Genomic DNA, 72,089 nt, shown 5'->3' with positions numbered 1-72,089 from the left:
CATAGCACATACCCTCCCCAATGTCCATCACCCAGCCACCCCATCCCTCCCACCCCCCACCACTCCAGCAACCCTCAGTTTGTTTCCTGAGATTAAGAGTCTCTTATGGTTTGTCTCCTTCTCCGATTTCATCTTGTTTCATTTTTTCCTCCCTTCCCCTATGCTCCTCTGTCTTGTTTCTTAAATTCAAGAAGAGAAATCTTAAAGCTGTTTCAGAGGCGTTTCCAAACGTCGTTGTTAGCAAACTTAGGGTGACTTCATAAGCCCCTAAGAGTTCATTCAAATGACAGATGTTATGTCCCCACTCCTGGAGTTTCTCATTCACCTGGGCTGGGAAAAGACTCAGGAATCTTTTGAAGGCAGGCTCTTGGAGGCCTTTCTGATGCCCACGAAAGAATCTATTAGATGAGGACGGAAGTGTGAAGGATGTCTGAGCATTGGAGGCTCTACCTGTACTTAAAGCATGTTCAGGAGTGCAAAGCTGCATGTACGAAACAATTAAGGCATGAAAAGAACACAATAGAAAAGAATGCACAGTATAATGCACGACAATCCGTCCAATACCCAAATCCGAGGGTCAAATACGAAGTACCCTTGTGACTCTCAGACAGCGTCAGGGAAGATTTCACGGCCGGGTAAGCCTTGAAAGGGAAACGCGCACTGAAGAGCGAGTAGAGCTTTCTGGCAGAGAAAGTGACGGGGGCACTGCAGAACAGTGAGATCCTTGTCACCACCATAGTTTGAAGTTCTGGAGCGTTTAGGAGCAACATTGCAACCTGGTGAGGATACAGAACAGATGGGGATGATGGAGAGAGTAGATGTACCTGACCTAGAATAGATGTGGACGGATAGTTCTAGTGTCTCCTTTAAGGACACACTTGGGGATGCACAGGAGAGTTCTTTTCAAACTAACGTCAGGTGAATGGAAGCAGGAGCATGAGAAAAATAGGGAGAAACCTGCATGGCTTTGTACATAAAGCATCCACTCTCAAGGGGTTAAGCAACCATTGGTACTTAGGAAAATCAAAGGGAGCAAAGTAAGAATCTACTGTATGAGGAAAAGCTTATAGAGGAAGATAAGGATACAGCAGGGGTGGGGGGACCATGCACAGGAGGGATTAGGATAACAATAAGGGTTTTTTGGGTACATCTGCCCCGGCATAGAAGGAAAGAACGGTGCAGAGGTACACCCACTGACAAATGGGAGGTGTGTTAAATAAACAATTAGTACAAAGTGATCCACATGCTGAGCTTCACTCACAGAGAAAAAGAAAGACAGGTAGCCGTAGACAATTAAGAGCTACTGTGATACTGTGATATGATCAGAAAGCTGTAGGGGGCAGCTGGGATGCAGGCAAATTAACAGGGTCCCTGATTCCCAGGGGATCGGTAATGAACGTGGACCTGCCAGGGCTGACTCATCAGAGGGAACAGCAGGGTGGGGTCCCAGGAGGCCGCAGAACGCAAAAGCACAACTCCAAATTTCTCCAGAGGCCGGGGAAATTAGTGGCCAGAGCCAGGAAATAATAGCAGCGGGCTGCATCTATAGGAGTACTATAGCAGATAGATACAGATACAGTCTACTTGCAAGTTAATGCAGCCTAAAGCAAGGCTGATCTGTTTAAAGAAAGGCATAAAGAAATAGGTAGGTAGGATACAGTGCACCAGTCATAAAGTTGGTATGTTGATATAATTGGACTAGAGTGATGACAAACTAGAACAAGTCCTTTATCAGAACTCATGGGGCTAAGTTCCATTTCCCGTTATTATTACTCGGGTCACTGAAAACAGCTACCTTTAATTGATCACATTCCCTATGCCCTGCGCTAGTGCTAAGTATTCGACATATAATACGCTCGTTTAACCCTCAGAACATCCTGATGATGTAAGCTTGTTCTCATTTGACAGGTAAGAAAACTGAAGCTCAAGGAGATTAAAGAAATGATCTACACTCACATCACTAGTGTGCGGGGAAGGAAGGACAGCCAGATCTGTCTGCTGCTGAGCAAGCTCCACACCAGCTGCCAGCTCACAGTGGAGCCGGGACCAGCCCCTTCCCCTCCTCTAGACTTGGGCTATTCATCTGTGTCGTGGGGTGGGGTGGAGTGTCACTAGATGTTGCTTAATGGTAGATGGGTGGCATTTACAGTAGAAAGAATGAAGGCTTAGGATTTGAATAGAGCTGAGTTTAGATGCCTCTAGTACCATGATGCTGGATAATCTATCAGAGCCTCATATAAATAAGGAAATTCATGGGCGCCTGGGTGGCTCAGTCAGTTAAGTGTCTGCCTTCGGCTCAGGTCGTGATCCCAGAGTCCTGGGATCGAGCCCTGCATCGGGCTCCATGCTCGGCGGAAACCCTGCTTCTTCCTTTCCCCCTGCTTGTGTTCCCTCTCTCTCTATGTCTCTTTCTGTCAAATAAATAAATCTTAAAAAAAAATAAGGAAATTCACATCTAACTCACAGGCTGCTGAGGGATTCAGTGAGCTATCCCAGTAGGTGCCCAGTAGCGTTCATGGTCTGCTATTTTATTCTACTGGTAAACCAACCTGACCGTAATTACATGAAAACCAAAAGATAAAATGGTAATTCCTGAAAGATTTTAGAAAAATCTTCTAAAAATTAATGTAATAAATTAAACTTACTGAAAAATATTAGTTTCTAAATGTGTGATACAGTGTGAGATGTTATAGTAATAATTTAATTTAAAGGGCGTGTTCAGTCTTTGATCTTCCATAGTTTAGAAAGAAAAGTTATAAAGATTTTATTCCCTTAAATCACTCAAAATTGAATTCTGAATCTAACAGCAGATTCTAGAGCCTCTGAGGATAATGTGGAAATTATCTTTTAAAGGGAATCTGTTTTCAATGAAGTTAAATATCTCGTTACCCAGTCACGTCCAATAAAGGGAGTGAGTTCATGTAATCAAAATATTTGGGGAAATTTATGCCATTTTGTCCTAAGACAATGAACTTCTATTTTTTTTTTAGCTTCAGAGCACATTTATCTTTGTAACTTCTTCCCCCTCCCAATTTTAAATCTTTTATTAGTCATCTTTTACTTCAAGAGAGCAGACTAAGTCACAAATTGAATTTAAGTTGTTTTTGATGTCCTTTATTACACTTGATTTGGTCCAAATCAGTCCTCCCTTAATCAGTGGCTATGGAATCCCCACAAGGAGACAAACAGGATGTGCCAGATGGCTGAATTGGAACAAAACCCGAACTTCCTTCCCCCACAAAGAGCGTAGAAATGAGGGAAATATAACAGTAACGAGACTGACTGACATCTTCCACTCACTAATGATAAAGGAGTCTTCGAGAACGATGATGGCAGCTGATTGTCACTCAGCACGTACTATGGAAGAGTTTTTCTATGATTTAGGATTCAGAGTGCTCAAATGCATTGGCACATTTGATGCTCGGAGCAATCCTGTGAAGTGAGTGGGTAACTCTTTATGCTCATTTTATAGCTCAGGAGGTGGAAGCACAGAGAGGTAAGTAGTTTCCTGGGCTTCAACCGTCCATGGCAGAGGAAGATTTTAACCCAGGCAGTCCTGCTCTGGGGCTCACACTTTCAGCCACTGTACCACGCCTGCGCCCCCTCCTGAGGGCTCAGGGCTAGCTCCTGTCCTGGCTCGGCTGCAGATGCCTCAATGTGTCAAAGTTAAGGCCCCCTCCAAGATTTTAATTACCGTTTTATAATACATTTTTATTAATGCTCATGTGTCCCCTATTACTGTTCACAAGCATCTGACATACGCCCCTGGACCCTTGCGACATAAGCAGGGACAAACACTATTAATTTCAGATGAAGAAATAGGCTCAGAGAGACAAAATGACTTCCCAGTGTCACCCAGCTTAGCAGTAGCACAGAGATGATTGAAATCCAGAAATTCTGACTCCCAGTCCAGTGCTCCTTCTGCTATAACAGCCTTCCCTGAAGGGGGCAAAAAACTCAGACCCTGGAATCTGGTGGTGGTTGTGCGGCCACCAGGAGGCTGTAATTCATGGTGCTTCTGGGAGGGCAAGACTGATATTCATTGAGCACTTATTTTGCGCCAGGAATGATGTAAAGCATTTCATTTTATTAATCTCTCTCTCTTTTTTAAAAAAATTTTGCTTTTTTTTTTTTAAAGATTTTATTTATTTATTTGAGAGAGAGAATGAGAGACAGAGAGCAGGAGAGGGGTGAGGGTCAGAGGGAGAAGCAGACTCCCTGTTGAGCAGGGAGCCCAATGCGGGACTCGATCCTGGGACTCCAGGATCATGACCTGAGCCGAAGGCAGTCGCTTAACCAACTGAGCCACCCAGGTGCCCAAAATTTTGCTTATTTGAGAGAGAGAGAGCGCATGAGTAGGGGGAGGAGCAGAGGGAGAGGGAGAAGCAGACTCCCGATGAGCAGGGAGCCTGATGTTGGGCTTGATCCCAGGACCCCGAGATCATGACCTAAGTCAAAATCAGACATTCAACCACCTAGGTGCCCCATTTTATTAATCTCTTTTAAGCTTCCTGCTCACCCATAGAATATGAGTCTGGTTAACACTCGTACGTAAAAACTGAGGAAATTGAAGCTCAGGTAGATTAAGCAATTCCATCCCAGGCCACACAGCTCCTGATTGACCTAACACCCACATAACCCTAGGTGGGCCTGGTACCCGAACACACATACATTTCACTGCAAGATTAATGCTCTTCAACACTGAGCTATGAGCCTGATGGGGGCAGATGTGTGGTGTTCTTCCGGAACCTGGAGAACTGCTGGCCATGGTCTGTTTCCAACACTGAAGTGACATGCTGTATTAGTTATCTGTTGATGTGTGACAATAACCCCGCAGACTTAGCAGCTAGAGCAAAACGCATTTATTGTCTCACTTTCTGTGGGTCAGAAATCTGGATACAGATTGGCTGGGTCCTTAGCAAGGTTGCAGTCAAGGTGTCTGCCAGGACTGTGGTCTCATCTCAGTGCTTGATGAAGGAAAGAGCCGTTTTCAAGTTCAAGTTCACGTGGTGGCTGGCAGGATTCAGGTCCTTCTGGGGTATAGGACTGAGGGCCTCAGATTCTTGGCAGCTATTCACCCACGGCTCCTCTCAGTTCCTAGATGGTTTTTGGCTAGAAGCCATGCTTGGTTCCTTGCCATGTGAGCCTTTGGTGCGTGGTCTCTTGCTTCACCAAACACAGCAAGGGTCTCCTGGCATGACAGTTTGCAATATTATGTAACATCATCTTGGAAATAGCATCCTATCATCTTTGCCATATTATTTTTGTGGAAGCAAGTCATAGGTCCTGCCCCGCTCAAACTGGGAATCACACAAGGTATGAGTACCAGAGGCAGAGATCACTGGGACCATCCCAGAGCCTGGCTAGCACCCGTCCCTTCTGGAGGCCAAAGACACAGGTCTGCTATGAAAAACACTTCTGGTTTGATGGTGCTCCCGTCTCTTCATAAGAAACCTTGAAAAAGCAAACAAGAAAGAGAATTTCTGCCTCGTGGATGAAATTAGGAGACAGTAACCCAAATCACATTACAGAGGAGAGTTCCCAAATTACAGAAAATGTCTCACAGGGGTGCATGAAGGCCTGAGAGAGGCTGCCCAGGGCTTTCGACTTTTGGCAAAGCCAGCAGGAAAGAGCTCCGAAAACGTGGGCACAGCATGAGGGGCAAACCACAGTGTGGCAGTAGGATTTTCCACAGATTCTTTTTGGTACAAAGCCTTGAGAAGTTGGAAAGGTGGAGCTAAATGAGGAATCACACAGACATGCCATGTTTGCAAGAAGCAGTCTACCAGGATGGCAGGAGGAAAGAGAGAGACTCTAAATTGGGAGTGTTGTGCTGTGCCAACCTAGTTTGGCTGGGGAAAGCGGTCACACTGACATGGTGCTGTCAAAGGGAGGATACCTGCAGCATGGAGGGAGCTCTGGCCCTCCCCGCTGCGAATCTTCTGCCAACAGCTGACCCCGGAAGGACCCCATTAACTCAAAGATGACTATTAACTTAAAGAAGTAATAACAAGCCCATAAGGATCTACAAAGAGAAAAAAAAAAGGATAAAGGCAATAGGGAAAACAAAAGCAGTTAAAACCACTTGCACAAGAAAGCTGTTGCCCTAGAGCAGAGGAAAAACCTGACCAAAAATAGTGATAGCAAGGTGATTGCCTCCATAAAAACAAGACCTGAGAGCAGAGATGGAGAAGTTCAGAGGAGACCTGGCAAGAAACAACACTGGATGAAAGATGATCTGGCAAAGGAAAAAAAAAAAAAAGAAAGTAAAATCAATCACAAAAGGAAAACCAAACTGAAAGTACCACAAATGTGAAAAAAAAAACTCTGTTGAAAACAGAGCAAGGACATGAAGAGCAGGACAGAGAAAGAGCAAACAAAATGGAATGGAAAAATTTTTTTCATTTCTTTTTTTTTATTATTATGTTATCACCATACATTACATTATTATTACATTATATTATTATTATGTAATCACCATACATTACATCATTAGTTTTTGATGTAGTGTTCCATGATTCATTGTTTGCGTATAACACCCAGTGCTCCATGCAGAACGTGCCCTCCTCAATACCCATCACCAGGCTAACCCATCCTCCCACCCCATGGAATGGAAATTTTTAAAAATGAAATCCAAGTACATAAAATACTTAAAGAGGAAAGGGGGACCAAAAACGACAGATCCACATTATTTGTCGTCCAAAAGAATATAATCCACATAAAGGGACAAAAACAGGTATAAAGGGATAGTTAATAAAACTTTGCAATAATTAAAGAAAATTGGGCTCCACCTATTGAAAAGACAAACTGTCCCAGGACCAACAGCAGAGACCATCTGATAAAATTACAAGACTTCAAAGATAAAGAATATCTTGGGCAGCTAGACAAGAAGATTGTATTACCTAAACAGAATAAAGTGGGCTGAATGAAGAGCAGACTAAGTGATAAACGGTCTAAGTAATGGAAAAACAAGCAAACAAACAAAATAGGTATGCAATAAATACTTTCAAAGTCTTTGAGGAATAATGTGACCCAGGAATTTTATACTTTGACAAAATTAGTTCAAATGTAAAGCCGGCAGGAAAAGCTCTTCTGAGCATGCTAGAACTCAGAGAATACTAACCTTCTGTCCTTCTTGAGGAATGTAGGAGAAATTAAGAAATAAATGGAAAAACTGGCCCAAAAGTCAGCCATGAGCAATGAATCCTTAACTTTAAGTTAGAGTCCCAACCAGATGCAGACATCAGAATTACAGAACAGACGGAAATGTCCCAAGCCCTGACATGAAACAACTAGCAAAGTTTAGGAGGTGAAGTGAGGACAAGTGGTGCAAGATAATGTAAGAATTGATTACTTTAACTTTTGTAGTTAGAAGCTGCTAAACCAAACCACAGATATATAAGTATACGGAAAATCGAAAGTTAAACACTAAGAAAAATTATATAGTCGATGGAAATTGATGTGGAAGAGGGAGGGAAAGAGGAGAAAGAGGAAGTCCTCTAATGCTATTCGTTCATTAAAGATAATCAAAATACTATTGCAGACATAGAAGAGTGGTGTCTTATAGGAAGGTATAGATATAAAAGTGAATGCTAGAACAAAATGTATATAACTCTAATATATATATTTATATATAACATTTATATTTGTGATGATTACTTTTCTGTGTCACCTTGGCTGGGCCATGGTGCCCAGATATTTGGTCAAACCTTATTCTGGTCAAACCATTTCTGTGAAGGTATTTTTCAGATGAGATTCACGTTTAAATCGGTAGACTTTGAGGAAAGAAGATTAACCTCCAAATGTGGGTGGGTCTTATCCAATCAGTTGAAGGCCTTAATGGAACAAAAAATGACCTCCCCTGACCCAAAAGGAATTTGACCAGCAGGCAGCCCTTGGACTCAGGCTGTGTCTCCAGCCTCCTTCTGCCCTACAGATTTGGGATTTGCCAAACCTTCACAATCACATGAGCTGATTCCTTAAAATAAGTCGCTCTTTCTTTGTTTCCCTGGAGAGCCCTGACTAAAATAATTTTGTATGTGTATGTGCGTGTGCGTGTGTGTAAAATTCTAGAGTTATGTGAGTCATATATAATATAGAATTCTAACATATGTACAACTGTGGTGAAAACTGAGACTATCATTTTTTTCAAGATCCCAAGAAATGTTTTTAAAATTTAACTATTCGTTAGGCCCAAAGAAAGTCTCCATACATTCCAGAATGTAGAGGAGGATAGTCAATATTTTCTGATTACAATGCAATAGACTGGAAGTCAATTAGCAGAATTGGAAAAAGCAAGAAAACCTTTCTCTTATACAATTCTTAGTTCAAAGAAGAAAAGTGAAATCACATTTCATCAACACAATAACAGTAATTAAAACATTGTCAGAATCTATGAGTAGTGCTCAGGAAATGTACATTTATACTAATAAACAAGAAGAAAAATTAGGCTTATGTAATAGTTTAACAATAAAGAAAATATACCTTAAAAGTGATGTTAATAAATATGAAATAATAAAAATAAAGTATCTAAATCAAGAAGGTAAAGAAAGGTGGCCCCTGAGTGGTTCAGTCGGTTAAGCATCTGCCTTCTGCTCAGGTCATGATCCTGGGGTCCTAAGATCAAGCCCCGCATCAGGCTCTCTGCTCAGCGGAGAGTCTGTTTCTCCCTCTCCCTCTGCCCCTCTCGCCTCCTCATGCTCTCTCTCTCTCTCAAATAAATAAATAAATAAAATATTTTTAAAAAGAAGGTAAAGAAAGAACAATAAAACATCTAAAAAGCATAAAGAAGAAAATTTTATAGATATTAACAATTTAGACTAATAATTTAGAAAATGAATTGCTTGACCTCATTCATAAATGAAATGAAAATCGAAACAATGTTTTCCCCTTTTTACCAATTAGATGGTAGAAGGTCAGAATGTTTGAAAACCTTATGTTGGCAACACTGCAGAGTAGCAAGTGTGAATGTAAACGGTGAAAATCTCTATTGAAAGGACTTGGGCAAAATCTATCAAAATTGTAAAGCATATACCCTTTTACGCAGCAATTCTCCTTTTAGGACCTTATCCCATATATACCAGCACACCGTGGATGATATGTACACAGTTCTTCCTGATAGCATTGTTTGTAAAAGCAACCTGTTGGAAACTATCTAACTATTCAGACAGAACTTTTAAAAGAATTATGATGCATTTTTATAATTCAATACTACATGGCTAATAAAGAAAGTCATGAGACTGCTCAGTATGGATAGACATGAACTAATCTCCAGGATACCATATACTGTTAAATGAAGAAGATCAGAGTGTAAAAGAGTCCGTTCATTTTAAAGAACAAGCCGCATATCCACGTTTTTGCGTATGGATAGACAATGACTGGCAGGACCCAGGAGGAATGGGTAACGGCCATCACCTTGGGAGAAGGAAAGTAGGCAGGGGCTGCAAGATGGGAGACAATCCCACCTTTTACCATCAGCCTTTTTGAATATTTTTACTTTTGTGCCACTCATGTATTATTTGCTTAAAAATAAATGCCAAAGGGGGCTCCAGGGTGACTCAGTCAGTTAAGCGCCCAACTCTTGATCTCAGCTCAGGTCTTGATCTCAGGGTTGTGGGTTCAAGCCCCACATTGGGCTCCATACTGGGCATGGAGCCTACTTTAAAAAAAAAATTTTTTTAAATAAACAAATAAATAAATGCCAAAGGTTAAGAAGAAAGAAATTGATACGAGTGTTGGCAAAGGGATTTGAGTTCTAAGCAAGATGCCCCAAATTATTTACCACTGCTCCTCCCTGCCCCCTCCATCTCGCCCCCACTGCTGCAGGTCCACAGCCATTGCTCTGATTCTTGAGGATTTAAAAATCAGTTCCATGGAGCTTTGGGATATGCCATTTGGTCAGCTCTGTGGGTATTTAACTTAAGCCCCATCAGTTCTGAGGCTGGTAGGGTCTTACCGACCCTGTTAATACCAAGGATCTATGGAAATAAGGAGACATAACTGAGGAGCTGAGGAGGGGATGTGGAGAATCGGTAGGCCCAACTGAGGATCTGCGGCAGACAGGTTTTCTTGAGAGACTGCTCAGCAGGCTGCCCCACCCTCACGAGAGAAGGGCATGCCCCCCATTTCTCACCCTTCCCACTGAGATAAGCCATCCTTCAATAGACAGAAGTAAGCTAGTCTGCACACAAGGACTAAAGCAACGTCCTTTCTCTAGGGCAGTAAACATCATTTATTTGGGTTTTGCCCTTTCCAAGATCCATTGTCTCCCAAAATCCAATTTGCCCTATGCCCTAAGCTTATCTGGGGCTCAGTGGAACACAAATTAGTGCAAGACAGCAGAATCTCCACGCAAGCCCAAACGAGATCAGTCGATCTTAATAACCTCCTTCATGATCAGAAGGAGCAAGCAAGCTTAATGTGCACGAAGACAGACAGCCTGGTTGGGAACAGGGTGGGGAGGTTGCATTTCTTAAAATGTCCTCTGCTTTTTTTCTCACCTTATTAGCACCCAATGCTTGGTTTCTCTCTTTCTCCCTTTCTTTCTTTCTCCCTTTCTTTCTTTCTTCCTTCCTTCCTTTCTTTCTTTCTTTCTTTCTTTCTTTCTTTCTTTCTTTCTTTCTTTCTTTCTTTCTTCTTTCTTTCCTTTCTTTCTTTCTTTTCTTTCTTTCTTTCTTTCTTTTCTTTCTTTCTTTTCTTTCTTTCTTTTCTTTCTTTTCTTTCTTTCTTTCTTTCTTTCTTTCTTTCTTTCTTTCTTTCTTTCTTTCTTTCTTTCTTTCTTTCTTTCTTTTCTTTCTTGACGGAATTTAAACCCAGAACTGTTAAACATTTTTTCTTTTCTTTCAGAGCTGCCATCAGCTCCAATAAAGAGACCATGATTTCCACTGAGCAAAGAGACTCACAGGTGCAGGGAGAGAACTAGGTTGGCTAGGAATTGGTATTCCTATATACGCTGTGTTTTGTTTGCCTGTTCCTCAGCTCCAGGAGAACGTATACTCCTGAGCTGGTGTTGCAGAAAATGTAAAATAAGTTCATCTTCCCTCTTACTGCATAAAATACTTACTAAACACATACTGAGCACCGGCAAGTGAAAGAGAGGAGGCCTCTGGCATAAAATAAATGAAAGGCTCATCCCTGCCCACTAAGAATTTACAGTCTCGTGGGTAAGATGTAAAGAGCACACATAAAAAGAACCAGAGAGGACATGAATTTGCACTTGATTCTTAATTGACTTCCCACATTCACGTTCAAAGGCTGACAGGTTTCCGAGCGCTCAGGCTCTGCTGGAAGAGGTTCTAGGAGAAGTTTGGTGCCAAGGGGACCGTTCCAAATGCATGACCTTCCTCAGCCAGGCTGCAACATAGTTTTCAAGAAGAGCTCGCAGCCCCCTGAAACCCAGGGAGAGAGGGGAAGCTAAGACCTTTGAGGGCAGTGGATTGTCTGTCAGTGTGCTGGGTGCCCTCAAGTACATACTAGTCAGAGGTCCCCTCAGGAGTGGAAAGGTGATTTCAGATCAGGGTGTCAAAAATGGGGAAGATGGTGGTCAGGCACAGTCTATACTTTTCTTCACTGTTCGTTTGGATTTCTGAGAACTGAAACCTGCAAGGACATGAGTTTGATCTTTCTTCCCGTGTAATACAAAGCATAAGATTCCCCAATTCTGGAGGCCAAGGAGGGAGATGGCGAAGGCAAAGGCCAGGCTGGGCTGGGGTCTTTGTGGAAGACTGTCTCGGAAGCAGGGGAGGTGTGAGCTGAAGCCAGAAGGTAAGAAGAGAGGCCTGGGAAGCGCCCTGGTGGTAAGCCAGCTGTGTGACCTAGCCTCAGGAGGCTGGGATGCACCTGACCTGGGAGGAAAGTCGAAGAGGGTCCGAGGCAGCCGTTTGTCCTGCAGAGGACGGTGAGAAGTCCTCTCAGTTAGAGGCCAGCTCGGGAGCCACCAGTCAGGACCCCTGCGCTTTCTCTACCTGCAAAGCTCATTTCCATATTCAATTCAGAATGTCCCAGTGGTTGGCAGCCACTAGTAAGCATCTGGAACCCAAGGCCTCACGTCAGACAGAGTCAGAGTTTACTACAACAGCTCCGTGTTGTTGACAAGTTACCCAGTTTTTCTCTGGTCTTTATTTTTTTAAGATTTTAAGTGGGGCAGCTGGGTGGCTCAGTTGGCTGAGCAGCCGACTCTGGATTTCAGCTCATGTCATGATCTCAGGGTCATGAGATCGAGCCCCACATCAGTCTCCACACTCAGTGAGGAGTCTACTTAAGGATTCTCTCTCTCCCTCTGCTCCTCCCCCCACTTACACTCTCTCTCTCTAAAATAAATAAATAAATCTTAAAAAATTTTTTTTAATTTTAAAAACATCTTATTTTTAAGTAATCTCTATGCCTAACGTGGGGCTTGAACTCACAACCCTGAGACCAAGAGTCACATGCTACACGGACTGAACGCACCATTTCTGATCTTTAAAATAAAAATGTTGGGGAGCCTGGGTGGTTCAGTCATTAGGCATCTGCCTTCAGCTCAGGTCACGGTCCCAGGGTCCTGGGATAGAGCCCTGCATCAGGCTCTCTGCTCGGCAGGGAGCCTGCTTCTCCTTCTCCCACTCCCCCTGCTTATGTTCCCTCTCTCGCTGTCTCTCTCTCTCTCTCAAATAAATAAATAAAATCTTTAAACAAAATAAGATATAAAATAAAATAAAATAAACCTGTTACTATCTACCTTGCAGCATTTTTTATTATTCCCTGTATAATCTATGAAAGGTGTATGACACCTAGCAGGAGCCCCAAAATGGTAGTCACTACTACAGTATCAGGTTAATGTGCTCCTCGAGAAAAGATAGGGAAGAGAAAGCAGACTCTCCACACGCTAACTGGTGCTGCTCACCGAAGGAAGGAGATGGTTGCCTGCTTTGTGCCCAGGGGGCTGATACTCAAATACTGGATTAGTAAATAGGCTCTACTTGCTAGTTTGGCTATTTCTTTTCACATGATTTTATTATCATCTTAAAGGTCATTAGTAAATTATAGGATTGTCTTTTAGGGCTTGTATTACATACATTTTAAAATTTAAATTCTTGCAAATGAGGAAGAAAATCCTATATTGGACTATGTAACTTGACTTTTGCTTTGAACAGTGGTAAGTTTAGTCATAACTCTGGTCCCTTGGTAATAGCCAAATCAGTTTCTTTTTTTTTTTTTTAAAGATTTATTTATTTATTTATTTATATTAGAGAGATCGAGAGCGGGGGGAGGGGGAGAGGGAGAGAGACAGAGATAATCCCCGAGCAGAATCCCCATTGAGTGGGGAGGCCAACTCAGGGCTCCATCCCAGGATCCTGAGATCATGGCCTGAGCAGAAACCAAGAGTCAGCTGCTTAACCCACTGAGTCATTCAGGCGTCCCCCAAATCAGAGTTTCTAATGGTCCCTGCCACCAGAACGTTGCCAGCTTCCAAAAGCCTCACAGTGCGGCTGCTGATGGCCAGGAGCCCGTGCTTGGAGCTGGGGTGGGGAGAGGGGGTACTTTCTGAAATGCACAGGTGCAAGATGTTCCCTGCAAGTAACAAGTGTCCCCAGCCCAGAGGCTGGTGGCCTGCAATGTTGGCCTTGGGCCTTGCTAGCTTTAGCTTAGGACAAAACAAATGTAACCCTTGAGTTTCTGTGTCCTTAAGGGTTTAAGAGCACTTCTAAATTACAAATTAACCCAACTGCTCAGAGCTGTGACTTGTGGGCCCTAGGCACACTGGTTTTCATGGGCACCTCTTCCATAAAAAATCATCTTAAAATTATATTCTATGCATTGGCATAAAGATGAATATATTAACACTGTATATTAAAAAATTTTTTTGATCTAAGAGTTCTTTCTTTTCTGATTTTTAAAAAAGATTTTGTTTATTTATTCGAGAGAGAGAGAGAGAGTGCGCTTGCAAGTGTGGGGAGAAGCAGAGAGAAAGGGAGAATCCCAATCAGACTCCGGGCTGAGTGCAGAGCCTAAAGCAGGACTTGATCTCACAACCCTGAGATCATGACCTGAGCTGAAATCAGGAGTCGGACACTTAACTGACTGAGTCACCCAGACACCCCTCTTTTTTTTCTGATTTTAAAATAAATTAAAACAGTTCTGTGGGATGTAGGCACTGTGCCTGCCTGTACTTACTGGGTAATTTGACCCTGATGGGGTAAGAATTAAATTAAAAGGTGCTGGTGGGGAAGAAAGAATTGGAAATGTGAAAAAAAAAATCAACATTACTGAGGACCACAGAGTGGTAGGATAAAGCAGCAAATAAGTGAGCCATATTTTGTCAAGGTCCGCAAATACAGTCTCTCTTTTCAGAGGTTAAAATCTCCAGGTCTTAGAATTTGCTCATTTTCCATTCAGGCTGATTACAGTTTAATGCAAAACACCACCGTGCTCACTTTTCAGGAGCAAATGTTTTTCTGATTACTTTGCATTTGTGTATCTAAAACTGGTATTTCGTGAATAATAACGGCTGCAATTTGAGTTTCCAATTGAATTGTCAAGTAGTGACTTTGTTCTCTCACTTGTAGACTTTCATGTAATGTCCTTAGTTTCTTCAGCATTTCTCCTTTCCAGTAATCTTGAAGTATGTTTAGAAGCTCTCATTCCCTGCCAGCAGACCTGGAAAGGGCTCCACAAAGAAATAGAAGAATTATGGAAAAACCCATAGAGCGCTGTCAGAAGTTTCGCTTTTAACCTGTTTTTAGACCTATGTTCTCCTGGCCTGAGATGTGAATATAAGCGACACATGTGGTCTTTCATCTTCCAAACTGAGCCACCAGGACCTCCTTGGAAATAGTCAGCAAACCCACAATGTGGGCACCCAGACACCCAGCCACTCCAAGGTAGAGGGAGGGCTACCATTTGAGATATTCCTTGTCATTGGGTTGTAAAGGTAAATTATTTTTCTAATGATCTCAGCACTAATATGCAACAGACCCCCCCATACCTCTTACAGGGAAGGAAGACACGTTTCCAACATACATTAGTGGTATAGTTTCTGCCCCATATGAAATGGTGCTCCTGCCCTGTGCTGTTTACTTCAATGTCAGGGCACCTGCTCTGAATTGTTTTCCCATTTGTAGAGACAAAGTTACACTAACCTATCCCCTATCTTTTAACCAGTTCCCACTCTGGTCACCTATTGCTTTGGGATTGTTCTCCTCTAAGGAGAAGGATTGATATTTATTGAACACTTACTTAGTGCTTAGCTTGGTTCTTTCCCATGCCTCCTCTTATTTAATCCTCACATTTCTCAGAGGTAGAAGTAACAGTCCTTTATAGATGAGGAAATTGAGGCTCAGAGAGGCAAAGAAATTGATAGAACTCAACAATGAAAAGTATGAAAGACAAAATGTACCAGACAATTAAGGATATAGTTTTATTTAGGCAATTGCAATAAGGACAATGTTTATTAATGAGGAACAACTGAAAGAAAAGGAAGAGGGCCTAGGGTTTATAGAAGCAGATAAGCAAGAGAGTCATCTATGAGACTTACAGGATTCATGAGGAAGGATGGAGATGGATCTTGGAATATGCAAGGGTAGAATGGTCCTTTGTGGTTAGCTGCTCCTGGGACACAAAATGGCTGTAGATTTCTTAACTGTTATAACTTCCTGTGAGCACAAGGCCCAGGAATAGTTCAACATTGTCAGTTCCCCTCATTTGTTCAAGACAAATAACATTCCTTTCTGAACAACTCAAAGGTGATCATAAACCTCCTGAGAAGGTGAAATAGTATCTAAGAAAGTCTCATGAGGAGTCTTGTTAGTGTTGTTCCCAAAAAACCAGTTGAACTACCTGGTGAGAAGTGGTGACAGAGATCAGTTGTTTTGGGGTTCTGGAGACTAGGCATCTTAAAAGAAGGATTCCTAAAATGAAAAAGGGAAGTATTAACATTAAGGTAAAGAGCCAGAAGCTGAATTCTGAAGATAAGCAGTCCAATACATTCCAAGAGGTTGATGGAGGAAGTTCTTGGTTATTCATTGCTACTCTGAATATCTTGAAGCTGTCCAATTTGGACATTGATGTTCTTGCTGACGTCACCCATTATGTTGGTTAACTCTAGTGAAAGAACATGTGTGCCCCAACATTTTGCTGGACTCCCTTAGTGGGGCAGAGGCAGCTCATCCAAGGAGAATCCTGTCCCATGAATTGTTGGCTGTGGTGGTGAGACTTTGAAGGCTTATGTCAAGTTTCTGGGCGCCAGTTTGCAGGGCTTCTGCAGATCCTAAGGGAAAGGGCCAGTGGCCACCTAGAGTCTTGATAGGGACCTGGGCAGTCAGGTTTTAGTTCTGAGTGACTTTCAGTCAGGTGGGAGGGAGAAAAATTAGAAAAGTTTGCTTGGAGAATTATAGCCAGATATTGAAGGAAACGAAAAGGATTAAAAATTTTGGTAAAGGTTGACAATTTGTTCAAGGTAACAGGATTCCATCTACTTTTGGTGCATGGGTTTTTCCAGGAGATAGTGTGGGGGAACAATTAAATCTCTACCCAGACAAGACAAAGTTTGCATATTTACCACTTACTTGCTATTTTCAAAAGTAAAAGATTTGATAAGTGTTCATGTAGGAATAACACAAGTGACAATGGAGTTGGTTTCTGTGCAAAACAAGATAAAATATCTATGAATGTAATGATTAAGGCTATTTTCAATTTGTGGATATTATATATAATTTATAAAGGTGGATGACCATAATTTTTACAAAGAGAAAATATCATACTTAACATATTATAATTTTAAGGCATAATATATCACAAAGATATCAAGCATATACGTAGGAAATACCAAGAATATATCATGGAGTTTTATTAAGGTTTGGAGTTAATAAAACTCCATAGATAGTAAAACTCCACTGGAAAACTACAGCCCTAGAAGATTCTAGATTTAAATTAAAGAAATAAAGTTGCAACAAAGGTAACATTTTTAAAAATTGCTAAAATATGACTAATGCTACACTGCTATCTAATATAAGACAAAGCATTCCCAGGACTTTGATAAATCCAGCATATTGTAGACAGTGAGCACATGACAAATCTCTAGGGACTTCCCACATGACATACAATTCTGAAATATTTGTATTAATAACATTACCCATACAAATTTAACCTAGGGAAGGCTAAGCATCTCCTGATTTGCTTGCAATTCAACAATAATAACGTATCAAATAGATATTATTTCTAGCACCTCTCCTTTACAAGGTGAAAGAATGAATCTTCTGTGATTTTCCAAGGACCCTCTGGGAAATCTCAAAGACAGTTTTAGGTGCAAAAGATATCACTTAAAATTGGATTTTGGAAAAACAAAAAGCAAAAGTTGTTAAGAGATCTGAACATCTAAGATAGGAATTAGATCATGGGTATCTGCAACGCAACATCTTGCTTCTCATTTCAAAGCAACTAATAAAACATAAAAATAAACAGAGAAGGTAGTATCATTGTAAAGACCCTTAGCTCTTTCCTAAGTGAGAAGCTTTTGTTTTCTTAAACCATCAAGGACATAATAAAAACCAGCATAAAAATATATAAAAGGTTATTCTGATAAAATACAGACTCTTTGCTATCTAGGCAGATTACACAGAGGGTAAAAATAACATTTTAAAATCTCTTATTAAAAGCAGACCAATGATCCGAGAAAATTTTGTCATTTTAACAGAGATAAAAACAAATTCTAGTTTTGCATCAGCATAACTGAATCTTATAAATATGCCCACCAAATCTTAGTGAGTTTTGACCACAACAAATAAAAGTTCCTTTCCACAAATCTTCTGTAAGATTTTATATCCACTTAGATTTGGTCCTCCTCTTCCTTCTTTCTCATTCTGCAGCCATCAGTCATTTCAGTTTAGGACAAAACTACTCTCATTCTTCATTAGCAAAAACACATCCTGTCTACCTTTCACACAAAATTGTTTCTCTCTGTCATCTCACTCACATATACTGATAGTAAGTTTAACCACAGTAACTTGTATTCCACAGAAAAAAAACAGAAGGCTGATAACTGTGAACAATCTATCACATACCAGCCTTTGCAGAAGATTAGCAAAGCTCACAACTTCCTACAGCCATACACATCCTTTACAGTACAGTGTCTCAAAGTGGCAAAAAAATGAACATGCTCATTAACAAAGCCAAAATATATAGCTTCCCTGCAGCATATAAAAATGAGGGGCAAATGTATATAAAGCTAAAATTATGAGTAGTAATTAATGTTTCAGTACTCTATCTCACTTAGACATGATGTATGTATCCAATGAATATTCATTAATTAACTCAATTTAGTAGAAGTCCAAGATTTTATGTTGCCTAAAGATCTTGGAAATTATCTTCAAGCCTATACACTACAAAACATAATTATTGTTGAAATAAAGTTTCAGAATAATGATTCACTTTGGCTACATGCAATATTATATTTTTCATAATCTTAAACATGAAGTAGAAGTAATGCTAAACCTATGTATGTTTCAGAAGCCCATACCCAAGTAGAATAAAAATGTATGCTTTTATTATACTTAATAGCTCAGAGAAGACATAGCTGTTTTTATTAAACCAAAATTATTGAACTAGTCTCGTTTGCCAAAGATTTACATTAATTATGTAAACTTGAATTCTTAAAACATTTCTGAGTTATTTTATATTAACAATACCTCTTTTTTAAACATGGCAACTAAAGTTTAATTTTCTTAATTTCTGGAAATTCTAGGAATATTTAATTTATATAAGCTCTTGTTTACCTCTAAGTCCATCAGAATCGAGCTCCTATAAGAGATTTTATAATCTAATTTGTTCATACAATCCAGAGGGAGGAAAATATTCCACATTCACACAATGAGAGGTAAAAGCTTTTTTGAATTACAGATACATAAACATGTAGACACACACAGAGAAAAAGTTTATTGCTTCAAGTCCAAAATTTTAGCCATGGGTCAAGCATAAACGCAGAAATAGAAAACTCACCAGTCCATATCAAGGAACCATTCTCTTCCTAGTGAGTGCAAATTCTTAGTTGATTTGAGCTCAGACAAATAGACAAACAGAAAAGACTAACAAATCTGATTCTGTCATCTTTCATCCAATAGAGAAAAAATTTGTTTCATGACATTACCTCTGTTACATTAATCTGTTTACAAAGAACACCAATTTGTCGGACAGTAAAACCAAGAGAAGCCAGTACCAGAAGTCAAATGAGTATTCAGGAAGAATCAATGTCAAATACTTACTGTGTTACCAATGGACAAGAGTCCAGGGCACAGAACCGGGGGCTGGGCCCACCATTGGGTCCCCAGATCAGAAATCAGAAAGAGAGCACAAAGGGCGGAAGAGCCTCGGTATGTGGATGGAATAAATAAGGATTCAAAGGCAAGGTCCGATTCTGTTTGAGTCACAACATCAAAACTGTGAAAGACAAAATGTGCTGGACAATGAAGGACATGGTTTAATCCATGTTATTGCAATAAGGAGAATGTTCATTAATGAGAAATGTCTCAAAGAAAAAGAAGGGACCTGGGATTTATAGAGGCAGGTAAACAAGGGAGTCATCATGAATGAAATTGTCATGAGGAAGGATGGAGACATATCTTATCTCAGAATAATCAAGGGCAGGAAGGCCCTTTGTGGTTAGCCATTCCAGGAACACAAATTTGGGGGGAATTTCTCACTATAGCTGCTTTGCACAGAGCTCAGGGCTGAGCATAGGGCTCAGATAAAGTTCTTCAAAAACAACCTTGTTCTTTTAAAGGTGAAATCCTTTCCAGTTCTTTTTTTTTCTTCATTCCTCTAGCCTCCTTGGTCCTGGTTTTAATAATTGCTTATGAGCTAACTTTAATTGAACCTGATGGAGGGTCTACCAACCAGGGAGGGCTCAGGAGGATGGAAAGAGCCCACTGTGTCCAGAAGAAGTGGATTCAGACCAATCTGAAATTGTCCATAATGAATAAATCCATGATTGGAGTAGACAGTTTTCAAAGGTTTAAATTCATCTCTGCCAGTGGGAAAGTTAAATAACCTTCTAGCAACTCATTGTTTTCATCTCTAGAATGGAAACATAGCATACTTCATAGACTTCTCCAAACCTTCAGTGATATAATAACATAAAACAACTGTTACATGTTAGGCACTCAGCATTTCCTCCCTTCTCCCCATTCCCACCCCTACCATGTTTCCAGAGCACCTTATTACTTACTCAGTTACAGCTCAGCCTCGCTTTACCGGCATCTCTCACACTGGACTGCATGCTCTGTCTGGGCAAGGAACACAGACAACTTACCTTGGAATCCTCTTTGTATGCTGAGCATAGTCAGTGCTCGGTAAATTCCAATTTCTGCATGACAAAGTCATGGCTGAGCTGCTACGACAAAGAGCCCCTAAACTAAAGTGACTGAAATAAGACAGAAGTTCTTTTTTTTTTTTTTTTTTTGTCATGAATCAGTCTTGAAGGTAGCAGTTCAGGCTGACAGGATGGGTCTGTGTGACACTTCGGGGATCCGGTTCCTGCTCTCTGTGGCTTTGACTTAAGATAGCCTGCTAAGGCAGGGTCAGCAAACTGAAGTCTGTGAGCAGACCATCTGTTTTTATGTAAACACAGCCATGCGCATTTGTTTACATATGGCCCATGGATGCTTTTGTGCTACAACAACAGTGTTGAATAGTTTGTTCAGAGACCATACAGCCTATGAGCCTAGAGTACTATGTGTCCCTTAGCAAGGAGTCTGCCAACCCTGCTCTTAGGCACTGCCCTCATCTGCATCACTGAAGCTAGGTTGCTGCAAGGTCTAGATTGCAGATGGGAGAGAAGATAGAAGTTCAGTACACGTGGCTTTTGTTTTCATTAGAGATGATTCAGACATTGCATGTATCATTTCTGCTCTCGTCTCATTGGCCCAAACTTGGCCATGTGGCCACATCTAGATGCAAAAGAAGTTGGAAAAGTTGTCCCTAGCTGGACAGCCCGGTGTCCAGTGTAAACCAAAGGTCTTTTAATGACCCTTCAGTTATTACAAGAAAGACTGCAAACCACATATCAGATGAAAGACCAGTATCTAGGACATAAAAAGAACTCTCAAAACTCAATAAATCATTTTTGATTGTTTCCCAAATCAACAACCCAAGTGGAAAATGGGCAAAAGACATGAACAGACAGTTCACTGAAGCGAATATACGGGTAAGTAAACACATGAAATGATATACCACATCATTAGCCATTAGGAAAATACAAATTAAAACCACACAGAGATAGTATTACATACCTGGCTGAAACAAAAAATGGCGACAGTGTCAAAAGCCAGAGAGGGTGTGGAAAAATGGATCTGGTATAGGCATTTTGGCAGTTTCTTATAAAGCTAAACATGCACCTACCATACAACCTAGCAATTGCACGCTTGGGCATTTATCCCAGAAAAACAAAAACTTATGTTCAAAACCTATACACAGATGTTCATAGCTGAAACTGGAAACAATTAGATCATCTTAAACACGGGAATGGTTAAACGAACTGTGGTATACCCATACCATGTAATACTACTCAACAATAAAAAACAAATTATTATTATTATTTTTTAAAGATTTTATTTATTATTTATTTGAGAGCGAGAATGAGAGAGAGAGAGAGCATGAGAGGGGGGAAGGGCAGAGGGAGAAGCAGACTCCCTGCCGAGCAGGCAGCCCGATGTGGGACTCGATCCCGGGACTCCAGGATCATGACCTGAGCCGAAGGCAGTCGCTTAACCAACTGAGCCACCCAGGTGCCCTAAAAAACAAATTATTAATGCACAAAACAACTTGGATAAAATCTCAAGGGAATTATGCTGAATTTTAAAAAGGCCAATCTCAAAATAATATATACTATAGAAAGGATTCCATTTATATATGTCTTTGAAATGCCAAAGTCAGAGATATGGAGGGGATCAGTGTTTCTAGGGTTTAGGGACAATAGTGGGGAGAAGGAGACAGGAGGGAGGTGGATAAGGTTATAAAAGGGCATCACCAGACACCCTGTGATAACAGAACTCTTCTGCATCTTGATGGTGGTGATGGATACACAAACCTACACAGGTGGTAAAGTTACATAGAGCGAAATACAAGCACACAAATAGTACAAGTAAAACTCAAAAAATCTGTATAAGGAAAGGAAGCAGGGGAAGATGAATGCTGGGGGACAGCCAACAGTCTCTACCATGACCATGTTATTGTTCTGGCGTAAGGATTATAGAGATAGAGGGATATTCTTATCACTCTGACCTCCCTTCTGCCCATATCTTCCCCTGAAATGTGCTATAGGGCCTAATACTAGCATGTGATGGACAGTATCTCTCCCTCCCACCCTCCCAAAACAGGAGGGCAGATGAGAGTAGGAGCTGTTTCTCTGCTAGTTAAATAAGGAGTTTTATTATCCAATAAGAAATCCCCATGGAAAGGCTTAGAGAATTAGAGATAAACTCCCCCTTTTTACCAGATAACAAAATAATAAGCTGAACACTTGAGGGCTTTAACAGAGCAAATAACAATGAGGTTGTTTTCCTCTTTGTAAAACTTGGGTACATGAATCATTTAAATTGCAAGAGGGATTCTTGGAAGTAGAAAACATAAACTCTTTTAATCACCTGAGCTTTCTGAGGCAACAGGAATCACATAATAATGCATGGTATGGAAGGAATTAAAGTCTAGATGGCCAGTCTGAAACAATACTTTGTGCTCTTGGAGTGTGGACTGTAACAATGAGCCCCAGGGCCAACTTTGCTGCCCAAAAAGGGTCATTCAACTGCCCTTCTGTCGGTTGTGCACATCAATGTGGATTGTTTTCTTTTTAATTCCAATATGGCATACAGGGCTGCGGGAGCTTCTGTCCCAGGCTCCCTACAGGGGGACAGCAGTTGAGGGTATTGACTGATCGAGCACAGATGCCAGACCCACTCTGGAAGCCTAAATTGGAGCCAAAGCAGGAAAAGGTCAGCTCTACAAGCTCTTGAATGGTACTTCCTTCTACTCTGTGTCTTCTTTCTGAATGTCAAGGCACTTTTCACTGTGCACCTACTTCTGATGTCCAGAAAGATCCCTTAAGAAGAGCCAGGCTAGAGGATTATCCTCTCTCTTAATGAAAGTAGATTTATCCCTGAGTGAACCTGGGAAGAGAACCCAACCCCAGGACCCAAATAAGGAAGATCATCTCTCTGATTCCCCCTTAAGAGGGTTATTTTATTCTTGTAACCCGCAAATATTTATTGAACATCAACTAAGTGGCAGGCTTAATGAGAATGGGACTGGCGGGGGTTAAATCTCAGGGTGGCGCTGATACCCTGATGTCACAGATTCTCTGACCTTCCTATCACCAGGGCTTGTGGAAGCCCCTATAAGACCAGCTCTTTTATTTGGTAGTTGATAGATGACCATCTCTCTGCCTTCTTTCAGACCTCATTATCTCTCCACTTGACCATGTCAACAGCCCACTCCATCCCTTGTGGAGCAAGTTCTGTTGTTAAAAACACCATATCCAAACTTCTTGGTCTGGAATTCAAGGCTCTTTGTGGCTTGGCCTTGCTCCCCTCTCCAGCTTCAGCTTCTGTCTTTCTCCATCGTGTAGTCTATAGTTCAGTTACTTAAATATCGTAGTAGTTTCTCAGCTAGTGAGGCCTTCCATGTCATATCCCTTCCACTTAGAATATGGCCAGAACTCCTACTCATCCATCAGGGCCCAGCCCAAATGCCCTTGTCCTCATTCTATAACTCTCTAATAGGCCAAATAATGACCCCCAAAGATATCAAGGTCCTAATTCCTGGAACCTGAAACCATGTTACCTTATACAGCAAAAAGGAACTTTGTCCTTGTGATTGAGGTAAGGATCTTGAGGTGGGGAGATCATCTTAGATTAGGTGGGCCCTAAATATGATCATAAGACTTCTCACAAGAGGCAGGCAGAGGGGGATGTGACTACAAAAGGAGAGGCAGGAGATGTGATGACAGAAGAGGTTGGAGTGATGCAGGGAAGAGGTCCTGAGCCAGGAAATGCAGGTGGCCTCCAAAGGCCAGAAAAGGCAAGGAAGCCAATCTCCTTTGGAGACTCCAGAAGGAACCAGCTCCACTAGCATTTTTTTTTTATTTGGGAGAGAATGAGGGAGAGAGAACACATGAGAGGGGATAGGGTCAGAGGACGAAGCAGACTCCCTGCCGAGCAGGGAGCCCAATGCGGGACTCGATCCAGGGACTCCAGGATCATGACCTGAGCTGAAGGCAGTCGCTTAACCAACTGAGCCACCCAGGCACCCTCCACTAGCATTTTGATTTTAGCCCAACGACACTGATTTCAGACTTCTGGTCTCCCGAGCTATAAGAGAATTAATTTGTGTTGTTTTAAGCCACTGCATGTGTGGTAATTTGTTACAGCAACCTTAGGAAACTAATAGAAACTCCTCAGCAGTTTGCCCCTCAGAGACCTTTATTTATGTTTCTGTTGGAGGACTAACCACATATTCTATGACTGTCTTCCCCCACTAGCCTGTGAATTTCTCAAGCATGGGCACTGAGTCATTCATCTTTGTATTCTCAATGCCCCACGCTGGGTTTGAACATAGTAGGCCCTCATTAATTATTTGAGGAAAGAAAGGGATGGAAAGAAGGAGTCAAAATTTTTTAAAAAGTTCCACTAGGGGCGCCTGGGTGGCTCAGTTGGTTAAGCGACTGCTTTCGGCTCAGGTCATGATCCCAGGGTCCTGGGATCGAGTCCCGCATCGGGCTTCCGGCTCAGCGGGAAGCCTGCTTCTCCCTCTCCCACTCCCCCTGCTTGTGTTCCTGCTCTCACTGTCTCTGTCTCTGTCAAATAAATAAATAAAATCTCTAAAAAAAAAAACAAAAAAAAGTTCCACTAGGCATCTCTTCACCATGTTTGTACCCCCATCACCCTCTGTTCATGCCTTTCTACAAGGATTTACAGCTTTTTTCTAGCCTATGACACTTCAACCATCCCACACTTAAACTGGGGTGTCAGGAACTAAGGTGGGGATAAGAGAAAACATGGCCAAGAAGATGCTCTACTCTTTCCCAGGCCAAACTTACAGTAAACTAGAGAATAGAGTTAATTGCCAAATGTCCCCCTGGGGAAAAAAGAGTTCCCAGTTGAGAACAACTGGTCTTAAGGGATGTACCCTTCAGGCTGTGCAAAATCTGCACCCAAATTGAACTTTTCTGAGGACCCACATCCTTGTTGCTGCTAGATATGGTGCCTACATTTTTGGTTTTCATGAGATTTCTCAGTCTAATTCCTTCTTCCCAGCCTGGTCATTTTGCCAAACTGCTCTTACCAAAGGATGATTACACAACTCTTTCCTGCAGTGAAGACCAAGCCTAAGGACACACCACAGCTGCACTTGAATATTTCCTGAGTCTCCATCAGCAGCACGTTGACAAAGCACTTCTCAGGGCTGGCCCCCTCTGGCATGGCCAAGTGTATCCACTGTTTGCTGAGTCTTCCTTGTTTGTTTTTTGGATGCTGACCTCATTTGCCACATTCTTGAGGCAATTCACTGCAGACTCCAATGTTATTTTCCTGAGCTGAACCTGACCAGAGCAGGCTTCAGAATGACAAATACAGACAACTCTGCAGGCACAATTTAGGCAGACTTTTCAGTGTCCACTCTTGGGTGTGAGATGGGAGGTCTTACGTTGTTAAGTGTGCTCAATTATAAGCATTACTTATTTTTTTTAAAGATTTTATTTATTTATTTGACAGAGAGAGACACAGCGAGAGAGGGAACACAAACAGGGGGAGTGGGAGAAGCAGGCTTCCCGTGGAGCAGGGAGCCCGATGCAGGGCTCAATCCCAGGACCCTGGGATCATGACCTGAATGAACCTAAGGCAGACACTTAACGACTGAGCCACCCAGGCGCCCCAAGCATTACTTATTTTTTATAGGTGAATACTGAGATATTGGAAAGACATTCTTTTGTCCTTGCCTTTCTTTTAAGGTGAAACAAGTCCACTTGAGGTGAGTTGTGGAGTTAATGAAGGAAGGGGGCCCTGAGCCTTTGGTCAGGATGGGCTTACAGGTAGAAAAGTGGTGAGCTTTGCAGAAAGATGCTATGCTAAATAAAACTACAGTTTCGCAATCAAATGGATTAGACAGACTCCTGAATCAACAGAAAGAAGCAGTCAGCTGGAAAGTAGCCAAAGACATTAAGAGATTGAGCAAAAGCCTCAGAGTTTAGAGACCAAAGCAGAGGGTGTGAGATGCCTCAGCTGATTTGCAGGACAGAGGAGACTGAGGCAAGGTCTGTATACAAATAGCATGTAGCCTATTTCCAGAAGCACATGGTTGTCCATTCTCCACAAATACCCAGCACACAGGCATCAGTGTATTTCTCTTCTATTCCTCCTTTAACTAGCATCATGCTGGGCACAAAGGTGTTCAGTAACTGTTGGTAGATGCTTTCTAATTGAGTCCTGATGCAAACATAAGAGAGTAGTTACTTAGTAGATGAGGAAGCTGAGTCTCCTTCTTGCTTGCAGACCAAGGGGCAAAGCCAGGAATCAACTCCAACCCTGGCCTTATGGCTGTAAGTCCATTTTTCCTTTCTGCACAAATTAATGGGAATCACATATATTCCTACAGCTACACTCTGACTCTCCCTTTCAAATTATGCCATTCTAAATCATCTTATTGGAGCTAATAGCAAGTAATAAAATGAGCATGTTTCACTTTATGTTCTTTCCTCCGCCCCCCCCACCCCCAACACCACCAAGGAGAAGCCAAAGTCATAGGTTAAAAAGGAATGAGGTAATAGACCACTGAATGGTCAGGGCTGGATTTCCCCAGAAGACCTACCAATTTACAAAACCAGGTCAAAACACACAGGTTCTAATTTAAAGAGCTCCAAGGTAAGCACCAGCACAAATCAGTCAAATGAAGCACAAGCCTGTGATGCTGGGTGTGATCAGAGACAGTCAGCACCATGGAAGAAGAATGGCCACCTGGAGAACTGAAAGTTGAGTTTGACCCCAGTTCTTCCACTTAAGCAATGTGGCCTTAGACAAGTCCCTTAGCTTTCTCAGCCTATTTCCTTATCATTGAAAGTAAGCTAACAGCATCCACTTTATTTTTTTTAAAAAAGATTTTATTTATTTATTTGAGAGAGAGAGTATGAGCAGGGGAAGGGACAGAGGTAGAGGAAGAGAATCTTTAAGCAGACTCCCAGCTGAGTGTGGAACCCAATGTGGTGCTCGATCTCATGACCCTGAGTTCATGACCTGAGCTGAAATTAAGAGTCAGATGCTTAGCCACCCAGGCACCACAAAAAATCCACTTTATATCCAGAGGTGTGATGAGAAGTGCCTGAAAAAATAATAGGGACTTCCAGTTTCTGGTCTGGTGTAGAAGGAACTTAGAAGTAGTCACTCGGTCCTAACAACAAATAAAAAGCTCAACAAACTTTTAAAAAAGTCAACAACTCATCTTACATTTGTCAGAGATGTGATGTCCAAAGGTAAACCACTGCCCCAGGGCAGGGTATCTAAACTCTGATTGACAGATGGCAGGAGGCTCAGTGAGGACAAATCTGAGAATGAAAAACTCCATGAAGTCCATTCATCTGGGAGCCTCACACTTTGGTGAGCTCCTCCTCCTCTATCTGATTCTCACAGTGAAGATCAAAGAAAAGGCTCCTCATACTTCTGGCCAGGAGAGGCAAGGCAGCCATTTTGAAGTAGGCAAGAGGATTTTATTATTTTTCACAAGGACTGCTGTCAAGAGAAACTATTTTATCAGAGCCCAACCCACTGAGATTTAATTGGAGCCCAATTGACCTGGCAGAAGGGTAATAACCAACTCTAACTTTATGTTTCCATGTAGAAGAAGGGAAACACATAGCTCCTGTTCTACAGAGGGAGGGAGAAACTGAGGCACTGTGCAGTTCACAGTTCAGAGGCACAGACTCACAAAAGCCTGGGACCCAGTCATGGACCAGAGAATGCTTCCCTTCCCCACATGTTACCCCCACATTACTAAACACCTATTTATTACAGTTTCTCTGACCCTGTACATCATATCCATTTATCAAGAAAACACCACAAGGCATTCTAAAAGCAAAAATCACAATGAGAAGAGACTGAACAAGCATCAGAACAAGATATAGCAGGAACGTTGCAATTATCAGACCAGGAATTTAAAACAATCTGATTAATATGTCAAGGGATCTGATGGAAAAAAGTATACAGCATGTAAGAACAGATAAGTAGTGTGAGCAGAAGTATGGAAGTTCTAATAAAGAATAGAAGAGAAATGCCAGAGATTAAAAACACTGTCACAGAAATGAAGAATGCCTTTGATGGGCTCATTGGTAGACGACACAGCTGAGGAAAGATTCTCTGAGCCTGAGGACACATCAGTAGAAACTTCCAAAACTGAAAAGTAAAGAGAAAAAAGACTGGAAAAAAAAAGAGACAGAATATCCAAGAACTGCGAGACAACTACAAAAGATATACTTGTGATGGTATACGAGAAGAAGAGGAAAGAGAAAAAGGAACAGAAGCAATATTTGAAGGAATAATGACAGAATATAGCCCAAATTAATGTCAGAGATTGAACTACAGATCCAGGAAGCTCAGAAAATATTAAGCAGGATAAATGCTCAAAAACAAAAACAAAAACAAAACAAAACTCCACCAAAATCCAAACCAAATCAAACCAAACCAAAAACCACCTACACCTGGACATAACATTCAAACTGTAGAAAATCAAAAATAAGCAACAAATCTTGAAATAAGCCAGGGGGGGATGGGGGCTCCTTATTTATAGTGGAGCAAAGATAAGAATTATATCCAATTTCTCTGCTATCTGAGTGAGAAGAGAGTGGAATGAAATATTTAAAGTATTGAGAGAAAAACCCCACCAACCTAGAAATCTACATTCTGCAAAAATATTCTTCAGAAGTGAAAGAGAAAGACTTTCTCGAGTGACAAAAATGGAGAGAGTTTGTTGTCAGTAGATCTGCTTTTAAGTATGTTATTGAACCACTTTGGATCTCAGTTTTTCCTTCGATAAAATGAGCATAATACAGATATTCCTTGACTTACAACAGGGTTACACCCCAATAAACCCACTTAAGTTGAAAATACCATGTCAAAAATGCATTTAATACATCTAACCTACCAAGCATCATAGCATAGCCCAGCACACCTTAGACATGTGGTGTAACTCTTACATTAGCCTGGAGCTGGAAAAAATCATCTGACACAAAGCCTGTTCTATAATAAAGTATTGATGATCTCATGTCATTTATTAATACTGTGTTGGAAGTGAGGCAGAATGGTGTGTGGGTACAGGATTGTTGTAAGTGTATTGGGTGTTTACCTTCATGACTGTGTGGCTGACTGGGAGTTGCAGCTCTCTGCCGCTGCCCAGCATCATGAGAGAGGATCATACTGCATATTACTAGCCTGGGGAAAAGATGAAAATTCAAAATTTGAACTACAGTTTCTACTAAATGGTGTTGCTTTTACACCCTCATGAAGTCAAAAAATCATAGGTTGCACCATCATAAATCAGGGACCGTCTGTAATGAGGACAACAGTCCTTAATTCCATGGTATGTTTTGTGTACTGATTTAGGTACCGGCTAAAAAAACAATTAGTACTGGGGCATCTGTGTGGCTCAGTTGGTTAAGTGTCTGCCTTCGGCTCAGGTCATGATCTCCAGGTCCTGGGTCAAGCCCCGCATTGAGCCCTGCATTGAGCCCGCAATGGGCTCTCTGCTCAGCAGGGAGTCTGCTTCTCTCTCTCTCCCTTGGCCCCTCCCCAATGCTCGTTCTCTCTCTCTCTCTTTCAAATAAATAAATAAACAAAATCTTTGAAAAAAATAAAAAATGAAAAACAATTAGTACGGTGCCAGACACAAAATGGTTGCTTAAGAAGGGATACCTGTGGGGCACCTAGGGGGTTCAGTTGGTTAAGCAGCCAACTCTTGATTTTGACTCGGGTCATGATCTCAGGTTTGTGGGATTGAACAGTGCACTCACCTCCACAATGTGTGTGGAGTCTGCTTAAGATTTTCTCTCTCTCGACGATGGACTCTGAAAAACAACTGAGGATTCTAGAGGGGAGGGGGGTGGGAGGATGGGTTAGCCTGGTGATGGGTATTAAAGAGGGCACGTTCTGCATGGAGCACTGGGTATTATACACAAACAATGAATCATGGAACACTACATCAAATACTAATGATGTAATGTATGGTGATTAACATAACAATAAAAAATTTAACCCCCCCACAAAAAGATTCTCTCCCTCTGCTCCTTCCCCCACCCTTAAAAAATGGGGATCATTAGCTAGATCTCTTCCCATGACTCAATTTTGGATCTTGCAAGTGTTTGAAAGCAAGGGGAGGACTTCTCCATAGGGCTGGGACCACTGCTGGATTCCTTATTTCTTCCTGTGGTCCTTTGGGTCTCAGCTTCTATTCACCAATGGCTATTCCTTTCATCTCTTTCATCTCTCTCCTTTCCCTGATGACCTTCCTTCCCATTATCCTGAGAAAATAGAAGCTACCAGAAGAGCACACCCACATGTTTTCACCTACCCATCTATCTGTATCTGTGCCAATGTGTTCTGCCTTGTCTCCTGTGACCATGGACAGGTTGTCTGTCCTGTTCTCCAAGGTCATTCTCTCCTCCAGGTCCCATGCCCTCCCACCCACTCCAGGAAATGACCATTCTCTCCCCCATGCCATCTGTGTTTTCCTCTCTACTTCCTCATTCTCACCAGCTGTCACCCCCAACATTCTGTCTGATCTTAAAAAAAATAAAATCTCTTGACCACACAGCATTCCCCCCCTCCCCCCAACCCAGGTATTTCCCCCCTTCTTCAGAACTCCTAAGTGGTCTATACTGACTACTGCCTCCAAATCCTCCTTCCCCATTTTCTGTTGAAATTCTCCAGTCAGGATGTTGCTCCCACAACACGGAAACCAGGGACCTACAAATTTTAAATCCAATGGTCAACTATCCATTTTCATCTTACTTCCCCCATGAGCAACATTTGATACAGATGAACAAGTCTTTCCCCTCAAAACACTTTCTTAGAACATCACCCTCTCCTGACTGTCCCCCTGCTTCACCAGTTGCTCATTGTCACATTCCTGCTCTTCTCCTTGACCTCCGACTGTGGAGTGCCTCAGGACTCATCCCTCAGCTCTATTCTATCCTATATTGACATTTACTCCCATGGGGAACTCATTCAGTTTCACGGCTGGAAAATATCAAAGCTGTCTATGCACACATGGATAGCTGCTGCATTTCTAACTGCCTTCTGCATTTCCTTCTACGTTCCTACCTGTCCTTCAAACATCCCAATGAGGCCCTACCTGACCACTCTGATTTAAAGCTGCCCCCCCACTAGGCCACTCCCTATGCCCCTCCCCTACTTTCTTTTCCTTTATAATATTTTTTACCTTCCAATATACAGTATAACTTACTTAGTGAGTTTATTTTGTGCTTCCCAATCTTGGAATGTAAACTTCATGAAAGCAGGGATTTTGTCTGTTCTGTAGTGCTGTTTTCTCAGTACTTAGAATAGTGCCAGGCACATAGTAGATGCTCAATAAATACTTGTGAAAATGGATGGATGGATGTCCTTACAGGAGTGATCCTAATATTAAGTGGCAGAAAGTCCTAACTGGAAACACCCATTTTCACACAAATTGGCGGTCTTGATTTCTAACCATACATCTGTTTATTCTCACCTTGAAAACAGGTCTCAATCCTCACAGCTGCCTAGGTCTGCCAGCTTCCAAAGCACCTTCACAGTGTTGCCTCCACAATCCTGTGAGCCAGGCATCTGAGCCCCATGGGGGTTGAGGGGATTCCAAGTATGATTGACAGAATGCAGAATGTCCACATCCTAACCCCCAGAACCTGAGAATAGGTTGCAATACATGGCAAAAGGGACTTTGCAGATGTAATGAAGGTTACAAATTTAAGATAGGGAGGTGAGCCTGGATTATCCAGGTGGACCCAATCTAATCACACGAGCACGTAGAAGCAGAGAACTTTCTCTAGCTGGAAGCAGGAGAGATGTGGCTGAAAGGTCAAACAGAGTACAAATGGGAGAAGGAGTCTGCACTTGCCATACCTGCTCCCCCTCCCTGACCCCAGCTTTGCTCAGAAGCGTACAGGGTGTTATCAGAAGGATATCACCTAAATCAGTGCTAGAAAGAAAAGAATATAGGCTGTTAATAAAGTAATCTTTTCTGGAAATGTCTAGAACAAACATGAGTTGATAGTTCACGTCTTAGCCTTCCTACTTCCTAGCAACTCTGGGCTTTTCCCGCCCCAGGTGTATTGAAATATAATTGACATGTAACATTGTGTAAGTTTAAGGTGTACAAAATATTGATTTGATACACTTATGTATTGCAAAATTATTACCACTGTAGAGTTAATAATACCTCTGTCACATCACATAATTACCATTTCTTTGTGGTAAAAACATTTAGAACTTACTCTCTTAACAACTTTCAAGTATATAACACAGTATTGTTGACTATAATCACTGTTGTGCGCATTAGATCCGCAGAACCTACTCATCCATCTTCTAACTAGAAGTTTGGACCCTTTAACCAACATCTCCCCATTTCCCCCACTCCCAGCCCCCAGTAGCCACTCCTCTACTCTCTGTTTTCTGTGAGCTCAACTTTCAAAAATTCCACATGTAAGTGGGACCACAACAGTATTTGTTTTTCTCTGTCTGGCTTATTATAATATAGGTACGCATGTATAGTAATATACATACAGTCACATCTTTATCCATTCATGCATTGATGGACACTTAGGTCTTTTCTGTGCCTTAGCTCTTGTGAATGATGCTGCAGTGAACCCAGGGGTACATACATCAGGAGCCAGGGAATGCAGGTGGCCTCGAGAAGTGACAACAACTTCTGTCTGAGAGCCAGTAAAGACACTGGGACCTCAGTCCTACTGCTGCAAGGAACTTAATTCTGCCAATGACCTGAATGAGCCTGGAAGCAGATTCTCCCCCAGAGCCTCCGGATCAGAGCCCAGCCTGGCCAACACCTTGATTTTGGCACTGTGAGCCCATGAGCGGAGAATCCACCTGTGCCCACTTGGGCTTCTGCCCAAACTGCGAGATGACAAATGGGTGTTATTTTAAGCCGCTAAGGTTGTGATAATTTGTTACGACAGCAGTGGGAAACTAATACACTGGGTAGCTATTCATCACTGAGTGATCAGAGACCCTGAAATATTTGTGACAGGAGAGCTTTCTTTCACCCAAGAATCAGGCCCACTTTAAGAGATCTGGCCTCCCGGCTTCCCAGGGATGTGAAACTGATGCTTTGAACTATTATTAAAACACCACTTTCTTTTGATTCCCCTGGTGTCAGAAATTTAAATGAACCAAAATAATGGAGGTTGTCCTAATATCTTTTTTCAGGTTGTGGGGGAAACATTTTCGAGACCTTTCCCTCCACATGGGCTGGGCTGGGCTTAACTAATGGTCTGATTTTCTGTTAAGGGGAAGTGAGAAATGGCTGCTTTCATAGAATTAGTAAATGCCACCAAAACTAAAGGTCAAGCTACGTTGACATTAAATATAGTATTTCCAGTGGGACAATGCGGGTGCTTGAAAGAGCGGATCCCATAAGCCCCTGCCATGCCTATCCTTCGGAGCTTGTTTTGAGTGCTAATGGAATCCAGTTAAACTCTTTGTCAGTCCCCGGCCTTTCCCACCTGCGACCTATATTAGCCACAATAAGTCTGTTTTCACAGACAAAGCCCCCTTGGGGACCAAAGTGGAGAAAGGCAGTGTGGCGGGTTCCATGCCGCAGATGGTACATTCACTCATGCTGGCTTCTCGGGGGCCCCCAGCCCTGCCAGGTTGCAGCATCACTGTGAGCTGGAACTTGTTTATGCTTTCATGTGGCTTTGGAGGACCGAGAAACAAAGGAGGATGGACACAGGACAGATTGCAGCTGAGCTGAGTTTGCACAGGAAACTGAAGCTTGGCATATGGGCCTGGTAACCTGGGAGCTTGAAGAAGCAGAGGAAGGCAGGCGTGTAGGGGGACGATACACAGACTTTCAAACCAGGCTGTTGTAGGTGTGAATCCCAGCTCTACCATTTACTAGCTGTGTATCCTTAGGTATGGTTTTGACGTTTCTGAGCCTCAGTTCCATCATCTGTAAAAAGGGGGTGGTATTAGATTAAAAATAAGATCAGTGAAGTAACATGCCCTCACCCTGCTTAATTTTTATCCATGGCACTGACCACCATTTGACACCTTACATGTTTATTTTTTAACGTCTTCTCTCCATCCACCAGAACATAAGTCCCATGAGGGCAGGGACTTTGTTTGTTCACTGCTGCATCCATGGTGCCAAGAGGCAACGAGAGACAGGAGAGCCTCGTGGTTAGGAGCAAAGGCTCCAGATCCAGATTGCTGGGTTCTGATACAGACCTGCAAACCACTAGCTGTGTGAACCTAAGAAAATCATTTATCTCCTCAGTGCCTCAGTGTTCTCATATGTAAAATGGGGATAATAATAGAACTTGCCTCAAAGGGTTATCTCAAGGATTAAGGAGCTAATTCCTGAAAAGTGCTTAGGAGAGTGCCAGACACATAGTAAGTACTTGATAAATGTTAGCTAACAATAATAGTAATGATTATTAATAATAATAATAATACCTGGCATATTGTATGCAATGCATGAGGACTGGCTGAATGAATGGTAAATATTTACAAAGCTCTTGGAACTATGCCTAGTGCATAGTAAGCCTTCAATAAATGATAACTCTACCCAGTGGTGTGCAGGTGTATTGACACCTGGCTCTGAGGGCAGGAGGGTGACGTGGGGTGTTTGCTGGTGTGAGCTACCAGCCTGATGCCACTGAACAGTTGGGGAGAGATGTCCAGTGGCGCCCTGTTAAAGACTATTTCTACCATATAGATGAGGACACAGACAATAGTAAAATAATTAGAAAATGATGAATTTTTATGTATTTATCACCTTTGCTTTAATATAATTTAATTGTAAGTTTATATAATGCAATTTTCCTAATTGCTGAGTTCATTTAATTTTCAGTACCAGGTTGTCCAGTTTGCTGAAAATTGAATAGTTGGCTCCTCAGAGCCAGTACAAGCTAACTCCAACACGCAACTGGCTGGACGCATGCTACTCTTCCAACCACCAATAGATGCCCTTTCCGTGCCTCCGAACAAATAAATAAAGAATAGCATAAGTGCATGTGCAGCCTTCTGGGGCAGACCTCTCTTCCAGGCAAAGCATGGAGTCGGATCCCCAAGAGGAAATAAACTGATCCACCTTGCAAACACTTGGCCAAACCAGGTGAAACAAGTCCTAGGCCATTCCCCTCGAAGGGACAGCCTAGACTCCCTGACTGTGCCAGAATTTCATTGTCTTCAATACTGCTGGAAATAAATGAGTCATTAGCTTAACTTTGGGTATCTCTGGATCACATGGTCATTTAGGAGATGAGATTTCAGGGGTTTGTCTGGAGACATGAGTGGGGAGGATAATTGAGAGTGTCACCAATGTTGGTAGTCACAGCTTGATATGAGCCCTGTCAGCTTCCTCTACTCCCTCTGCTCTATGTTCTGGAAAAGAAAGGTATGAGATCCAGAGAAAACTCAGTCTAGCCTGGTAATCTTTTTTTGCTCCACAGATGACAATCCCAAAATAAGTTCCTCAGTTCCCCTGGGCCATTTCTTGGAGCGGGGGCATTGAGGTCCTGCACATGTCTTGTTATTCGGGGGACCCACCGTCTTGATTCTCTGGGACTTTCCTAGTTTCAGCATTGCAAATCCAGAGCCTCAGGAGACCCCCTAGTCCTGAGCAAACCAGGCTAGTTTCTCACCCTAGCTCTTGGCCCCCTAGGCCCAGATTCCTGTAGCTTTCAGTCTTCCAAGAGAGTCTCAGACAATGATTCCAGAGGGTCCTTCAAATAAAGGCTGTGGAGTAGAAGCATGCAAAGACCCAAGAGGCCAAGAATTAAAAGTGAGAGCATCTCAGTTTGGGCTGCTGTAACAGCATATCACAGACTGGGCGGCTTAAACAATAAATGTTTATTTCTCATAATTCTGGAAGCTGAAAGTCCAAGGACAAGGCACCAACAGATCTGGTGTCTAGTTGAGAACCTGCTTCCTGATTTGCAGATGGCCCTCTTCTTGTGGTATCCTCACGTGGAAGAGAACAGAGAGAGAGAGAGACAAAGCAATTTCTCTCCTGTTTCTCCTTATAGGGGCACTAATCTCATTCATGAGGGCTCTACCCGTGTGGCCTTATTACCTCCCAAAGGCACCGCCTCCTACTTCCATCACCTTGTGGGCTTAGGATCTAAACATATGAATTTCAGGGGCACATACACATTTAGTTCATGACAGAGACATTGCTGCAAATCCTCATCATGGCCAGCAGATGCCCTGAAGTGGCCCACAAAAGTTGACAGTGGGACCATGGAATAGAAAAGGACATTTCCAACTGGACAGAAGCACAGCCTCGCTGTGCCCTTGCTGCCTTTCTTCCCATTTGGCTCAGTCCTGCCCATGAAAGAGGCAATTGGCATATTCGGAGCAGAGGGAGAAATGCCTTTGTTTGGAACCATGGCACTCAGGATGCCTCCAGGGACTCTCCCACCCGGACCACGTAGAGATTGAAAGAGATTGAAGACAAACACTCACCTGAATCAGGAAGAGGAGCCAGTAGAGTTTGAGGTGATTTTCTACCCCCCCACCAGAGAGCAGACAAAACAAGTGGTCTTCCATAGGAACAGAGGGAAACCCCAAGCACTGGCCTCCAGAACAGAGGCAAACCCCAAGCACTGGCCTCCAGAGCAACTGTTTTCTGAAACAACTCCTCCATCACTGCAGGCCTTGTCTTCATTCTCTACAGCCCGCAGGCCTCCATGATTCTCCCTCACTTCTCTTCCTTAGGCTCCCCTCAAGAGCCCAAAAGCCACAGAAACTCCCTCCCTTTGCTCCTGGCTCATCATGAGCTACTTATTCAACCAGTGCCTCAGAGGCAAAGTCCTCCAAAAAACTTTTGGTACAAGAATTTGTCACTATGGTTTTCATTTCTAAAAATCCTGTTTGGTTCCTTTTTAAACCCATCTATTCTTTTTCATTCTGACCACTTCTTGTCTTATGGTTCCTATTTCTCCTGCCAGCCGAGTATGGTATGTAATCACGGTGTGGTGAAGGGGACGGCCCCCTGCCAAGTCATTGATCTGGAATTGATCATCAACTGACACAACTGGTTTTTGAAAAGGACAAAAGCAGAAATACAGACAAAACATTAATTATGAAGCTGAAAGGAAATAGAAAGGTATTTCTCTTTTATGTAATCATCCAGGTTAGAGGGTGGTTCGGATCCATCCATCCAGCAGTCATCGAAGAACCAAGATTCCTTCTATCCTACTTTAAGTGTTTCCTAAGGCATTGTCCTTTGGGGCATGGTTGAAGCTGTGGCACCACATCTCACTTGCAGCCATGTGAAAGGGAAGGAGAAATAGAGGAGAAATCCTTACTGTCGTCAGATGCCAGCCAGGACGTGGCACCCACTTCTGCTCACATTCCACTGGAAGGAACGGAGCAAGCCACATGGCCACACCTAACTACGTGGGAGGCTGGGAAACGTAGGGTAGCGGGGCCGCCAAATGCTGGGCTCTAAGTCCATCACTCTGGAGGAAGGTGGCCATGGATTGGGCCACATAGCTTCAGTCTCTGTCATAGTGGGTCAGAGGTAAGTACTGTAGTGGGTCTGCTGTTTCTAATCTGGCTCCACCATTTCCTAACTGCGTGGCCTTAGCTAACCAATACATGCCTCAGTTTCTTCTTCTCTACGATGTGCACAGTGTTAGTCTCCTATTCAGTGGAATGGGTGAAAGGTACCACATGGAAAGTGCTTACAACAGTGCTTGGCATAGAGGAAGTACTCAGAATTGTCGTGATCTGAAAGATTCGTATTTTATAGTCTTTTCAACATTATTTGACTTTCTCTACTTTTTAGGCTATTAATTTTATTATTTCCTGCCTTGAGCACTTCTTCTTCATGAAACTTGTTTCCTGGTGTGGGCCTGTGATTTTTTTTTTTTTTTAAGCTTACCAGCAGCAGAGATCATTCTTTTGAAACTTCATATGCCCAGGATTGTGGATTCATCCCTAGAGAGGTGTATATTGGCTGGATCAGTTATCATTTCCATTTCCCAAATTGGCAAACTGGCATACTGCACTATCCAGGTAATTTTGACTAATATTCAAGCATGATCCTTAGAATTGTGATTTCTCTAAGGTGACATTATTTCTGCAGAGGGTGTCAAACAGATGGCAAGCTCCCCAAGACCATCAGAGTTTTTCTGGTGTCCCCTTCAAGGAAGGGACAGCCTTTGAGGTTCCCAGTTAGATGCAGGGGATTCCCTTTCAACTCCCCACTTTGCACAAGCCTGAGGACTCATTTCCTGTTCCCAGGTGGGCAATAAAATCCCCACCTGGCCCTGAAGGCTTTTATTTGTGTCCTCTCCCCCTCTGCTCTCCCCCACTCTGCTTTCTCTCCTCTGCCCTTCCCCCTCTGTGCTCCCCCCTCTGCTCTCTCTCCTCAGCTCTCCCCACTTTGTTCTCCCCTCCCTCCCTCCTCTGCCCTCCCCCCTCTGCCCAGCCCAGACTATTCTAGCATTAGCTCCCCATCTACCGCTTAAGTTTTCTGGCCCTCTTTTTTTCTGGCACCTAGGAATTTTCTCCTCTTTCCTTAAGATATAGCTTTTTAAAATATATAGCTCAGTTACATATTTAAATAAATTTTTAAAAATGTTTTACTGAGCATTTCTGTGTGCTAAAAGTGGGAGGGGTCTTCTACATCTGCTCTGTCTGCCACATTCTTCATCAGTTTGTTCAATGCCATGAGACAGAGAAAGAATTCCTTTTGGGGAGAGCACTGTGTATGTCTGAAAGGACCAGGATAATAAGCTGGGGTGAGACAAGTGAGACAAGTGAGAAGAAAGGTAATCCTGACCACCCACTGGTGCTCCTGCACTGTGATTCCAAAGTCTGGGCCCTCTCTGCCCTCCAGGGAAGATAAACAGCCTCCCTCTTCCTACATTCTGGGTTCAGCCTGATGGATCAACCAGCCCCACTACAGACAGAAAAGGGTTTAATGAACTTTTTTTGTGTGGAAGGCCCTAAAATCACAGGAATTGGGACCAGAAGAGAAAAGGAAGAAAGCAAGGTGAGGGGCCTGATTGTCTGGACTGAATAGAGTTGGACTGTGGCCCAAAAGTGCCAAAGGGATTGATCAGAGAGGCACCTACTGGCCCACCCAGCTCTGGGGCCTTGAACAACCTCAGGGCAGGCTCCTCACCCTGCCTGGACTTTGAGGGCTTGCTGCCTGGCCTCAGCGCCAGCACCCACACTCCATCCCACAGCACCCCACAACTCGTGTGCTCTAGGAGTCCCTGACCTTCAGGCCACAGGCTGGAAAGGGACAGGGGGATACTCTCCTACTCTTCGTTAATAATAATCATTACAACCCATATGGCACTTTACAGCACACGAAACACAGTGTTGAAACAAGTATTTTACAATAGTCCTGTGGGGTAAGTATTCTTGGTTTTATTTTGCTAACTGCCTCAGATTTAACACAACTCCACTGGGAAAGAAGTAGAGGGTGAAAAACAAATTTATATTTTTATAAAGCTGTATTCTCTCCTTGTATCAATCCTTACTATGTATAATTTTACCTGATTAAAAATATTAAAATCCCAGAATAATACATTATATGTTAAAAAAAAAAAAAGAAGATAGCAGGAAGGGAAAAATGAAGGGGGGAAAATCGGAGGAGGAGACGAACCATGAGAGACGATGGACTCTGAGGAACAAACTGAGGGTTCTAGAGGGGAGGGGGGTGGGAGGATGGGTTAGCCTGGTGATGGGTATTAAAGAGGGCACGTTCTGCATGGAGCACTGGGTGTTATACGCAAACAATGAATCATGGAACACTACATCAAAACTAATGATGTAATGTATGGTGATTAACATAACATAATAATAAAAATATGTATATATTAAAATCCCAGCCTAAACTTTTTGCATTTGGATTACTTCACAAACTTCAGAGTAAATGTTTAAAAAAAAATTAAAAAGAACAGTTACTTGACTTACATTCACCAAAACAAAAGGAGGACTCACCCAAGCTGTTTCTTCAGAACCAAGACTCTGCCTTAAAGGCCACTTAGCACTCTTGGGTTAAAGGGAGCAAAATGCCAGTAGCCTTAGAATAGCCTTTTTGTCTGTTTCAAGCCAAGAGGGTTCCAGAATTTTGACATGCAGTCTCAAAGCACTTCACTACACGCTCAAGAGTTTTAAAAAGTACAAAATGCTGGGCAGTGATGTAATCCACTTATTTTATTATCATTTTCATTTTACAATTGGAGAAACAAATTCAAAAGTGTCCATTTCATTATTGAGCATTGGCAAGCCTACATTTTACAAATGGGCAAATAAGGCTCAGGGAGATGAAGTGACTCAAGGAGGTCACACAGAAAGTGAGTGGGAGAGTCTGCACCTGAGCCCAGTCAGAGCCTTTGATCAATCACTAAGAGCTAATTCCATAGTAGGTCAAAGGATGACTGCAAGGACCATGTGTTTTTGATGGGCCCATTTCTTCTTGAACCAAGTCCATCACTGGGAAATTTCAAATATTAGTTAATACACACACACACAAATAAAGGCTTGAGGTAGCCAGTTGTAGGAACAGGGAAGCATTCTCTGCTATAAGGTTGCAACCACACACAAAGCCACCAATCCAAAAAGCTCATGCTATACTCCTCCCTCATGTTCCAGACCCTGGGTTTGTGGCTTTGGCTTGTAGCTCTGGTTCATGACTGAAGGACCCCAAGTCTGGCAGGTATGTTACCTTGACCAGGTCAAAGTGACCTGGGACACAACATGGCTCTGTTCCTAGCACCTCCAAGGAAACAACCAGTCCCTGGTCCAATACATACTGAGTCCTGTTTATGCACCATCCCTGTGCTAGGCTCGGAGGGAATCAGCAGTCAGAGAGGAAGGCAGGGAAAAGATAGAAAGATGAAAGAAGTGAACAGAACACTGTATCTTTGTTTGAAAACAAAAGAAAACCTGCTATTCAGCTGGGGAGAGAAGATAGCTCCACAGGGACATTTAACAAGACAAAATACAGAAGGAAAGTCCCAGAAGAATGGACATAATGGGTGAAGGATGTCAAGGTAGTTCAAAGGATGACAAATGGCAGCAGGGAGGAGTGTGTCAGAAAATCTGGTTATGAGATCAGTCCAAGATTTGTTATAATCTTGCTACAAGAGACATAGCCTCCACTAGATGAACCCAAAGATTCCCTCTTGGTAGGAAAACTATAGAGGAGGAGAGAATGGATAGATAATCATCGTTAGACAAGTTACAAGAAGAATGTTCAGTTGAAGGTCACTAGACATTTAACTGACAGTCAGCAGGGTGGGTGGGTGAGTGGGTGGTTAGTTTTCTCAGAGCAAGTCTCAATCCCATTATACTTTCCAGAAACTAGGTTAAGCATTTTTATCAGAAATGCTAATGTCTTCCCACAACTAGATTCTGACATCCATCTTGCCAAAAATTCTGTCCTAGTCTACATTCAGGACAATTTTTCCTTTATTCCATCACATCTGTGCCTTTCATGGCCTGGTCTGCCCCTACAAGGCAACCAAGACCACAAAACTCAATTCATATTGTGTGATGTGCTGTCAGAGGCCAGCTCTGGACTTAACATTTACTCTCTGAAGGAGAAAGATGACCCCAGGTAGCTTATTCTCATGGGATAAACGTATAGAGGTGGACCCAGGTGTAGTCATGTCTAAAACTTGTACAGTTTGGGGGACACTCTTTAAGAAAAAAATACAAAATTATGACTATATAACTAGGCACAAAAATGCATATTTATTTAGGATGAGAAAAGAAATCACAGCGATTCTTGGATGCTTGGAGATTCAGGTCCCAGTCTTCACAAACCTCTTCCCAGAAATGGGTCCATAGTCACACGTTCCAACGCCATCTCCACCTGACACCGGGACACTGAAATGTTAAGATTCATTTACTTCCTCCTGGGGGTTCACTTCCAGCCTGCTGGCACCCACTCTTCTCTTACCCCAGGCAGTCAATACCCTGCCACCCTGCCCTGGCTTTACTCATTGACCAAAAATGACAAGGAAAACCAAGGCATTCATCTGTGCACAGATTCAACAAACAACCGTTGACCACCTTCGTGTGCCGGGCATGAGCTCAGATGGAAACACGCTTTCCATGAACTGAACATAACATTTAAGACTATTTTGAGCAAGTGGATTATGTCACCTCATTTGTTTGACGGAATTTATTGCCTGTACGCCGAGCCTGAGCCAAACAACCGGTATGTGAGGTAGACACCATTGTTACCCCCATTTGGTCAACGACAGAACTGTGGTTCAGAGAAATTAAGTAAATGATGAAGTTGAGTGCATGGTGGAGCTTGGGGGTTAAACCTAAGTCTCTGCAGAATCAGAAGCCTTAGCCACACTCTAAGTGTTCAGCAGCTAGGAGAGCTGTCTGTTTGTAATGCACACACAAGCACACACACAAATAATAGATGACATGCATCTATTCTTTGCAATTTATAAAGCATTTTTACCTATATAGCATTGGTCATCTTTCCAGCAGCTCTGTGAAGAATCAGGGAGAAAGTGGAGGAGACCCCTCATCCTGTTTCCCAGCTGTGGGACCTCAGAGAAATCATATCCAGTGGGTTTAGTCCTTTCTGTAACCCAAGAGCTCTGGCGTCCTTTGATCTATGACTGTCAACCCTGACCTTACATCCTCCCCCCCCCACCAAGGGTTCTTACTGTTCGAGCTGTGAGAAACCCCAAGAATCAGGGAGAAAGTGGAGGAGACCCCTCAGCCCTCATCCTGTTTCCCAGCTGTGGGACCTCAGAGAAATCATATCCAATGGGTTTAGTCCTTTCTGTAACCCAAGAGCTCTGGCGTCCTTTGATCTATGACTGTCAACCCTGACCTTACATCCTCCCCCACCGCGCCAAGGGTTCTTACTGTTCGAGCTGTGAGAAACCCCAGAGTGCTCTGGCCAAATGCCCCCCCAGGGCTGAGGAGGCCACTAGAAGCTGGAATTTGTCCCTGCTCAATAGTTGCCCAGTGGTGGCTTTCTGAGGCCTGTCTTTATAGACGGGAGGGCCCAAGGGGCAGAAGGCTCAGGTAGGGCACACAGGAGGCCAGCCAAAACAAAGGCTTTACCCCATGACAGTTCTCCTGCCTTTGCTTCCTCTTCCCAGTGGCTAAAAAGAATTACTTCTGCCTGTGCTAACAAGTCCATTATCATCCCCTGGCTGGACCGCATTCCAGGCTCTGCTCTCCAAGTGACTGGGGACACAGGTGGCAAAGGCCCATGATAACCACCAAGCTGTCCATGATAACCCTGAGGGACAGGGAGGGGCCCAAGGTTCCTGAACTGCACTTTAAGGAAAAAGAGAAACTAATTCCTAAAATAATTACTCTCTTTAAAAAGTTCTTTCTGTTCATTCAACTTTTTTCTTGCTTTAAGATTATATTTCACTTTCTTCTTTCTTAAAAAAAAAAAAATTTTCTGTTCAATTCATCTCCCTTCCTCAGTGCTTCAGGTTTCTAATCTGGGCTCATAAAGGACTTCAGGAGATGGGCAGTCCCCTAAGATAATGATTAGATTGGCAAAGACAGTCACGATCCTGAATAATTTTGAGTGGTGGCAGCCCTTGGACCCAGCTGTGCTGAGCCAAGAGCCAAGAGTCTTAAAAGCCTGTGGTTGAGTGATATAGGGCAGGTACATCAAGAGCTTTTCTTCTGAGATCATAAGCAACTGTTTCAATTAGAAGATGTCCTCTTATAAAAATGGACTCATGCAGTGGTGAGGTCAAAAGAGGAAATACTTGTTTAAAATCCCTGAGATAATTAAATTGGGAAGAGGAATATCAGCAAATTAATTAGTTGTAAATTTCCTATGCACAAAGCTCCTGGTCTGCGGTTAGTCTAGACACCTGTCATTGGGAGTGATTTAGCTACAGCAACTCTGAGCAATCACCCCACCCTCCTCTCGGACCCGTGGTTGCCAGCATAGCCCCCATTCAACCAACTCTGGAATCATTGGAACCTGGGATTCCGAATTCTGTTCACTCTCTGGAGCTTGCAGCTGGCTTCTGGCTGGTTTCCAAGGGTCTTCCTCCTATAATCCTCGGGCATGTTCCTGCCAGTAACTCCTCCTAAAATAATATATAATTCTAACACTCACAAAACTTCACCAGTCCCCCTTACTTACAGAATGAAAAACAAATTCTTCATCCTTTTCCCCCAGTCCTTCGCAGTTTTCAATCCAAAGTTCTTCTTCCCTGTTGTTCCCTCATGAACTTTTCTCCAGTCAACCTGCCCCACTCACTGTCCCTCAAACCCACCAAGCCCATCCCATGTTCACACCTTTTGGCCATCTCCCTCCCTGCAATGATTTGCCTCTTCTTCTGAAACTCTGGTTCCTGCCCAGGCCTCCTCCGTGGGTCTCTCCTGGAGCCATCCCAGTTTCCACGGCTCTTCTGTCTGACATCTTGACCACACCCTGCTCATCTCTTATGTTCCTGTATTGTGTTCTAGGTCCATTTGCCTGTGATGTCTTCCCTTCCTTGGATGCAACTAGAGTTGCTTGAGGACAGGGATTGTGTGCAGCCATTTTGAAATCCCTGCCATATTGGACACAGTGTTTTGATCACACTGGGAACTCAGTATATATCAAAAACTCAGCACAGGCTTCCTCAGATCTGCCTGGAACAAAATCCTCAGTCCACTGTTTAATGACCATGTGTCCCTGAGTTATTTGGCTCTTTAAAGCTTCTGTGTCTTCACTTGTAAATGGAAGTCATGGTAGCAGTCACCACAAAGTGGCGTAGTGAGGATTGTGTGAGATAAAGCATGCACGGTGCTCAGGATAGTCTGATACCCAGTGCTCAGTGCCGGTCAGGGGCTGTTATCTTCAACACCACCTTCAGTGCTGTTACTGGAATCTAAAAATGTGAAAATTCAGGTAATCCTGAGAAGAGTGTTGGGCCATCCCTTAAGTGAAGATGGCCCCTTAGAACCAACACAGCAGGGAGGCAGCCCTCCCCAACACACATAGAATGGACGAACTGTAATTTCAACCCTGCAGATGTGTGTGTGGAAATTTCAGATAAAACAATTAGATAAACCAGAACTAGATTACTAAGGCTGCCTCAAACCAGTGATCTGCAACCAGCAAATTGTGACTTTCCAGTAGCCAAGTGAGACTGCCCCTTGCTCTCCAAAATCTATGGAGCTCTCCATGGGCACCGGCATGATGTGTCTTTTCTGTGTCCCTTCCAACACTTTCAGTTCTCCACCTCTCAGTCCCCACACAACCTGTATCCACCTCATCTTCCTGGAACTGTGTCCCTGTCAGTGAGTGTAAGACTTTGAGAAAATAGGGGTGCCTGGGTGGCTTAGTCAGTTGAGCGTCCAACTCTTGGTTTTGGCTCAGGTCATGATCTCAGGGTCATCAGATGGAGCCCTGCGTTGGACTCCGTGCTTAGCTGGGAGTCGGCTTGAGATTCTCTCTCTCTCTCCCTCTGCCCCTCTCACTCATGCTCTCTCTCTCTAAAATAAATAAATAAACCTTTGAAAAATAAAAGAGAAGACTGAGAAAATAAAGGTATCTTCTCATTAGAAAGACTTGGTGACTCTGTGTTAGAGTCAGAGCCCAGAACTGCGCCCATTAGTACACGCTAATCCCTAACTGCAGGTGTCCCGGGAAGTGGTTAGTGTTTTTCTGTTCCCTCGTGTTTCTCTTAGCTCCTGTCCTACAGTTGTGGACAACAAGAGTAGCATATCTAACTGCAATGAAACATCACTGTGGAACCTTCTTGTCATGGACTCTCCTTGTCCTGCAACCACTGCTACTCCCACAGAGTGAAGGAGGTGGGGGTCCTGCACCACCTTTAAAAAAAAAAAAGATTTATTCATTTATTTGAGAGAGAGAGAGAGTGTGTGTGTGAGCTGGGGTAGAAGCAGAGGGAGAGGGAGAGACAGAATCCTCAAGCAGACTCCCCGCCCGGCATAGAACCTTACATGGGGCTCAATCCCAGGACCTGAGATCATGACCTGAGCTGAAATCAACTGAATGAGCCACCAAGGCACCCCCCTGCACCATATTTTAATCATATCATTCCATCAATGCACTGTTTTCCATGCTGGGAGAAGACCTTGCCAAGATGGGCATCATGCTTGTTAATAAATTAAATCAGCATGTGTCTGGCTCTGTCCTAAGTACTGGGAGTCAAGAGCATGTTTTCTGAGCCTCATATGGCCTGTCTTCTATGCACAGAGTTGCAGAGAGCTTTTCTAAAACATGCATCAGCTTTTGTCACTGCCCTGCCCCCTGGCTCTCCTCACTTAGCCAGAACATCTCTTCGGCTCCATCTCCAGGTTATCAGAAACAGACAAGCAGAGTGGGAAAGATCGATGACGTGTGGTTTAGAATGTTGGCTCACCAGCGTTCCAGCTCCAGAAGAACATCTATAAATGCAGCAATTGCTCACTGGTGTATGCAAAAGTCACATGAAGTGAGCCATCACTGTTCAAGCTCTGTCCTCGGCAGAGAGGCAAAGTGTCCCTCTGGGGCCATGTGAAATACGCTCTCACCCCAACAGTGCTTCGTCAGAATGTGCATGTGCTGACTCCAGTCTTCACACTCCCCCAGCCAGGGATTCTTTTCCTTGTCCCCAGGAGCGTTTCTAAAGACAATCACTCCTTCTCCCAGGATGGCACAGCCCTGAAAGCATTTTGGTTTGCTAGAAGCCTTGGAAAGACACTCAATAATCTTCTGTATTCCCCTCTCATATTCTGCACCAAATGTGGTTCTTTCATTTCTCCTGAAGCCAGGCTCCAAGGTCACTCCCTCCAGGAAGCCCTCCCAAATTTACCACCCCCCACCATCTCTAATCATGTATTTGCTCTCCCCTTCCAGCAGTCCCGTGGTTTTGTGTTCAGTTTGGATTGTGTCATTCTCCACCTGTTGGTATGTTGTTATGAGACGACATTGTTTATCCTTTATCTAAAACCTGTGGGGTGAAATGTGTTTTGGAATTCAGAACTTTTCAGATCTTAGAAAGGTAATAGAGGTTCTAGGGTAGCACCCATAATCAAACGCGCTAATGTTTGTTCAATGAAACACGAATACTCACAGAAAGTGGGATACATTAAGATTACAATCAGCTTCTTATCAATCAGTTCAGGTGAGGTTTTCCACACCTGTGTTGAGTATTTCCAAAGCGTGGATCTGGGCTGCTGATAAAAGCCCCCCTTCCCAAACCTCCCTCTGTGCCAGGCGCTCTGCTCTTGTATTATCGCCTTCAACCCCACAGCAGCGCACAGGAAGGAGGTGTTATTTTCCACATGGGAGAGATGAGGACCCTAGAGCTCAGAGGGGATAATTTGCCCAACGTCAAACCTCTAGAAAACAGAGGACCCAGCATGCAAACCCAAGCCTGCCTACCCGCAAGCTTGATGTTTAATGGCCAGACAGTTTTCATACCAAATGTGCTTCCTCTCACATCTCCAATTACAGTGTTCCGTATGCAAGATGGAATATATAAATGCTTGCCAACGATGAAAACAAACAGAAAAGCATTTGATTTTTTTTATTTGTAATTCACAAATTATGCTTGCCTTCTTCCAAAAAGGCTGCACGACACTTCAAACATCAGTCAGCTCTGCAAGGCGAGCACGAAGCCTCTGGAAGCCTGGATGTGACCAGGCTAGATGACGGCACCAACAAATAATGTCAGCTGATGGGTCACAATGAGGCAGTGGACCAGCCACACTGATGGCCATGTGTGTTCAGCTCACGTGGCATCCATGGTCGATATTTAGAGCTCAAGGGATTTCAACTAGAAGTCAAAATTTTATATATATAAAATAATTTAATTTCATATTAATAAATTCATAAGTTTATAAATAATTTATAAATATGAATGCGCTATTTTAATTGTTCCTACTTCTCTCTCTTGAGAAAATTAGATATTCCCACAATACGGTGTTTTCATTTATTTGTAGCAATCATCAGCCGATGCTGGGTAGCACCTTGAGGTGGGGTGAGCATTCCCCAGTTAGCCAGAGTACCCCCACTCCTGCACACTGGGATTCGGAGGGAATTTGAGTCTGGGAACACTGCATCTGATAGAGCGGACCTGTGCCTGATACCCTGCCCTGATGGGCTCCCCACAGGCTGGCAGTCTGCTGGCTGATGTGAGCGGGGCAGATGGTTTGTGTAGTTCTTCTATTACCAATCAAGGACTTGCAGCAGGGTGACACTAGAAGATCATATTTTCAACACCATCCCAGTCACCGACTTGCTGCAAGGACACAGAGAGACAGGCAGCATGTGTGTGTGCCAGAAACAAAAGAAATGTGAGGGGGCTAAGCAGAGCCATTGGGCCCAGGACCCAGAAGGAGGCAGAGGTGGCCCCTCGTGCCAGCTCCTAAAAGGGAGAGTTTCTCACGTGCAGCACAAGCACCAGAACCGAGGTCATTTCTTGAACCCAGTCTCCACTCCCCTCAAAAAGAAGCTGAGGAAAGGCACAACAAGCGTTGCTTAGGGCCGTGGCATATGTGAGGTTCTGTGATCAGAGGGCCTACATGAAACGGTGTCACAGCAGGACAAGGCCCTGGCCACCTGCGGGCTCCCTGGGTTTTCCCAGTTGCCAAGATGATCACCCAAAACCCAAGTTGCCCAGCTTCAGGACCTTTCTCAAGTTCAGCAAAGACACCTTATGGAAGGCCCGGCAGAGTTTACATTAGAATCAGTACGTGAAGAGAAGCAAGTTTTCCTTTTCCCCCACGTTGGGAAGCCAGATGTTTCCAGGCGTGATCTGAAGTCCACTATCCGAGAAGCATGTGCCTTCGGACCACCAATCCCTAGCACCGAGTCCCTCACGGGGGTCCTCTTTGTTTCCAGAACTCTCGGGGAGAATCTTGGGAAGAAACAGAAATGTAGCAGTAAAATCCAGGCGACCCATCATGCCAAAGCTTGTCGAGGGCACACATGGGCAAAAGGACCTTGAACAGATTGGCCCACCTGCCGTCTTGGAAGGAGAGACCACAGTGATGGCTCTCGCCCTCGCCACCAGCTCCACCCGCTGTCAGACACACTCGGAAATCTGGTGACTGGCCAACGTGCCCACCCGTCAGTATTGTAAACTGAATGGAGGCAATTATTTTGCTAGTCTTCTGAAATTTCTAAATTTTCCAGATCAGCTCCATTTGCTGGGCCTGGGACAGAAAGCCCAGTGGGCTGTGTGCCCCGGCATCCTGGGAGATGAGGTGCTAGCCAAGTGCAGCGCTCTAGGAGCCAGAAATGTAAAGCAGGCCTGGTAACTGCATGGCTGTTTGGTTTGGACCTGAGAGGCAAACATCCAATTTGAGATCAAATAAATGGATCCCGGGCCTGAGTAAGCTTTTTAAATAGGATTCACTCTAGAGCCGTTTAAAAATTAGAAGGAACTGCCAGCGGAATTCTGCCCTTACTTCTTGGGCTAAAAAAGAGACCCCTCCCCCCAGGAGGGGACCCATCCATACCAGATGCTGTTTTATATTTACAGAAGTACTGCAACAGGCTTAGGGAATAGGGAAGGATCTTAGATAATTTTGACTCGAATGAAGATAAAAAGAATTTAAATATACAGCACTGATGATTCCAAAATAAAGGCAGGTAACATTTCATGGGTGCTTACTATGTACCTGACACTGTTTCAAGTATTTAAGGATTACACAGTATTACCCATTTACTATTTATAAAATCATCATCATCATCATCCCACCAAAACTATGAGGTAGGTATTATTACTATCCCCAATTTACAGATGAGAAAACTGAGTCATAGCTAGTGTGTACTGGTGCCAAGATTCAAACCTAGCATGTCTGACTCTGAAGTCCATGTGCTTAACCTACCTAGAACGTGTTCTTACAATATTTCACTCCAAAAACAATTCCAGGATCTATGCATCTCACCTACAGTGTAGCACATATCAGCTTCGTCTATTCCCAGCTAATCCCAGCTTCCTCTTTGTAGAATTTCACATTGTTTGAAAAGTAACATCTCAAAGCAAAAGGGACCCTCCTTCAGACCTTGGAGGTGAATTGTCATTGATCTGAGCCGCACAGAGTAACCTCTTTTCTCTTTGCTGAGGATTGGTGGACATGTGACGAAGATCTAGCTATAAGAACTGATGAAATTTTGCAGGTGTCTGGAAAGGATTTTGCTCCATGATAAACAGATACAGAGAGATAGTCCACCGCATTTTTCCTTTTTTGAATGTGTATAAAGCATGACGCTTGGAGTTGAGAAAACCATTTTAAGTTTGTCAGCCTATGGACAAAAAGCCAACATACTGAGGATGGCAGAGCAGAAAGATTTTTAAAAACCTGGGTCTCCAGTGACAGATTGAGCCAACACACCAAACTTGGACGCCTGTATTTCCAGACTTCTTATCTTGCTACATAGGATAATTATACATCTTTGTTGCTTAAACCATTGTTAGGCATTATGTCACTCTGCATTCAAATGTATCCTGACTTAGACCTGTATCCTTTGCTTATGTGTAGACATATGTCATGTCTCTACATTTTCCACCTTCTTTATTCCACTTAATTTATAGCTACTTGACCACATAAAACCAGTCAGTCAAGAAAGGAAAGGCAATGTATTTGAACAGAAGTTTATCAACACTTCTGGGGGGAAAAAAAAAAAAGCTCAAGACTGTTGTATTATCTTTTACCATTCTCCTACCCTGAATCTTGCTCAGATGCACTCACCAGGAGGCTATGACTCAGCAGTAAACAAAATAAAATACATCTGAACCAGATGATCCCTAGGTGAATTTCAGCACTGACATTTTATGCTTCATACCCTATCTATCTATTAGGAAGGGTTATATTGTAATAATTTCTAGAGATGCCCTATAACTAATGACCACATCTTTAAACACTGAATAAAATAGTAACAATTTATCAACAGTCCTAAGTCCTTCCCCTCTGCCAGTTCTTTACCAGTAAAATGTGGAAAATAAAATCGATGGTCTATGGGGCACTTTCCAGCTCAGACACTTTTGAATCTGGCCAGATTCTTAAATACGTGGTTTTACTCCTTACAGACTCCTCTTCCAAGCTTAGGCAGCCAGGTACATGGCAGGGTCTGAATTCCACATAAGACCTTTCTGGAGCCCATATTTATGGTAAAAGTTAACTGACTCACTTCAACTGTGAGCTCCTCATTAACCTGCGTCCTCAGTGCCTAGCAGTGCATAGTGGGCACTCAGTAATGACCGGTAATCCAAAGACGGTTACCATTTTTTTTTTAAACATCTACTATTTGACAGACATTTTAAAGAGGCTATCTCAAATCCTCACAACAATCCTGCTAAGGCGGTATTTTTACATCTATAACCTGAATAAAACTGGGCTGCCCGTAGGCCAGTCTCAGCATGGTGTGACCTCCAAAATAAACCCAAACCCGACAACACTGCAAACTTATGTCGGTATTTAGGGAAGTCTTAGAAGATAAGGCAAAAAGGCCAGTTCCATTCTCCTCGTTACCTGCCCCTCTTCCTAAAATCCTCTCAAGCACCATAAAGACCCGCAATCGCGGTCTTCCCCAAATGCCCTCACAACACTCCCCCTTGCTCCTCACTCCAGTTCACCCCTTTGGGATCTAGTCTGTCCTTCGGGGAGTTGTCTTCTGCCCTGTGTAACATACACTAGGTTAAAAGTTTAATCTCTCCAAAGTCTTCAGTTTTCCCAACAGCCATTGATTCGCCAAGTGGTCTGCGGGCACGGACGAGGGGGGCATTCGGTGCCATCCGTGGGGCCAGAGCCCACGCTGTCCCCCAGTACCGTGCAGGGTCTGCTCCTACAGAGTTGTTCTCTTCCTGCGTAGATGTCTGTTAACCAGCGGCTGCCTCAGAACCACCCAAAGAACTTGTCAAAATGCAGTGTCTGATCCCCACACCAGTCCCTCTGATTGAGCGTATCTTAGCGTGAGACCCAAGATGCCCCATTTTTAATAAGCTTCCCAGGTGAATGTGAGGCGGAGCCAGGTTTTGAAGCCCTGCTTTCCACCACAAAGGCTTCCGAATCGAGCCACCGAGTAGCTCACGCCCACGGGAACAGACACATTCCCTTGAATCCTGTTTTCATGTTTGATCTTCCCTACAATGTGGTTTTTCTCCACCACAGCACCCTGTGGGTTTCAGAGCTGTGTGAGTCAACGGCAGGCAATACAGCATTCTTTCCCCCAGCAAACACTGACAGCAGATCCCTGCAGACCTAGAGAGGGCTCTCAAGCCTTCCATGTCTTCTCAAAGTGCTTTTGTGAGAAAATGGACATCCAAGTCCCCCTGGGGCTTCCAGGAACAATTTCTCCCTGAGGTGAGGGAACAAGAGCCTGACCCCAACTGCCCTCCTTTCTGGGGGACTGGTGACAGAGGGAGAGCAGAGAGCTAGCCACTGGGGCAGAAGTCAGAAAGGGAACCTTCCACAGAACCTCCAGGAGGTGGGTCCCCAGTGAGGAAGGGAGGCACAAAGCAGGATTCTTGGAGTGAGGACTTCACTCTTTCAAGCAGTGGCTTCTAGCACAGTGTCAAGACTCTGAATTGAGCGAAGGAAAAGGTGTTCACTGGCCTGAAGAGCACCTTGAGGTGGGGGAGAGGGAGGGCTTCAGGTCCCACATCCCTCAGGCATCAGGAGGACAGGACAGCCTGGCCAAACCCAAGGGCAAGCCTTATATCAAGCAAGTGCTCACTGCAGCATTCCCTCTCTTGGGCCCTTCTGGAAGCCCTGTTCTCTGGAATAGACCTCAGCATCGGGAGGTTCCACATAGGATCCCTCCGGGTAATTTAGTCACTGAAAAAAAGCACCCAGCCTCATTATAAGGTGATCATACTGGAGAGATTCTGAAGAGAGCTTTAAAGTAAGGGCCACTGTGTTTTGCAACTCAGTTGTGTTGAATGATGAGCAGCAATTTCTGTCAACAAACATTGATCAAATATCCACTGATGCACTGGGCCCGGGGAACATGTGGGCAAGAGTGAATCAGTCCTTTGGCAGAGCATCAAGTACCAGAAATCAGAACACATGACCTGATAAACATAAATGTCCTTGTGAGTCTGCTGGAACAGAAAGTTGAGTATAGAACTACCTCGGAAAAGCCAAGATTTTGCTTGCTCGAAATAAGCCTGGAAAGGTCAATGGGATCATTGACCGAAACAATCAATTAGGTCTGCACACCTGTGGTTAAATCTAATGTAATCCAAACAAGTTCTGATCCAACATCTGTACAAGGGAATGAGATTTCACCCCTTCCTAAGGCAGCTCCACTGCACAGGGTGACAAATCAAGGTGATCGCCTCTCTGGTTGGCTACAGGGACATGCACACAGCTAACTTTTTTATTACCTCATTCGTGCTCCTCTATTTCTCAGATATCCAAGTATATCCCCTCCCCATGCCTCTCTGTAGTGTTCCCGCCTTCAGTCTGGTTTAGAATCGACTGACATTGTCCTTCGTCGTCAACAGTGGTGTGCAGTGTTACTTTGGGCGGTGGAATCCTTTTAGAAAAATAAACCTTCCATGTCATTCCAATCCTGTAAACATATAAGCAGAGATCTTTGAGTCTCTCCTTCCCTGAGACTCTCTCCAGCCCCAGAAGCAACTCTGGAAGGTAAGGAACACAGCTGCTCAACAAGCACCCATGTGCGCCTCGGAGGCAGGCACTATAACTTGCCATCCCATATCCCTTCCCCTTCTTTCTTAGTAACAGAATTCTAATTAATGGGAATGAAACCAACGAGAAGACTACATTTCCCAGCCTGTCGTGCAGCCAGGTAATGTCAGTCCTGTCATTAAAGTTCGGGCAATGATAGGTAAATGGAAGTATCATGAAAGATTCCTGGGAAGACTCCTTAAAACTGAGAATCGTGCCCTTTCTGCCCTTCCATTCTTCCTCCTCCTTGCTGTTGTAATACATGGATGATGGCTGGAGCCCCCACAGCCATATTGGGCCATGAGGTTACTTAGAAGTTGGAGGCTATGCTCCAGAGATGCTGGGGCAGAAAAAGACAGGGCTTGGTTCTGTGTGACTTCAAGGTGCTGTCATACCAGTTCTCCATTGTCTGTCTCTGACTTCTTTTATATGAAATAGTAAGCCCGACGTGTCTAATGCAATGTTGTTTAGATTTTTCAGTCTGTAGTTACTTTTTTCCATGTGGGTCTTTTCTCATGTACTGTTTAGAAAGGAAGAATTATAGAGAACTAGGGTAAGGCCATACTGATATTATGATATACACCATTTGGATTGAATTTCTTTATAAAATTAATAATAATACAGGGTGCCTGGGTGGCTCAGTCAGTTAAGCATCTGACTTCGGCTCAGGTCATGATCCCAGGATTTTGGGATCGAGCCCCACATTGGGCTCTGTGCTTGTCAGGGAGTCTGCTTCTCCCTCTGACCCTCCCCCTGCTCGTGCTCTCTCTCTCTTTCAAATAAATAAGTAAATAAAATCTTTAAAAAATTAATAATAATAGCTGGCATTTCCTGGGTGTTTACTGTGGGCCAGGGTATCTGCTAAGCACTTGTGCATACATTATTTCATTTACTACTCAGGTCAACTACATGAGGTAGGGAAGATAACGGATAGCTTTCACATGAAGAAATTGAGACCGAGGGGGTTTCCCGTCTTACCAAAAGTCACATAGCTAGTGTGAAGGCAATTTAAACTGAGAAAATCTGACTCATGTACTCTTCCACGATCTAAACTTGAGGTGAGGCAGCTCTGGAATCAGACTGGCTAGGGTAAAATTTTTTGCTCTACCTCTACCCTTTCAGAAGGGTGATCTTGGGCAAAATTCTTTTACTTCCCTGAGCCTCAGACTGCCTTCCACAGTGAGGTGTGGATTAGTGAACTCATGCACCTGCATGTGGCCCGGGGGCCAGTATAATCAGAACACAGGGCAAGGTGTAGGTAGAGGAACGCGATGAAAAGGAATCCACATATTTTCAGAAGAATTTGAAAATACCTCCTTGGAGACCAGGCACAGAATAGAAAAATGTGTATGGTGCTTACATGCATACCACTGTGTGAAACTGAGCAAGATACCTCTCCTTATTCTCAGTTTTCTCATCTGTAAAGTGGGAATAACTATTTCTTTTACATGGGGTCCTGGGCAGAAAGAACTGATTAGCGGCAGAATGAGACACAGTGTTAATGATATTACAGTTCGACTTCACTAACCCTTAGCACTTCTTCATTTTCCCAAATGAAGTAGCAAACTACCTATCCCACGTTCTCATTTTTCTTATTTCAAGTTGTTACTAGGATTTCTTTTATATTGTGGAAAATGATACCAACAGTTACGATTCGGAAATGCTAACCCCAATAAAAGTGCAAGAATCAGCACTGGATGATAGAGAAAAAATGGCAAGCCCACAAAAATTACCATTTTTAAAGGAAATGGGATAATTTCTAAAATCATGAAAACTCTCCGGAAACTACATCAAAATTGAAAACTTCTGTGTATCAAGGGACATGAGAAACAGAGTAAAAAGGCAACCTACGGAACAGGAGAAAAGATTTTCATGTCATGTATCTGATAAGAGGTTAATATCTAGAATATATAAAGAACTTCTATAACTTAACAACACCAACAAAAGTAACCGTATTTGAAAATGGATATAGGACTTAAATAGACATTTTTCCAAAGCAGATACACAAATGGCCAACAAGCATATGAAAAGATGCCAAACATCACTACTCATTAGGGAAATACCCATCAAGATGCCCATCATGTGGTAGACATGATGTCACCTCGTCCCCATTAGGATGACTGCTACCAAAACAATAGAAACTAGCAAGTGTCTGCGAGAATGTGGAGAAATCGGAACCCTTACGCATGGTTGGGAGTATAAAGTAGTGTGGTCACTATGGAAAACAGTATGGAGATTCCTCAGAAAGTTAAAAATAGAGCTACCCATTATGATCCATCAATTGCACTTTTGGGTATAAATCCAAGATAATTGAAAACAGGATCTTGAAAAGACATTTGCATACCCATCTTCATAGCAGCAATATTCACAATAGCTAAAAGGTGAAAAAGCAACCCAAGCATCCCTCAGTAGATGAATGGATAAACAGAATGTGTTATATCCATACAATGGAGCATTATTCAGCCTTAAAAAGGAAAAAAGTTGACACATAGATGAACCCTGCGGACATTATGCTAGATGGAACAAGCCAGTCACAAAAAGACAAATGCTGTTTGATTCTACTTACAAGGTGTATTTAGAGTAGCCAAATCCATAGAAACGGGAAGTAGAATGGTGCTTTCTAGGGGCTGGGGGCGGGGAGAGGAAATGGGGAGTTGCTGTTTAATGGGTATAGAGTTTCAGTTTTGTAAAATGAAAAAGTTCTGGAAAAGTTCTTGAAAAAGCAGTGTGAATATTCTTAACACCACTGAACTGTGCACTTAGAAAGGTTAAAGACGGGAAATTTTATGTTATGTGTATTAACCACAGTTAAGACAAACAAGCCCTATTGGGAGAGTAGCAATAGGAGGAGGCGTGAGAGAGACAGAATGAAGGAACAAGCAGGTGACGGGAGAGCAACAACGGGACGTGGGCATCAGGGACGCATTTGAAAACGACTTCCATAAAAGTGGAGCCCCAACTTAAATTGGCCTGTTTGAGAATGCTCTCATCTACATGGAATGCTGGCAGAGTGAAAATACCACATAATCAGGGATAAATGGGAACTACATCTGGGTGGGAGAGAAAGCCGAAGCAAATCACAGGCTGGCGTCCGAACTGGCCTCGTTGAGCGAACTCATGAATGACCCAGAAATCAACAGGAATCGCCGCTGCTGATAAAATTCGCAAAGATGTGCTGGCAAAGCCCTGCCCTTGGCCGTAGTGCCATAAACATCCCCAGGATGGAGAAAGATTTTGCACGAGGTCCTTAACTGGATTAAACCAGTGACTTCCTGGGATGAGGACTCTTGCCCAGTCCTACCTCTTGTCAGAAAGAAATTCTGAAATGTGATCCAGTTCATAAAATCACACTTGATAGAGGCTGGTGGAAGAACAGTGCTTTTCCAGAGCACAATTCTGCCTTTGTCCTTTACCTCTAGATAGAAGACAGGGAAGCTACACCTTCCAAAGGATAAGAGAAAGGAGAAGGTGAGAGGCAGGAAAGATACTGTTCCCTCCATGGAGGAAGTTCTGGGCCAGATGCCCATGAAACCTAAACTTATCCAAGGCTCTGACGTGTGGCACAGATTTGTCACCCTCTTCCTCTGCTTAAAACCTGTCTGCTGTTTCCCAGGACTCTTCAGAGAAGTTGAACATCTTGGACCAGGCCCTGGATGGTCTGGCCTCCCCATCCAGCCTCTTCTCGCGTGGCTGCCCTTCTCACCTATGCCATGCTCATCAACTACTTGGCCTTCCCTTCTGCCAACAGACCCACTAGTTTACCATTCCAGCCCCAGCCACTGTGCTTGCTGAAGGGTTGGACAGTGAGGACTCAAGCTGTGCCAATCTGGTTCCATCCCAGGACTTTGAGAGCAACCACTGCTAAAGAGCAGCTCTCTGATGAGGTCAACTGCCAGGAAACTGACTTCAGCCTCTAGGCTTTCTTTCTAATTTTTTAGGATTTATTTATTTATTTGAGAGAGAAAGAGAGAATGAGTGGGAGGGAGAGGCAGAGGGAGAGAATCTTCAAGCAGACTCCCCACTGAGCCCAGAACCTAATGCAGGTCTCCATCTCACAACCCTGAGATCACGACTTGAGCTGAATCAAGAGTCGGATCCCTAACCGACTGAGCCACCCAGGCGCCCTCAGCCTCTAGGACTTCTTAGATGAAGATGCTGTTGGCATTTGGAGCAGGACAACTGTGCGGAATCATCTTTGGCATTTAACGTCTATGCTTCTGCACACTAATTTCCAGTAGTGTTCCCCGAATCATTGTGATGACAACAATGAAATGTCCCCCATCCCAACCACACACACCTGAACACCACCCATGGTTGAAAACTTTGTGACTTTTAACCGTGAGATGGAGAACTGAGAAAGAGACACTTGCTGGGGCCAGGACATCCCACCGTTCATTCAGACTCGCATGTCACTTCCTCTAAGACGCCTTTCTGTTTCTCCGCCATCTGAATCAGGTCCCCGTCATGGCACCCTCTAATTCCTGTGTGTAGCATGGAGCCAGTTTGCAAATGCATGTTTCGTCGTGTGGTTGTTTGTTTCACATGTGTTTTCTCCCACTAGACCGTAAGTGCCGTGAAGAAAGGGGCTATTTTGGTTTCTAATGACTGCAGTTCAGTAAACATTTGTAAAGAAAGGGAGATAAGGAGAAAGGAAGGTTGCTTGGAAACTAGTAACATGTAGGGACTAGAGTCTCAAACTAACCCACAAAAGCCTGTGTAATCTGAGAACCTAAATGTCATCTTCTACACTGTGTTTATGAGAGAAGGACATGAGCTGGGCTTGACTGTAGAGCCCCAGAAGCCCATCTGGCTCTCCCTAAAACCAGTTCTGAGAATTCCCCTGCCTCCCAAGTGGGAGCAGGTCCATTTCGGAGCAGCAGGGGTTGGAATATGGAGGAGGAAGGTGGGGGTCTAGCAGTGGTTTCATCTGTCCCCCTGCCCCTCTCCTCCCTCCCTCCAGCTTTGGCAGTGGTGTTGGGGCTCCAGCCTCAGGGAGAAGGGATGGGAGTCAGGGAGGGATCACTTGCATCACTTTGGAAATCAGAGACCTGTCTTCTAACATACTCCCTTGTTGGGAACAGATGCTGTTTTGTGGGCACATAGCACAATGTTCCCCTTCCTTACACACTCCTGTCCCCTCAGGAGCACCACTCTTCCCTCTGTGGGTAGCCTTGGTGGGATGGGAAACCCAGATACCTGCCTCCCACTTTGGAAGCCAAAGGATCAAATCCTTCCCACCATGCTGACCTACAGCAACGCAGCTAGTAGATTCTCTCCCAGGACCTTGAATATTTAGTGGGTAACATAAAGACATTTTAAAAAAGTGACCAGAGTACATTCCTCCAGTAATGTGACCCTGACCACGTTCCTGCTGCATGAGTCCTGACCTCTTGTTTCCTGAGGGGCGCCTTTACTCCTGCCCATTTCCAAGCCTAACTCTCTAGACTCCTCTCAATTCTTGGATTCTCACACTATCATTCCAATAAAATACCCTTTGTCTAGGGGCGCCTATGTGGCTTAGTCAATTAAGCATCAGACTCTTGATTTTGGCTCAGGTCATGATCTCAGGGTTGTGAGATTGACCACATGTCAGGCTCTGCACTCAGTGGGGAGTCTGCTTGAGATTCTCTCCCTCTCCCTCTGCCCTCCCCCAACTCATACTCTCTAAATAAATAAATAAATAAAGATCTTTAAAATACCCTTTGTCTAAATTATGAGGGTCAGAGGCTTTGTGTGCAACACAAGAGTCTAGATGGACTTCCTGATGCCTGATCAAGTCATTCATTCCAGTTTCATATTTGCTTTCATTCATTCCAAATACAGTTAATGACAGTCCATTATGCCTCACACACTGTGCCAATTGTTGGGTGTACAAAAACAAACAGGATTCAGGCCCGGGCTTAAGAGGACACTCTCTGCTTAAGGAGACAGCGAAATAAATCAACAATTAAAATTGAAGTGACGTGATCTATGGCAGAGAGTCCTGGGAAGATGAGGATCTGAACTCCTTCCCTCCCTTCCGGTGCACCTTCAATCTCCTTGTTGTGCCCAATTCTAATGGCTTCAGGGGCCTGTGAACAGCAGGTGCAAGTGAGGATTTGGGTTTCATGGAGTTTCCACTGAGAGAACCTATGCAAATGTTCTTCATAATGGGCTGAACTGGAGCCAGAGTTGGAGAGTCCAGACTGGGGTCATGAGCAGAGGATCACAGTAAGAGCTGGAGCTCCCAGGGAAGTTGTCTGGGTTTCCTGGCCCTAAAAGGCCAAGAAGAACAGGACTAGTAGACAGAGTCCTCCCTGCCCCAGAAGATGGGAAAGCATGAGAAAACTAGGGAGCAAAGAGGCTTCTTCCAGGGGCTTGGTAATCTGCTGGTTTGCCCACACTGTACTAGCCCACGGTGAGAACAGCATCATCTTCCGCCATGGCTGGGGCTGCCGCCATGTGAGAGCTTACACAAGCAGACCTGGTCCTAGGGAAGCTGAAGTATCTCTCCTCTGGATGCCAGAGTGAACTGCCCATCAGAGGAAATTGAACAATGCACCAAAATAGAGCTGCTGAGGAAGAATGCCATCCTCTTGAATATAGAAATAATGAGTACTCAAGGAGGTTCAAGTGCACACCCAGCAACAGCAACAACAACAACCAAATAGTCTTCTGGAACTTAAAAAAACAATTTCAACCAAAAGATTGAGGAGAGAAATCACATAGAGGGTGGTCATTGTTGAGACCCAAATTAGTGGCCTGGATGGTCAAATATAAGAAATATTTCAAAGCACAGAAAAAAAAATAGAGAGACGGAAATTGTGAAGGAAAACATATGAGACAGGGCAAACATATTCAGGAAACTTAACATGTGGATTATAAATAATTAATCCACCAGATTTCTTTACTGCCACCTTGGAAGGGGAAAAACAGTACAAGAACATCCACAGAACTGAGACTACAACGAAGACCTTACAACAAAGACCGTACATCCAGTCAAGATTATTCCCTGACTAGAATGAAAGAGAAATGCATGAGAACAGGCCAGAGATCAGGGAGGGCATCACCCCGAAAGCTCACCTTAGGAAAAGAGTCCAGGGAGGATATCCACACGAAAAAGAATGAAGTCTGAAAAAATTAACTCAAAATGAGTCATAGACCTAAGTAAGAGTGACAATTATAAAACTCCTAGAAGAAAACATAGGAGTAAGTCTTCATGACCTTGGGTGAAGCAATGGCTTCTTAGGTCACCAAAATCACAAACAACAAATAAAAATGGAGAAAAAATGAACTTCATCAAAATAAAAAGCATTTGTGGGGCGCCTGGGTGGCTCAGTCGGTTAAGTGTCCAACTCTTGATTTCAGCTCAGGTCATGTTCTCAGGATCATGGGATGGAGCCCCTCACCTGGCTCTGTGCTGGGCATGGAGCCTGCTTAAGATTCTCTCTCTCCCTCCCCCTCTGCCTCCCAACCCCCCGCTTGTGAGCTCTCTCTCTCAAAAAAAATTGGGGGACTCCTGGGTGGTTCAGTCAGTTAAGCATCTGACTTTCACTCAGGTCATGTTCTCAGGGTCCTGGGATCGAGCCCTGCCTTGGGCTCCACATTCGGCGGGGAGTCTGCTTGTCCCTCTCCTTCTATCCCTCCCCCCACTGGTGTGTTAACTCTCTCTGTCTCAAATAAATAAAATCTTTTAAAAAAATTTTGTGCTTCAAAGGACACCATCAGGAAAGTGAAAAGATGACTCATAGAATGGAAGAAAGTATTTGCTAATCATATATTGGACAAGAGACTTGTATCCAGAATGTAAAAAGAATTCTTTTTAATTCAATATTAAAAAGATAGACAATTCAATTTTAAAAAATAGGCAAAGGAGGTGCCTGGGTGGCTCAGTCGTTAAGCGTCTGCCTTCAGCTCAGGTCATGATCCCAGGGTCCTGGGATCGAGCCCCGCATCGGGCTCCCTGATCAGCAGGAAGCCTCCTTCTCCCTCTCCCACTCCCCCTGCTTGTGTTCTCTCTCACTGTGTCTCTCTCTCTGTCAAATAAATAAATAAAATCTTTAAAAAAAGATAGGCAAAGGATCTGAGTAGACACTTCTCCAAAGAAAATATACAAATGGCCAATAAGCACATGGAAAGAAGCTCAACATCATTAGTCATTAGAGAAATGCAAACCAAAACAGCAATGAGATAGAACTTCACACCCACTAGGATGGCTAAAATAAAACAAAATAGATAATAGTGAGTGTCGGGGAGAAGAGGGAGGAATTGGACCCTTCTATGTTGCCAATAGGAATGGAAAATGGTGTGGCTGCTTTGGAAAATAGTTTGGCATTCCTCAAAATGTTAAACATGGAGTTACCATGTGACCCAGTGATTCCACTCTTAGGTATAGACCCAAAAGTAATGGAAATATTTGTCTACACAAAATCCTGTACATGAATGTTCATAGCAGCACTATTCAAAACAGTCAAAAAGTATAAACAACTCAGATATCTTTCAACTGGCGACTCCTTAGGTAAACTTCCTAAGGTAAACAAAACGTGGCATATCCATGCAGTGTAATGTTATTTGGCAATTAAAAATATGAGGTACTGACAATTCTACAAGTTGGAAGAAACCTAAAAATATGATGCTAAGTGAAAGAAGCCAGCCACAAAAGACCACACATTATATAATTCCATTTGTATGAAATGTCCAGATTGGCAATTCTATAGAAAAAGGAAACATGTTGGGCACCTGGGTGGCTCAGTTGGTTAAGCGATTGCCTTTGGCTTGGGTCATGATCCCAGGATCCTGGGAGGAGTCCCACATTGGGCTCCCCCTGCTCTGTCGGGAGCCTGCTTCTCCCTCTCCCTATGCCTGCCACTCCCCCTGCTTGTGCTCTCTCTCTGTCAAATAAATAAATAAAATCTCACACCCTGGGAGTGAGAGAGGGAGAAGCAGGCTTCCCCCGTCGAGCACGGAGCCCAATGCGGGGCTCGATCCCAGGACCCTGGAACCACGACCCTAGCCGAAGGCAGTCGCTTAACAACTGAGCCACTCAGGTGCCCCAATAAATAAAATCTTAAAAATAAAAGAAAACATGTTAGCTATTGCCTGGGGCTGGGGAGAGCAGGAGGGATGGGATTGGGGGCGACTGCATTGGGTAAGGGGTACAGAGTATGGGGTTTCTCTTGGGGGTGGTGAAATGTTCTGAAGTTATCTTTAGTGATAATTGCATGACTGAATATACTGCAAACCACTGGGCTGTATACTTTATGTGAATTATATTTCAACTAAGATGTTTTTAACAATTAAATTAAAAATTAATGTCTAATCACGCTAGCCACATTTTTAAAAAATCGGGCGGGGGACTCTAAGCAAACGACAAATGAACTGGAACAGGCACTTTTGAGATGAAGGAGAAAAATATGAGAAGAAACAGTGGTGGGCAATGAGCTGTGTCATGCCATGTGAATAACTGAATCTCAGTGGATACTAGTGAACTGTTTATGAATATGAAATATATGTGTTTGAAAAGGTGTCTTGAAACAGAAGGTATATATTATAAGAAAATTGTCTGAACTAGTACTTAAAGACCTAGAAGTGGCAAAGCCCAACAGTTGAGGAAGAAGAGGAAGAAGTAAAAGTTTTCAGGAGTTCTCATCTTATTAGGGAAGAGTAAAGCTGGGGGAAAAAAGGTGTCTTGGGGACAAACGTGTGACTTAGTGGAGGGAACCATTGGTATGTTGTTTTCAAATAATGCAAGAAGCATATGTGTTTGATTCCTAACGTACAGAGTGTGAATCATGCATCAATAAAAGGGAAAGCAAATTAACAAGGAAGGTAGAGCGGAAAACAGAGTCAAGAGCTGTGTGATCAAACCAGCAAATGTAAGAAAAGAAATAACAACTTGGAATAATTTTTTAACAGAGCTGGGTTTGTCTCATGTTTTCTCATGGTTACACAGGGATTAAGGGTTTTTGAAAAGAAAAACCACAGAAGTAAAATGCCCTGTCATCACATCCTATCAGGTGATAAATAATACGCACACAACATCACTGGTGACATGAATTTTCATCACTTGGTTCAGGTAGCGTTGGCCAGGTTTCTGGCATAACTGTAAAGTGACCAATATTTTCTTTTCCCCATCTATTCTTTGGACGCCAGCCAGTAAGTCTCTGACCCCCGGTGGGGTGGGGATGGGGGTGTGGGGGTACCCCACGAGGCTGGAATTAAGCTCCACCTGCTGGACCAGGGAGCATCTACATATATTTTGTTTTTGGAATTCTAGAATGAAGATTTATCTCTTCTCCTTTCTATAAAATAAATTTTAAAAAATCATAAACATGAAAGGAATAAAGTCAAGTAGATCAGTCATTCCAATAAATGTGAAATAACTGAATTCCTATTAAAAAGCAGAGACTGTTCAATGGGGGGGGAACAAGACTAGACACATGCTATTTACTACAAACATATTTAAAAGAAAGCGAAGATATTAATTAATTAATTAAAGGCATAGGCACCAAACAACTATTTTTTTTAAAAGCAGGAGCTAATATCAACAAAAATTTAAATTTAAATGGATTAACAGGATAAACGGAAACATGTATTGAGACAAGGCATAAGGCAAAATTTTGGAAAACAATATGACTCATAATGCTGTGTGCTTAAAGTAATTTTGGCACCTAAATACTTAAGGAAAAAACTATTAGAAATGTACGGAGAACTAAAATTTCAAATGTAGTGAGAGACTTCATTATACCTCTTTAACATTTAGATAGATCCAGGAGACCAAAAAAAAAAAAAAGGACAACCATGAAATCTGTAGAAATTGTATCATAGATATATAATTATCCATAGTTATGCAGATAATGGAAAACATAAAATAAACCATTAACTAGTCTGGCAAGAAGCACCTAAAATATATTTCATTTACAATAGTAACAAAAATTACAGAATAGTTAAGAGATTTAGCAACAAAAGCACAAGACTGATATGGAGAAAATATAAAATCTTAAAATAAAGATATAAAACAATATGGGAAAAATACATAAGCATACCGTAATTTAATCTTAAAACTTTGTATCAAAAACTGTCAGTATTCCTGAAATCATTTCATAAATTTTTTTCCAATTAAAATCTCAATTAGTTTTTTTAATTGCATAAAGTGATCTTAAAACTTATGTAAAGGAAAAGAGTGACCGAGTACAGCCTAAGGAGGACAACCTGACTTACAAGATAACAAAACTTATGACAGGGCCACTGTAGTCAAACTAATAATCTATTTCTGTGAGATGAGGAAAATAGATCAGAACAAAATATAAAACCCAGAAATAGATTTCATCATATATGATAATCCATTTTATGACAATGGGAAAATGATGGATAATTTAATAATTAGTGCTGGCCCCACTATTTATCAATCTGGAAAAAAAAACTTTGTACATCGGTCTTAAGCCTTATACTAGAATAAAATTCAGATTGCTTAAATATTTAAATGCAAAAATAATAAATAGACAATTAAAATTTTGCTAACACTCTAGATGATTACATAAACAGTCTAGGGAAAGGAAAGACCTTCTTTTCTGTTGTTGTTGTCTTCTTTTAAGGAAACACCTTTTTAACCAAGACTGAAAACCCTGGAGCTGTAAGGAAGAGATAAGCATACTTGCCCATATTTATTTATTCAACAGATTATTTACTGAGCGCAATCCAGTTCCCAGCATTCTCCTAGGCGCTACACACTCAAGACAAAGTCTCTGCTCCTATAGAGCTCTCATCTTGGGAGGGGAAAATAATAAACAAATAGATACATATACAGCAAACCACGTGATGGAAAGTACCATGAAGAACAAAGCTGAGTGTGAGGATAGAGCAGCAGGGTTGGTCTTGCGTACAGGATGGTGTGAGAGACTTGGTGGCAGCCTCTCAGGTCTCGCTTCAAGAGAAAACCTTGCAGGATAGTTGATACCATTAGCAGCTGCCGTACCTTCAGGGCCGCCGGCAGTATTCATGTCAAGGCCACTCGCTTCCCGGGCTCCTCCCAGCCTGTACCTGGGCGTGGGGTGGCTACAACAGCTGGGACCTTCCCGACCCTCATAGGACCCTTCTCCTAGGCAATCCTTGTTCTTGGAGTCCCCCAAGGCCTGGCTAAGATGCTCTCGGAGCTGTATTGTTTTCTGGAGCTCTTCCAACCCCGTCCTCCATTCTTTCCTCTCTCCCACCACTGCTGTCCTACCTGCATTGCAGTCTGAAACCTATTTCTGCCTACCGCAGTTCTTCCTCCTGTGTATCTCTTATACTCCTACTTCCGTCTTGACCTTTGCTTCCCAGTGGTCCCAAAATGACACACACGGTCATAGAAGAACTCATTTTTAAAAATAAAATGCATGACCAGAGTCCGGAAAGAATTGAGGTAGAAAGAAAGCCAAGAGGATATCAGGTGGAAGAAACACCCAGAGAGAGGGAGCAGCAAGTGCAAGTCTGTGAGGCAGAAACACAGTGGGCGTGTGGGATAGATTGGGTTATTGTCACCAGTTCCTCACCCTTTCTCTCCGTTATGTGACTTTGTGGTACTTACCAGTAAAATAGAGAATACATTCCCACCCATGGGCTTTGGGTTTGGCAGTATGATTTGCTTGACCAACAGACTATTAGAGGAGATAACTTGAGCAGAGTATTTTTTTTTTTTTTTTTTAGCAGAGGCTTTAAATGCGCTCACAGGGGTCTGGCTGGGCCTCTTATGCTTGTGTGGTCACTGTAAAGGGAACATGCATGAGCAGCCACCGGTCCTAGAAATATTGAATATGCATGTAGCCGGTCCACATCCATCCTGAAGCTTGGATCCAGCCTAGCCCAGGTGAGCTTGGCTTAACCTCTGAGTAAGAAAAGTAAGTGTTTTACAAGCCCCTGAGATCTGGCGGTTGCCCAGTATACCAGCTTTTTGGTACATAAAAGTACCATTACTTAACTGATACCTGGTTAAGTAATGGCAAGGAGGTCCATGTGGCTGCCATGTGCTGAGCGGGGGATGGTGGTAGGAGACAAGATAGAGATGTAGCAGAGAACCTAACCATTTAAGGCCTCATAGGCCAGAGTCTTTGACTCCCTTACTCCGAGTAAGATGGGAAGCCATTGGAAGTTTGAGCCAAAGGGTGATGATAATACTGACATTATAGAAGAATCACCATGGAAATATATGGAAATGGCTTATGGAAGAAGAAAGGATACTGTAAGTGAAGTCAGTAGGTGCCACATAAGTTTGCTAGGACTGCTGTAAGAAGCATCACAAACTGGGTGGTTTAAACAGCATAATTTATTGTCCCACAGTGCTGAAAGCTAGAAGTCTAAATCAGGGTGTTGACCTCCTTCTGAAGACTGTGAGGGAAGGATCTGCTCCAAGCCTCTCTCCTTGCACATTTTATCTCTCTTCTTCCTGAGTCTTCATATGGTCTTCCCTCTGTATGTGCCTGTGTCCAAATATCCTCTTTTTTAAAGACACCAGTCATGTTGGACTAGGTGATCCCATTTTAATTTGATTACCTCCATAAAAATACTATCTCCAAATAAAGTCGTGCATGTTCTGAGGTACTGAGGTTAGGAATCCAATACACTGTTTTTGGAGAGACACAATTCAACCCTTAACAGCTGCACGATAAATCTGGAGGGAAATTTGCAATTCAGAGAACAAACAGAATTAACATCCATATTATAAAAGGAGCTCTTATAAATTGACAGGAGCAAGTCTGACAAACCAATTGAAAAATGGGCAGTAGACATGAAGAGGCAGCATACAGCACAGCAAATCCAAATGGCCACAAAGATTATAAACAAATGCTCAAGCTTGCTAGTAGTAAAGAAATTTAAAGTGACAATGAAAAATCACTTTCCACCTATCAGAGCGGCTCAAAGTAAGAATGCTGATGATATCTGCAATTGGCAGAGATACAGAGAAAAGAGTACCCCCATATACCAGTGGAAGAAACAAACTACTGCAGCCTTTTAGAAAAGCAATCAGGAAACTTGTCCTAAAGTTGGAAAGGGTGAACAATTTCTGAAGAGTTGGCATCAGGGGCTATGCAGACCCCATTACCCAGAAAAACAAGCATAACTGGTAAAAATTATATTTTAAAATACCAACATTTTAGAGTCTCTAGAAATTGTCTTAAGTGCATAGAGCAAACAAAGGAGCATTTGTTTAAGAAAATCTACTTAATTTTGGTAAGAAAAGCAAGAATCTATACCACTTAAGTGACATCTTGTTCCTTCTCTCCCTTGCCCCCAGCTCATTGTGATGGAAGTCCCATTTCAGGCAAGTGTGGTCAGGAGGATGAGGTTCTCTCTCCCTCAATCTCTCAGTCAAGGGTATGGTATCAACCCAGAAGTAGGCTGTGAGCATTTCACACTACCACCCACTACCCTCCCTGTAGTCTATATTACAGAGGCTAAGTTCTAGGCAAGCAAAACCAAGAAGTCAGAGGCTCCCTTCCTCCCCCAGCCTACACTCAAATGCTGAAGGCTCTGCCCTATTTGCAGCAGGCTGAGAATAATTGAGGACTACCACCCAGCTCACTTGTTGGGTATAGGTTCTACCAGGAGAGGCAAGCTGAGAAGACCAGAAGCTACCACCTCCGCCCAATGTCCTGTTTGTAAGGCAGGAGTCACTCTAAGAGAAGCAGGCTACTTACTGTTCCTGCCCCCGGCTCCAAAAAAGCGACCCAGAAATTTTGCCCAGAGAGACAGGTAATGTCATAAAACAGAGAGCTCTGAAGCTCTCCACAGGGGAACCTGACTTTAAATTTGAACATCGTATGTGGACTTGTAACAAGTGAAGATTGCTTTATTAATTGAAAAAACTTCCCACAAAGAAAAGCCTAGACCCAGATAGCTTTAATGGTGAATTCTACCAATTACTTAAAGAATTCTTCACAAGCTCTTCCAAAAACTCAAAGAAGAGGGAACCTTTCCCAATTTATTCTATGAGCCTGTATTACCCTCATACCAAAAACAGTCAAAGACATCACAAGACTAATTTATCTTAGGAATATAGATGCAAAATTCCTCGACAAAATACTAGCACATCAAATCTAACAACTTATAAAAAGGATTCATATACTATGACAAAGTGGGATTTATCCCAGGAATGAAAGTTTAGCTAATATCCAAAAATTAATTAATATAATACCCCATACCAATAGAATAAAGGAGAAAAATCGTGTGATCATCTAAATAGACTTAGAGAAAGGCATTTGAAAATGTCCAGCACACCTCTATGATTAAAAAAAAACCTCAACAAACTAGGAACAGAAGATAACTTTCTCAGCCTGATGAAGGGCACCTACTCACAGCTAACATCATACTTAATGGTGAAAGACTGAAAACTTTCTCCCTAAGTTCAAGTGCAACACAACAATGCCCATTCTCACCACTTCTATTCAATATTGTACTGGAGGTCCTGGCCAGTGCAATTAGACAAGAAAATAAAATAAAAGGCAACCAAACTGAAAAAGATGTAAATTTATTTCTTTTCACAGATAATATGATGTTATACATAGAAAATCCTAAAGAATCAACATACACACACACACACAAAATTAGAGATAATAAGTGAATTCAGCAAAGTTTCAGTATACAAGATTGACCCACAAAAATAATTTGTATGTCTATACACTAGTAATGAACAATCCAAAAAAAATTTTAAGAAAATAATCCCACCTTCCACTTTGGAAACAGTTTAGCAGTTCCTGAAACAATTAACATACAGTTACCATATAACCCAGCGATGCCACTCCCCAGTATATGTGATGGTTAATGTTATGTGTCAGCTTGATAGGGCTATGGTATGCCCAGATGGCCACTTAAACATTATTTCTGGGTATTTCCAGAAAGGGTGTTTCCAGAAGAGATTGGCATTTGAACTGGTGGGTGGAGTGAAGCAGAGGGTCCTCCCCAAAGCAGGTGGGTATCACTCAATTCATTGAGGGCCTGAATAGAATGAAAAAGCCAAAGAAGGCTGAATTTGCTCTCTGCCTGAGTGCTTGAGCTGGAGCATCATTCTGCCCTTGATGCTCTTGGTTGTCAGGCCTTCAGACTGGAATCTATACCATCAGGCTCTTAGGTCTTAATCTGCCACTGGCTTTACTGGGACTCCAGCTGGGTGCAGAAAGCAGATCATGGGACTTCTCAGGCTCCATTGTTACATGAGCCAATACCTTCAAATAAACCTCTTCATTTATATGTTGATTCTGTCTCTTTGGAAAAGCTTGACTAATACAGTATATACTCAAAAGAATTGAAAAGAGACTCAAACCAATATAGGTACACCATGTTCAAAATAGTACTATTCACAATAGCCAAAAGGTGGAAAGAGTCCAAAGAACAATGGTTCTTGGATGGATGGACAAACAAAATGTGGTAGAGCCATATAGTTGAAAATATTCAGCCATGGAAAGGAATAAGGTACTGATACCTGCTACACCATGGAGGAGCCTTGAAACCATTATGCTAAGCAAAAGGAGCCAATCATAACAGACCACATATTACAGAATTCCATTTCTCTAAAATGCTCAGGATAGGTAAATCTATAGCGACAGAAAGTAGATCAGTGGTTGCCTAAAGATGGAGGGTTGGGGAGAAGTGAAAAGTGACCACTATTGGGTATGGAGTTTCTTGGCAAGGTGATAAAAATGTTCTGAAATGGGTTGTGATGATTGCACAACTCTGTAAATATTCTAAAAACTGTTGAATTGGTTTCCTCAGAAATACAATTCCCAGGACATAAGAATACACACCCGGGGATTTTTATTGCATCGTTGTTCACACCAACACCATATCAATTACAATTAGAATTACAATCAAGGTCATGAAAACAAAGCAACTGTCCATCTATAGGGAGATGTTTGCATTAGTATAATACGTTCATGCCATGAGATACGATGCAGCCATTACAAAGCATGAATTCATTCCCTAACAATGGCCTTGAAAGGATTTCCATTAGTTTTTATGAGTGAACAAGACAAATTGAATAACTGTGTCTATAATGTGATCACATTTTTGTAAAATAAGCAATGACCAAAAAACCTGCTCCCCATGCATTTATTTGTGTACACACACACACACACACTGTACCTGATCATCTGAGCATAAGCAGAAGTGTGGAAGAATGCCCCAGGAGTGGGTGGGTCATTGGAGCTATGGAAGAAAATGATATTGCTTGGGTTCCCCAATCAGATACTGAAATCAATGACATGTCTGACATCTGAGCTTAAGGACAGAAAATTTTAAAGCTACTAAAACATGAGATCTGTATAATTGACATGTATGTTCCACAGGATCCAGTCTCTGCCATTTTCTAGCTGTACTGTCTTGAGCACATTACTTCACCTCTCGTGCCTCAGCTTCCTACGTTAAAAGGGAGATAATAAGGTACCTACTTCAGAGAGTGGGTGTGAGGACTGAAAATGTTAGTGTGTATTAAACACACACATCTTGTTGTTTGCTATTTATTATTATCTGTATGACTTGTTCTTCGCTGCAAATTTTGTACAAAAACACAGCCTGTTCTTGTTCAGGAAGTACAAAGATGGTTGTTTTTCTTCTTGTTGGCTTTTTCTTCCTCTTCTCCCCACCTTCTTCCCGTAATGGAAGGACGTGTGCTCCTGGTCTCCTCTGTGGTCACTCTGAAGTCATGGCAACACTGAACAGAGAAATAGGCCAAGTGTCAGGCAAGGCCAGTGATAATATAAATGGACTTAGCAGATTAAAAATATGGACAGCACCTAATGAAATGAGATTCATCTTGGGAGGAAAATGCAAATGACTTTATCTAAGAAGAAATAGTCCAATGCATATTCAGCCTGGAAGGGAAGAAGAGTGTCTCTCAGGGAGATGGACATAAGGGGCAGGAGAGGAAAGAACTCTGACAGGAATATGGCAGCATCCCTGCACGCACATCATGACCCCAGGGAAAGGAGATATTCCTCGTAAATATCTCCTCATCCTATGGACTGTTTATTTTGCTTCATTTGGATTTTCCAATTCTAACAGAGGCCAGGGGTCAAGTGGTTGATGTCATTTGTTCACCAAAAATATTTTTGTCAGTTGCATTAGTCATTCTTTTGGCAGCTTTAACAACCAAATTAGAGCCATCGCACATAGTCTGAACTGCTGCTGGACACTGTGCCCTCATGACAAGCACAAATACCAAGCCTAGTACAGGGACAGATCTCAGCAGCACTGCATAGACACAGCCTTGGGCTCCAAAGCTAACGCCCA

This window comes from Mirounga angustirostris, unplaced genomic scaffold, assembly GCF_029215605.1.
Source record: "Mirounga angustirostris isolate CCGP_5_RB_7025 unplaced genomic scaffold, mMirAng1.0.hap1 SCAF_6, whole genome shotgun sequence".
NCBI classification, from domain to species: Eukaryota; Metazoa; Chordata; class Mammalia; order Carnivora; family Phocidae; genus Mirounga; species Mirounga angustirostris.
The sequence above is the reverse complement of the archived record's forward strand: the minus strand, read 5'-3'. Positions refer to the sequence as shown.